The 71543-nt window shown below is 43.6% G+C and overlaps 4 protein-coding genes and 1 long non-coding RNA gene across 6 annotated transcripts; 4 read left to right on the top strand and 1 right to left on the bottom strand.

The window, feature by feature from the left end:
• The first annotated feature begins 14559 nt into the window (after positions 1-14559).
• LOC127308671 (putative HVA22-like protein g) lies at positions 14560-17746 on the top strand. Its single transcript, XM_051339563.1, has 6 exons — positions 14560-14599; positions 14692-14790; positions 14880-14936; positions 15024-15087; positions 15164-15373; positions 16888-17746. The coding sequence occupies exons 1-6, from the start codon at positions 14568-14570 to the stop codon at positions 17299-17301; spliced, it is 876 nt and encodes a 291-aa protein (XP_051195523.1). The 5' UTR covers positions 14560-14567; the 3' UTR covers positions 17302-17746.
• A 219-nt stretch (positions 17747-17965) lies between these two features.
• LOC127308669 (S-(+)-linalool synthase, chloroplastic) lies at positions 17966-24234 on the top strand. Its single transcript, XM_051339561.2, has 7 exons — positions 17966-18249; positions 19284-19509; positions 20439-20811; positions 21052-21270; positions 21429-21567; positions 23323-23577; positions 23685-24234. The coding sequence occupies exons 1-7, from the start codon at positions 18097-18099 to the stop codon at positions 23946-23948; spliced, it is 1629 nt and encodes a 542-aa protein (XP_051195521.1). The 5' UTR covers positions 17966-18096; the 3' UTR covers positions 23949-24234.
• Positions 24235-25651: 1417 nt separating this feature from the next.
• Positions 25652-28520, top strand: LOC127308670 (uncharacterized). The gene is made up of 3 exons (XM_051339562.1): positions 25652-26438; positions 26593-26822; positions 27723-28520. The coding sequence occupies exons 1-3, from the start codon at positions 25958-25960 to the stop codon at positions 28326-28328; spliced, it is 1317 nt and encodes a 438-aa protein (XP_051195522.1). The 5' UTR covers positions 25652-25957; the 3' UTR covers positions 28329-28520.
• Positions 28521-34252: 5732 nt separating this feature from the next.
• LOC127308672 (uncharacterized) lies at positions 34253-37330 on the top strand. Of its 2 annotated transcripts, XM_051339565.1 has the most exons (4): positions 34253-34862; positions 34934-35163; positions 36097-36496; positions 36578-37330. In XM_051339565.1, exons 1-4 carry the CDS (start codon positions 34379-34381, stop codon positions 36712-36714), a joined length of 1251 nt encoding a protein of 416 aa, XP_051195525.1. In that variant the 5' UTR covers positions 34253-34378; the 3' UTR covers positions 36715-37330. The 2 variants fall into 2 exon arrangements, with proteins under 2 accessions (XP_051195525.1, XP_051195524.1); XM_051339564.1 differs by having other exon boundaries at positions 36097-37330.
• Positions 37331-42753: 5423 nt separating this feature from the next.
• LOC127308673 (uncharacterized) lies at positions 42754-44278 on the bottom strand. The gene is made up of 3 exons (XR_007856702.2): positions 43520-44278; positions 43275-43346; positions 42754-43113 (listed from the first exon to the last, which is right to left on the bottom strand). It is a non-coding gene; the product is annotated as an uncharacterized lncRNA (long non-coding RNA).
• Positions 44279-71543: the final 27265 nt, after the last annotated feature.

Genomic DNA, 71543 nt, shown 5'->3' with positions numbered 1-71543 from the left:
AGCGATGGCGGTGAAGATGGCGGTGAAGACGGCGGTGGAGATGGCTCCGGGGAAATTCCCCGTCCGGCAGGTGCCGAACAGAGAGTTCTGTCCCCGAATTGGAGTTTCGCGATGGTGGCGGCGCCCTGGAGTCTTTCTCGGAGTTTCGTCAATTGGTACTGCGTTTTTAGGTCGAAAGGGCTTTTATAGGCGAAGAGGCGGCGCAGGGGGCACTGGGGCGCCACACCCTAGGCCGGCGCGGCCTAGGCCTGGCCCGCGCCGCCATGTGGTGTGGTGGCCCCTGGCCCCTCTCCGACTCTTCTTCGGTGTTCTGGACGCTTCCGGGAAAAATAGGAGGTTTGGCGTTGATTTCGTCCAATTCCGAGAATATTGCCGAACAGCCTTTACGGAACCAAAACAGCAGAAAACAGAACCGGCACTGTGGCATCTTGTTAATAGGTTAGTTCCGGAAAATGCATGAAAATGATATAAAGTGTGAACAAAACATGTTGGTATTGTCATAAAACAAGCATGGAACATCGGAAATTATAGATACGTTGGAGACGTATCAGCATCCCCAAGCTTAGTTCCTACTCGTCCTCGAGTAGGTAAACGATAAAAGGTAATTTCTGAGGTGACATGCTACCAACATAATCTTAATCATACCATTGTAAAGCATATGAGACGAATGCAGCGATTCGAAACAATGTAAATGCAATGAGTAAACAAGTGAATCATATAGCAAAGACTTTTCATGAATAGTACTTTCGAGACAAGCATCAATAAGTCTTGCATAAGAGTTACTCATAAAGCAATAAATTCATAGTAGAGACATTGAAGCAACACAATGGAAGATTAAGTTTCAGCGGTTGCTTTCAACTTGTAACATGTATATCTCATGGATAGTTATCAATGCAAAGCAATATAACAAATGCAATAAGCAAGTATATAAGAATCAATGCACAGTTCACACAAATGTTTGCTTCTTGAGGTGGAGAAAGATAGGTGAACTGACTCAACAATAAAAGTAAAAGAATGGTCCTTCAAAGAGGAAAGCATCGATTGCTATATTTGTGCTAGAGCTTTTATTTTGAAAACATGAAACAATTTTGTCAACGGTAGTAATAAAGCATATGTATCATGTAAATTATATCTTACAATTTGCAAGCCTCATGCATAGTATACTAATAGTGCCCGCACCTTGTCCTAATTAGCTTGGACTACCGGATCATCACAATGCACATGCTTTAACCAAGTGTCACAAAGGGGGTACCTCTATGCCGCCTGTACAAAGGTCTAAGGAGAAAGCTCGCATTGGATTTCTCGCTATTGATTATTCTCAACTTAGACATCCATACCGGGACAACATAGACAACAGATAATGGACTCCTCTTTTATGCATAAGCATGTAACAACAATTAATAATTTTCTCATATGAGATTGAGGATATATGTCCAAAACTGAAACATCCACCATGGATCATGGCTTAAGTTAGCGGCCCAATGTTCTTCTCTAACAATATGCATGCTTAACCATAGGGTGGTAGATCTCTCTTATTTCAGACAAGACGGACATGCATAGCAACTCACATGAAATTCAACAATGAATAGTTGATGGCGTCCCCAGTGAACATGGTTATCGCACAACAAGCAACTTAATAAGAGATAAAGTGCATAATTACATATTCAATACCACAATAGTTTTTAAGCTATTTGTCCCATGAGCTATATATTGCAAAGGTGAATGATGGAATTTTAAAGGTAGCACTCAAGCAATTTACTTTGGAATGGCGGAAAATACCATGTAGTAGGTAGGTATGGTGGACACAAATGGCATAGTGTTGTTTGGCTCAAGGATTTGGATGCATGAGAAGTATTCCCTCTCAATACAAGGTTTAGGCTAGCAAGGTTGTTTGAAGCAAACACAAGCACGAACTAGTACAGCAAAACTCACATAAAAGACATATTACAAGCATTATAAAACTATACATCGTCTTCCTTGTTGTTCAAACATCTTACTAGAAAATATCTAGACTCTAGAGAAACCACTCATGCAAACCCAAATTTTAACAAGCTCTATGTATTTCCTCACTAATGGGTGCAAGGTATATGATGCAAGAGCTTAAACAAGAGCACAACAATTGCCAAGTATCACATTATTCAAGACATCACACCAATTTCTACATGTAGCATTTTCCAATTCCAACCATATAATAATTTAACGAAGCAGTTTCAACCTTCGCCATGAATATTATGAGCTAAGAACACATGTGTTCATATGAACCAGCGGAGCGTGTCTCTCTCCCACACAAGCATGATGTAATCCAATTTATTCAAACACAAACAAAAATAAAAGCATACAGACGCTCCAAGTAAAGCACATAAGATGTGATCGAATAAAAATATAGTTTCAAGAGAAGGAACCTGATAATTTGTCGATGAAGAAGGGGATGCCTTGGGCATCCCCAAGCTTAGACGCTTGAGTCTTCTTGATATATGCAGGGGTGAACCACCGGGGCATCCCCAAGCTTAGAGCTTTCACTCTTCTTGATCATAGTATATCATCCTCCTCTCTTGACCCTTGAAAACTTCCTTCACACCAGACTTCTCATAAACTTCATTAGAGGGGTTAGTACATAATCAAAAACTCACATGTTCAGAGGTGACACAATCATTCTTAACACTTCTGAACATTGCTCAAAGCTACTGGAAGGTAATGGAACAAAGAAATCCACCCAACACAGCGAAAGAAGCAATGCGAAATAAAAGGCAGAATCTGTCAAAACAGAACAGTCCGTAAAGACGAATTTTTAATAAATACTTCCGTTGCTCAGATCAGAAAACTCAAAACTAATGAAAGTTGCGTACATATCTGAGGAACACGCACGTAAATTGGCATATTTTTCTGATTTTTCTACAGAGAAAACAGCCCAGATTTGTGACAGATAGAAATCTGTTTCTGCGCAGAAATCCAAATCTAGTATCAACCTTCGATTAGAGGCTTCACTTGGCACAACAAAACTCAAAACTAAGATAAGGAGAGGTTGCTACAGTAGTAAACAACTTCCAAGACACAAATATAAAACAAAGTACTGTAGCAAAATAACACATGGGTTATCTCCCAAGAAGTTCTTTCTTTATAGCCATTAAGATGGGCTCAGCAGTTTTAATGATCCACTCGCAGGAAATAGTATTCGAAGCAAAAGAGAGCTTCAAGAGGCAAATTCAAAACACATTTAAGCCTAACATGCTTCCTATGCAGAGGAATCTTGTACACAAATGAATTCATGAAGAACAAAGTGACGAGCATAAGAGGATAGAACACGAGTAACTTCAAGATTCTCAACATAAAGAGGGGAAACTTAATATTATTAAGATGCATATAACCATATTTCCCTCTCTCATAATAACTTTCAGTAGCATCATTGATGAAATCCACAATATACCCATCACTTAAAATATTCTTATCATGGTTCATATGCATAGAAGTATCATTAATTTTGGCATAAGAAGAGTTCTTCTCACTAATAGTAACTGGAGCAAGATTATTATCAAGAATTTGAACATGGTAAACAAGTTGCATATTAAGGGAATTGTTTTTGGTAATCCAATCATGACTATGACAAGTTTCATAAGGATAGTTATTACCTATATCATAGCATTCTTTATAATAATCATCAAAGATTGGAGGCACAGTGTCATCATAAGAAATAGAATAGTTATCTTTCACAGTCGGTTTATCTGTGTCCACACCATCATTGTTATTAGAAGGAGATGCATCAAGAACATAATGACCAGTAGCAAAAGGATTTTCAAACACCTCTTCCCCAAGCTTAGAGCTTTCTATATCATTATGGGAGGAAGCATGGATAGCACTGACACTATGGCAATTATTATCATCATCATTTTCAGAATTAGTTTCCCAGAGATTTGCAATATCAAAAGTAGTGCGCTCATTCAAATCATGATTGCTAATATATGTAAAGGGCATAGGAAGATCATCGTATTCAGATTCATTATCACAATAATCATTAGGAGCAACATACTTACGGTTACTTAGCGTTATCTCATTCACGCGGGGATACGCCGTTACCTCTTTCTTTTTATTCTCCTTCTTCTTCTTCTTCTTCTTCGTTCCCTTCTTCTTCTTCTTCTCTTCCTTCTCCTCGTTCCCTTCTTTAGGAGGAAGAGTCTTGAAGGGTAGCTTGTCCGCATAACCTGATTTATTTTCAGAAACAATAGAAGAAACTTGGGAGGACCCCTCCTTTTCATTAATTAGTTGAAAACACACAGCGGTCCTATCATATTTTGGCAAGGTGTCATCTTCAAAAATATTTTGTATGTAAGTATTTGTATGGCTATTATCAATGCAATAAGAAAAACACCCATGCAGGACATCATCAATATCAAGATCACTCATATGTAACAAAGAGATTTTTCTCGACAGTTCTTGTTCTTCACACCCCAAAAATAAAGTAAGTTCATCATGCTGATTAGGAGTAATTTCATCATCACAATACAAATTTGCAGCACTCATTGGGTTCAAATTATCATTGGAGGAGCATTGAAAATTAAAATGACCCACTTCATGGCAAACTTCACAAATAAAAGGATAGAGGGCACAAACTTTTTTACCAAGATCATCTAGAGCCCTAAACCACTTTCTTGTTTTTTCATTAGCATGATGGATACAATATTCATCTTTGATTTGATTAATTCCACAGGGTCTATGCATTCCACAAAAATTAACATGCTTATAAGAAATAGCATTCTTAGGAGTTTGAGCATGCTTATTGCAATAATTAACAACAATTTCATTCTTCATGCAAGCCTCTTTAAAGGTTCATGATACTTATCAAAATTCTTCTTAGGCAATTCAAAATGAGAAGCAAAGGATTTATAAAGATTTGCAGCAACTTGAGAGTCAAGACCATAAGTAGCACTCATATTTCGAAATTTATCGGTATCCATAAAGGCTTCAATGCATTCATAATCATAATTTATACCTGACTCTTTACCTTTGTCGTTCTCCCATCCTTCAGCGTTGTCCTCAATCCGATCAAGAAGATCCCACCTAGCTTCAATCTCCTTGCTTGTGAAAGATCCCTCCGAACAGGCATCCAGATAGTCCTTGTGTTGTCCTGAAAGTCTCGCATAAAAATTGTTAACAATAACATTACGGGGGAGCTCATGAATGGGACATTTGAGCATTAGTGACTTTAGTCTCCCCCACGCTTGAGAAATACTCTCTCCATCACGAGGATAAAAGTTATAAATATAATTCCTATCAATATGCACTTCATGAGGAGGATAAAATTTAGAATAAAACCGGGGCACAATATCATTCCATTCAAGAGAATCCCCATTATCCAAGAATTTATACCAATGCGCCGCTTTACTGCACAGCGATATAGAGAATAGTTTCTTCCTCACTTCATCCATAGCAATACCTGCACACTTGAATAAACCGCATAATTCATGCAAGAACAATAAATGATCTCCAGGGTGGACAGTTCCATCCCCTGTATAACGGTTATCCATAACGCGTTCAATAATTTGCATAGGTATTTTATACGGAATACTTTCGGCAGGTGGATTTAAAATATCAGAAGCATCATTAGAGTTATCGCATATGGGAGATAAAGCATTATCAGAGCAAAATATTTCTTCCAAAGCTGAGGAGCAAAAAAGATTATTTTTATATAAACTAGCTTCCCCAAGCTTAGACTTATCCATAGTATTAGCAGTAATTGCATTCATACTAATAACATCACTACTAGCATGTAAATAAGGTTCCATAGGTTTTTTAATTTTTGCATCAAACAATTCTAAATCAGGAAAAAGACTAAAAAGCTCACCAATTTTTTTGTTGTTTTCCATTATGCCTAACTAGTGTAAACAAGAAACAAAAAGTTGCAATTGCAGGATCTAAAGGAAATAGCTTCGAGTACTTACAATGGCGGAAAATAGCTTAGTAGCCGAGGTCCGGAGTGTGAGTACCTTTTACCTTTCCTCCCCGGCAACGGCGCCAGAAAATAGCTTGATGTCTACGTTCCCCCTCCTTTCCTGTAGACAGTGTTGGGCCTCCAAGAGCAGAGGTTTGTAGAACAGCAGCAAGTTTTCCCTTAAGTGGATCACCCAAGGTTTATCGAACTCAGGGAGGAAGAGGTCAAAGATATCCCTCTCATGCAACCCTGCAACCACAAAGCAAGAAGTCTCTTGTGTCCCCAACACACCTAATAGGTGCACTAGTTCGGCGAAGAGATAGTGAAATACAGGTGGTATGAATATATATGAGCAAAGAGCAACGGTGCCAGAAAATAGCTTGCTGGCGTGTAGTTGATGGTGGTAGTATTGCAGCAGTAGTAACGCAGTAAAACAGTAAACAAGCAGTAGTAACACAGCAGTATTTAGGAACAAGGCCTAGGGATTACACTTTCACTAGTGGACACTCTCAACATTGATCACATAACAGAATAGATAAATGCATACTCTACACTTTTGTTGGATGATGAACACATTGCGTAGGATTACACGAACCCTCAATGCCGGAGTTAACAAGCTCCACAATAATGCTCATATTTAAGTAACCTTATAGTGTAAGATAGATCAACAGACTAAACCAAGTACTAACATAGCATGCACACTGTCACCTTCATGCATATGTAGGAGGAATAGATCACATCAATATTATCATAGCAATAGTTAACTTCGCAATCTACAAGAGATCATGATCATAGCATAAACCAAGTACTAACACGGTGCACACACTGTCACCTTTACACACGTGCAGGAGGAATAGAACTACTTTAATAACTTTGCTAGAGTAGCACATAGATAAATTGTGATACAAACTCATATGAATCTCAATCATGTAAAGCAGCTCATGAGATTATTGTATTGAGGTACATGGGAGAGAGATGAACCACATAGCTACAGCGGAGCCCTCAGCCTCGGAGGTGGATTACTCCCTCCTCATCATGGAAGCAGCGATGGCGGTGAAGATGGCGGTGAAGACGGCGGTGGAGATGGCTCCGGGGGCAATTCCCCGTCCGGCAGGGTGCCGGAACAGAGAGTTCCGTCCCCCGAATTGGAGTTTCGCGATGGTGGCGGCGCCCCTGGAGTCTTTCTGGAGTTTCGTCAATTGGTACTGCGTTTTTAGGTCGAAAGGGCTTTTATAGGCGAAGAGGCGGCGCAGGGGGGCACCTGGGGGCGCCACACCCTAGGCCGGCGCGGCCTAGGCCTGGCCCACGCCGCCATGTGGTGTGGTGGCCCCCTGGCCCCTCTCCGACTCTTCTTCGGTGTTCTGGACGCTTCCGGGAAAAATAGGAGGTTTGGCGTTGATTTCGTCCAATTCCGAGAATATTGCCCGAACAGCCTTTCTGGAACCAAAAACAGCAAAACAGAACCGGCACTGTGGCATCTTGTTAATAGGTTAGTTCCGGAAAATGCATGAAAATGATATAAAGTGTGAATAAAACATGTTGGTATTGTCATAAAACAAGCATGGAACATCGGAAATTATAGATACGTTGGAGACGTATCACGAAGCTTTGCTCCCGTTCCTCCGGGGGAACAACTCTCTGATCCTCCCCCTCGCGCGCACGACACGTGGCTTGGGTGGACCATCTCAGCCTTATCTTTTCAGCATCTCCTTCCTCGCGAGAGAAGTATCACGGGAGGATTGCGCCGCCTCCTCCCATGCGCGCCCCTTTTGCCGGAGCGCTGGCCCGAGCCGCAGCTCCGCCTCCTCGCGCCGTCCTTTGCCGGAGCGCCGGCCCGAGCCGCAGCTCCGCCTCCTTGCGCCGCCCGCGCCGCAGCTCCGCCTTCTCGCGCCGCCCGGCTTGCATATCTGCCGCCGCTGCCGCGCGTCACCCCGCTGAGCACAGTCGTCGCGCGATTCCGCCGGTGCTGCGCCTTCTCCCGCGGAGCACCACTGCCGCGCCTCACCTGCGGAGCCGAGAAGATGACCGCGCGTGGGGCAAAGGGCGCTGATGCACGGAGGTGGTGGCACTTGGCTCGGCCTCGTTGCCGAATCCACCAACGCGCCGGCGCCACCGTATTCCTCGCCGGCGCGTTGCGGCCGGTCCGTCTCCTCCCCTCCACAACGTCGTCGCCTGCAACTCCCCCGATTCCTCACCAAGGGGGACGCAGCCTGCAAACCGACACTTGCTTCGAGGGGTGGCGCATATGGTGCTAAGATGGAGGATGGTGGTGCTAGGATGCTACAAAAGGTCGTCGGCGCTGCTACACACGGCTCGCCGTGCCGCTACAAAAGGTCGCCGACGCTGCTACACACGGCCGGCCGCGCCGCTTCACAAGTTTGTTGGCGCTGCTACACACGGCCGGCCGTGCTGCTACACAAGTTCGGCGGCGCTGCTACACACGGCCGGCCACGCCGCTACAATTGGTATAATAGTGTTGCTCTGATGTTTCTGGCGAACTTCTCCGGCGAAGTCGGATTTGCTACTACGGCAAAGTCGGATTTGCTACTACTGTTCTATATATCATTGCTACAATTGTTCTGTATTTCTGCTATAAGTTCTCCGGCGAGTCCTCGACGAGGTCGGTTTTTCTACAATAGCAAAAAAAAAAGCTGCTACAATTTTTGTGTTTTTTTGCTACTTTAGCATATTTTTTTTTGCTACCATGTCTCCGGTGAGGTTTCCGGCGATGCCTCCGGCGAGTTCCCGGGTGACATGTCCGGCGAGTTTTTTTGCGAGGTCTCCGACAAGATCGGTTTTGCTACAATACCATAATTGTTTTGCTACAATAGTACAACATGTTTGCTACATCGTCTCCGGCGAGGTCTCCGGCGAGTCTCCGACGAGATCCGTGTGTATTTTGAGTGAACAGTGTTTTGCTACAATTGTGTTGATTTCGCTACAAACGAACCGTTTTTTGCTACTTTGGTACATTATGGTAGCAAAAGTGGGACTGAGGTATACTGTGACACGTGTCATGATCTGGACGGTCCAGTCGAGCTAATCCAACGGCTGTCCACCCGGGGGATTAGAAATCTAATCCCCCGGGGGACGCTCAGCGTGACCCACCATTGCGCCAAAAACTTCCTAAAATCAAAATTACCCATCTCTTTGATTGGCAAGATTGTAATGCAACAATAGGAAAATGCACTTGCTAAAAAGTGCTCGGATGCCCTTTGTCAAACCGAGCACTGGGTCTCGTCCTGAGTTGTCTGAGCCGTCTCGAATGGACCAATTCCGTTGCGCATTACGCTCCCGCACCCCGACCGAATAGCACATGGGTCCGGACATAATCCCATCAGGGTCCTACGTGGCACGTGTTGTGGACCTATCGGTTTGAATCCCACCACATCCTTCTGTCTCGACGAACCCGTTCCCCATTTCTCCGCTTTGGCGCTTCCGTCTCGATCCCTTTCTCGCTCTAGGGTTTGTGGTCGCGGGTCGACGGCGATTTCGGTGGTGGAGGTCACACTTGAGAAGTCGTTCCGTTCTGCTCGTCGTCGTAGGGCGAGAGCGCGCGGTGGGAGGGAGGCTCACTCGTTGGCGAAGGGCGAGAGCGCGCGGTGGGAGGGAGGCTCACTCGTTGGCGAAGGGCGGGCCATGGGGTAGTGCGGCCAGCTCTGCTAGCTCTGTGTTGGGGAGCGAGGCTACTGGTATGGCGACGAGGTTCATTTCGGTGGCGAGGAGTCGTTTTGCTCGTCGCAGGAAAGCAAGAGGCCGCGCGAGGTAGGCTCGCTCATCGGTGAAGTGCTAGATGTGTGGTAGTTCTGCGAACTCTGTCTCGGTGAGTTAGGTTACCGGTCGGGTGTCGAGCTCTGCGTCGCTGAGCACACGATGGTGGGAGCAATAGGGTGGAGATCTAGTTGTGCGACGCTAGGGTGTGAGGTGGCGAATATCTTTGAAGGATTTTGACGACGTCGAGTTACAAAGGTATTCCAAGTGTGAATTTCCCGCAATTACTTGATATTATGTGTGTTGAGGAGCAATTCATGCCCATATCGGCCCTAATTTCACCCCGGGTTATCAGGTTGCGCTTGTTCAAACTACAAGGTGGTAGATCTCCTGCAATTGGAAACCTATGTTCATCATGCCCATGTTGTTTTCATCTCGTATTGTTAGCAATTTCCTCTTTGTCAAAATTAGTTGAGTGTGGTTCACATTGTGTTATGGTTTGTGTTCCCTTTGATGTTGTTGCATATGATTGTCCGTACACGTTTTTGTAGCACATATATCGTTTATAAGATGCAACGTGGGGTTAGAACACATACCACTATGGGGCTTTCCATGTATTTTTTGAGGTTTTCACTTTAAGTGCTTAGTACCAATTTGAAGTTCATGTGTTTTAGTAGCACTTGGTTGTAAATTGCCAATGGACTTGTATTTTTGGATGGTTCTTTTGCAGGCATTGAATGTGGGTTTTCCATGGATGTTATGCTTCATTGGTAATGCCATGAAAACATTTGTGCTTAAGCTGGCCACTCGTGTTAATTTGTAGCCATCATACACTATAGCTAATCTATTTGTCTGGACTTAGGTAAGTTGGCTTACGAACATGGTTAAATTATTTTGTCAGTATAAGTAAGCTTTCTTTTGTAAACATGTTTAAGTTGTGTTCATATCTAAACGAGGGTATGTCATATCCCTGATGTCTAAGTTCAACCTCGACAAGGAGTAGTCATCGCATAGAATTTTATTTGTTTAATTATAAATTTTATTTGCATGTGAATGTTGTTATTTATTTTTTATTCGGATGTAATAAGAAACTTAACATTATTTTATCGGGACATTATTATTCTCTATGCATGGGTGTTATCTGGATTGAAAATATGACGAGAAATAAATTTTAGTATATAGTAGGCTTGACAAAAATGCGCCGGGACGCTGGGCTATCCCGGCCTACACGGACAAAAGGATTAAAACGGATACTTCTCATGTTTAAGATAGGTCGACCTGAGGCTGGCCATAGTGGGTAGTATCATATAGTAGTATCATGCATATGATACTTTTGTATGATACTAGATCCATAATGCATAGTATCATAGACTAGTATCATAATTTTGCTATATTAATTGATTTGTAGAATCTCAATACAAATTTGTGTATACAAGATTTATTTGATACAAACTTTTCTCGTGATGTGCGCTATGATACGGTATCTACCTATGATACTCTAATCTTCTCTCTCATCCATAAGTACCTGCCACATCAGCATTTTTGGTGCGGCTAAGATTCATGATACTAGCTATGATACTAGCAATATGCCTGATAATACAGTACTACAGTACTATCTAGCAATCCGAATACTGACAAGCGTGTCGAGGAGAGCCGCCGGAGTAGAGAGTCAAGCGGCCGGACGGCCCGGATCCCATCCCCTCCTCGCCGCCAACCCATATTCCTTGCCCCTCCCCTCCTCCCATCCAAACACAGCACAATTCTTTACTTAACCTCGTCGCGCTCTTATCCACTCCAAAATCACCCACTGACACCGCGGCCCACCCCGCCAAAGCCTACCCGATCCCGCACGGGTACAAAAGCCGACGCGTGCGCGGCACATTTCATCCCAATCCCACCCCACCACCGGAGTCCCGAGGCACCAAGCCAAACACAGCAGACAGGTGGGCCAGCTTGCGTCTCGGACCCACCCGTCAGCGAGACACACGTGTCGGCGTGACGTGCTTAAGCAGCCGCGGCGATGAATTCGTCGCTGTTGCCCCCTTCTATCCCCAAACCCAAAGGCAAAGCCCTCTTTTGAATTCCCTCTCATCTACCTCGGCCTCGCCGCCGACCCGCCCGCCCGGCCGGCGCCCGGCTCGGGACGGAGCCGCCCTCCCTTCCCGGACCTCCCTCCCCTGCCCCGCCATCTCCGCCGCCGCCGCCGCCGCTGGTGGTGCCTCGCGTCGCCGACTGACCCGCCGTTGCTTGCCGCGGGAGGCAAGGTATCCGTTCCCCACCCCCCTTCGCTCCGATTTGGTTTCCTTATCCTCTGCCAGCCGCGGCAGCGCCGCCCCCCTGCGCACGCTACGAATATGCCGTTAGGTTGTTTGGGACGCGGATTTGGCTGCGGCTGCTGCTGTTGCGTGCCGTTCGACGCTTCCCGCTGCGTGCGCTGCTGCTCCGGTGTTCCCTCCGTGTTCCGGGGTTGCGACCTGTTCGCGCTTAGACGAATTGGTGAGCTGTATGTATGTTGCGGGTCCTCTGCCGTGCTGATTTTGGGGTCGAGGTAGCAGTCTCAGGCTCTGATCTATTTTGGGGTTGCGAGAAGCAGTTATAGCTGCCGTTCGCATTGATTTCTGCCGGTTGCTTCCGTTTAGTTACTACTTAGATCCTTTTCGGTTCATGTTTAGGTTGATTTGCGTGGTCATAAATTGAAGCCCATGTGTAACAGAGAATTGCTTGGTCGCTATGGGAGCAAGTATAAATTGGGTTCCCCCTGTTCTGTGTAGCCATTGTTATGAGAACATATCTAGTGCTCCCACCCCTTCGTATGCTACGGTTGCTACCGTATAAAAAATGTATTTTATACTTGTCAAAAAATTATACGAAAAATTGTGAGTGCTCATGAAGTATGTCCCTACAACATGTCAAAATTTCATGTCCAAATTCGACATAAACAATGAGAGACAAAAAAGGGAAAATCCGCATAAATAGTGCTACCTAGTGTCACAAAAAGACAAAATCAGAGAATGACACTATTCATGCTGATTTTCTCTTTTTTGTTTCTTAGTGTCCATGTCGAATTTGGACATGAAATTTTAGAATGTTGTAGGGACATACTTCATGAGCAATCACAATTTTTCGTATAATTTTTTGACACGTATAAAATACATTTTTCATACGGTAGCAACCGTAGCATACAAAGGGGTGGGAGCACTAGATATTCTCTCCCATTGTTATAACAGAGTCAAACTCCAGCGAAGTCGACTTATATCAACTTACGATGCACCCTCTGGTTTCATACACCGTGGCCTAAATGTAGCATAATGTTTGTTAGGTATGGCAGGAACAAGTTTTGGATTAGGTTCCTCCTGTTATGTGTAGCTCTCTGTTATAACAAATTCCAACTCTAGCCAAATGGTTGTTGTGTCAGCCGTGAACTTATGATGCTAGCATGGTTGGATAATGCTTTCTAGATGCGCAACGGCTGCATTAGTGAGCGACATAAAGGATTAATGCACTACACATGGATTAGGCTATGGATATGCTATTAGGTTGTTTGACACATGGATTAGGGTGTGGTTTTATTGCATCCCGTTTGATGCTCTGCTCTGGGGTGCTGCGTTGGTGTTACCTCGGCGGCCGCAATCACGCGGCGCGAGGGGGTGAGGGGTTGCGAGCTGTTCGCGTTTACAGGGGTTGGCGAGTTGGATGTTGCTGTTGCTCTGTGCTGTCTTGATTTTAGTGTGGAGGTAGGGTGACGTTGATTTAGTTGGGTTTGTCGAAGCAGTTTTTCGCTGCTGGTTTGAAATGATTTCTACTGGGTGCTTCTGTTTAATTATTTAGATCTTTTTCAGTTCATGTTAAGATTAATTTGTGTGGTCATATAATTGAAGCCCATGTGTAACAGGGAATTGCTTGTTCTGTCTGTGTCTGGGAAGAAGTTATTGATTAGTTTTCCTCCATTCTGTATGGTCTCTGTGATAATAGAATCGAACTCTCGCAAATAGTCCTCTTATGATGCACCCTCTGGTTTCATAATTGAAACATAAATGTAGCATAGTTATCGTTAGGTCTGGCAGGAACAGGTAATCAGTTAGATTTCCCCTATTATGTGTACCCGCTGTTATACTAAGTCAAACTCTAGCCGAATAGTTTTGTATCAACTATGCACTTATGATGCTAACATGTTTGGATAATGCTTTCTAGATGTGCAATGGCTGTGTTAGTGAGTAACATACAGGCTTAATCTGGCACAGTGGCTAGTATGAACCTATATGATGCACTCTCTAGTTTCATATTTGCAGACCTAATTGTTAACATAAAATTTGTTTGTTTGGACAGAACAAGTAGTCAGTTAGTTTTCCACTATTCTGTGTATCCTTTGTTATAACAAATCAAACTCTAGCCAAATGGTTTTGTATCAGCTATGAACTTATGATGCCAGAATGATTGGCTAATTCTTTTTCGATGTGCCATGGCAGCAGTAGTGAGCAATATAAACGCTCAATCTGGCATGCAGGAGCTATTATGAAATTATATTATGTACCCGCTGGTTTCAAATATTGGGGCCCAACTGTAAAAGAAAATCTGGGTTTGCCTGACAAGAACAAGTAGTCAGTTAGTTTTCCCTCTTCTGTGTATCCTCTGTTATAACACATAAACTCTTGCCAAATAGTTTGGCACCAGCCATGAACTTGTGATGCTAGCATGATTGGATACTGCTTTCTAAATGCATGATGACTGCAGTGGTTAGCAATATGAATGCTTAGTCTGGGACGCAATTGTTATTTCCATCTATTTATGTTTTGCTTTGCTGATGCAATGGATGATTATGGTTTAATTGCTTAGCCTGCTGTAGATTTGACCTTCATAGGACATCTATCAATGTTTTTTTTTTGGAAAATGATCAACATATGTAATGCAATTTTTTGGTGGTGTAGGGATCAAGATGGTTGGCTCATTCATTACCAGAGCTTTAATGTAAGCAGCAATACTATAATTATATCATTATAGCAGTGTTGTGATTCTCTTGTTTACATCCACAATCTGTCTGCTATTTATCTGTTTTGCAGACTTGTTCTTGGATATGCATATCCGGCCTATGATTGTTACAAGACAGTTGAGCTGAATAGACCTGAGATTGAGCAGTTGCGGTTCTGGTGTCAGTACTGGTATGTCTTGGTTGCCCTTTCATTTGGTTTGGACTACCATTCTTGATTTATTTGTACTTGGTCTCAGATGCATGAACATGGTTTTGCAGGATTTTACTTGCAATGCTTACTGTCTTCGAGAGAATTGGGGATAATTTCATATCATGGTAATGTGAATTTTTGGATTTAGGTTTTAGGTGGTTACACTTGGGGAATTTAGCTGCTTGATGGTTGATAATTTCGTTTTCCTACAGGTTACCAATGTATAGTGAAGCAAAGCTGGCCTTTATCGTGTATTTGTGGTATCCCAAGACACAGGTTTGGTTTCGTACTATTTGTGTTTCCATTACTTGTTTATTTCTTATGGTTTTTCTGTAACAACGGGCTATTCCAGGGGACTTCTTATGTCTATGAGTCATTCTTCAAGCCGTATATTGCAAAACATGAATCAGAGATTGATCGCAATCTTCTTGAGTTGAGGACTAGAGCTAGTGACATGGCAGTTATTTACTTCCATAAGGTTGCAGACTACAGCCAGACAAGGTTCCATGAAATCCTGCAATATATTGCTTCACAGTCACAGAGTCAAAGATCTCGTTCTCAGGTACTTTAAGAACATTATAGTTTGCTTGCTAGCTACTGTACTTATTTTTCCTTCCCAGTTCCCACTACATAGTGCGCTGAACTTCTAGAGTTTGTGTATGATATAATCTCGTGATTTGCTTCATAATGGTAGGGTTTCTTCTGTGGTTTGAGCCCAATGTTGTAGGCTGGATATCCTGCATTAACATTGAATTTTAAATACTAATTCTAAAAAAACATTGAATTTTAAATAGTAGGCCATGAACTCCTTCACATGGTGAGTTGATAAAGGCACATCTCATTGATGCTCTAATTTATGGTGGAAGTTAGAAAAGCAAGAATAGTTCCCAGTTCTATGTTCCCTTTCCCAGTATTTCTTTTATATTTCACATCTCATGCAGTCATGCCTACTGTTGGTGCTTTTATTGCTAACTGAACAATGGTTATTTTAGAACAGTAAATTTAATTAATGCTGTATTTGGGTAAAGAAATTTTAGTATGAAGCTCAGAGATCATTTAGTGCTCCAAAATTTATAGAGTGATATGCTTATAATATTTTCCTAATTCTTTATGAATTTCTGTGAATAATTGATATGTTGGGAAATTTGCTCTGGTCTTCCGGGAACACTACCAGTGAAGATTAATTTCACACCATGTCAAGATTCTAGAAATATCTTAACCTAGTCTTCAGTTCAATATTTTCTCTTGGTTGCACCCTTTGAAAGAATTGTGTGACACACAAGTTCTGCTCTGCCACCAATCGATGCAGAGGCTGGGGTCATCATTCAAAAAAAAAAAAAAATCTGCTCTGTCACCATCATCTAGTTGCGTCATAATACTATATGCCCTTCTCACAATTTAGGATGCAGATTAGTCAAAACCAATTGTTCCGCCAAATCAAACTAGCTTACGGTTAGCATTTGCCTGGAGGAAGTTAGCTAGCAATGATCTTGTAGCATCAAGTTCATTCAGTTGTTATTCTCTGCACCGATTATCTCACAATGCCAGAATTTTGGAAAAGGGATTATTCATTGCTTCCTCTAGGTGGCTTAGCTCTTACTCATGTAGGCACATATACATAAGCAAACTTGTCTAGAACTACCTTCTCATGCTTTATAGCGCTTGTTAAGGACAATATAGATATTTGGTCATTTACTGACAGTGATCAAGTAGTCATTGGACAGACTCCAATTTAGTTTTGCTCCATGCTTTATGTTACTTCGAGTTTGATCCATAGTTCCATATGCAATTTGTATCATCTTGAATGAATAGCAGTTCCATTCTTGTTAAATCTTTGGTAGAGTTAATGACCTGAGAACCGCAAATAATCTCCATATCGGAATGTGACAAACTGCTGAGCTATCCCATCATTCCATTTGTTGTTTCATTATATTGACAGAGGGGAAATTTTTCATGTACAGAAGATGTTCTATTTCCATTTGTCATGAGTGCAGTATTCACTTTCTATTTACCAGTTGCAGTATTCACTTTCCATTTGTTGAATTCATTAATTTGGATATTTTACTGTCTCTTCAGGCACAGCAACAGCAGCAGCGCCCACCACCTCCACGAACTCGGATGGCGAATCCTGCACCACCCCCTGTTCCTACACCTTCGGCACCACCTATGCCACCGCAGCCTGCCCAAGTTCCTCCTACTCCACCAAGGATGCAAGCGCAAGACAAGGGCCCAGTTCCAGTTGTCCCTCCTGGTGCAGTGCTGCCTCCTGTGCAGCCACAGCCAGCTTCTGGTCCTGGTGCTGTCGCCAGCAACGGCTCTCTGAACACTGAAGAAATGCAGGTCGATCAATCTGGGCCATCGACAAGCAACATGCCACCCCGCCCTACAATGCCTGAAGACGAGGAGACACTCATCCAGGAGGCGATCCGGCTGACTCGAGGTCGGCTCAGGAGGCGCATGGCTGGATCTGGTGGACCTCCATCGAACTAGCGCCCGACAAGGATCGTTTCTCGTAATTCTGCTCTATGGCCGGATGATTCCAAATGGGCTTTTCGAAGCTCCACTGATGACGATGCTGACAGGTTAAAAACGCTGGGTTCGTCCGTCAGACATGACTGAATTCCGTTCCGCCGCTGCATGCACGCTCGTGTTCCTAGTGTAAAAAACGGGCTCCTGGTTCCTGCCGTTTCACGGCCCAGATTGTGTATATATCCATCCGCCGCCAGGGGTAAAACGCTGTCATGTCAATTAGATCACTAGCTTAGGTGCTAGCAGAAGATGGTTAAAAAGGCTCGACGAAATCGGTTACGAAGTACTTATGTTCTGCTGGCTTAAGAGGTAATTCTGGTACATTGATACTCAAGGATCATGTATGACCATAGATAAACCATACGTACGTGGAGACCTGCATACAATTCTTTTGTGCTGACAAAAATATCCTAGCTCTCTTGTATTGCGACCTTTGGTGAAGGAAGCATCTCTCACTAAGGCTGTCGTGTATGTGGCTGTCGAGTTACCACCTATAGGCGAAATGTGTACGTATGGAAATGAATGCAAGTAATCATCCCAAGTCAGTGTGAGGCGTACATTATTTTCACGAAGCTGCTGTCCCTGTCGCTTGCTGTCTTTCTTTCCTTTTTTCGTGGAAGACGAAATCGGTTTGAACGCTAGCATCCTGTGTATCTCAGCATAGTATAAATGCAGGAAAACCTCGAGAGTGGAGACTTGCCAATAGTAGTAACAATTTAGCCCACTGTTGCGTGATTAGAGAGGAGCTAGCAACTGATGGCGCCGCATGTCTTCTCCTCGACCGTTGAGCCACCGCTCCTGAGGCTAGCTGGAGATGCCGGCGGCCGCCACCGTCGGACCTTCCGCCCTTGCCTGGTGACAAGCCCTGGACGGGAGTCCCAAGCTCTCTCCGATGATTTCGACTTCCAGGTAACTCGCAACTGGCTAGTATCTAGACATACATTGTAGGAAAGCATATTTTGTCCAGTGATATATATTTCGAACCAAAGAAAAGATTGTTTGCCTTCCTATTTTGACTGACACGTATATTATATATGCTGGCATCCCATAAGTATTTTCCGGTGTACAAACATGAGTAGATGTAATTTTGTATAGCTGTAACTCTGTAACTAGTAGAGCTTTCAGCCAAGCCATCGTCGCTAAACCTGTAGTATGTGTTTACCTGGATTAGTTATGGCCGACATGAAAATCCAGCCAGTTGTCAACTTCTACTCACTAGTGTCCGTGTGGCAATTAGCAAGTGGCAACGGTCCTTCAAGACATGGACGTCTTTGGATGCATCTTGGCCTCTAAATTCGGACCTTGGGTACCACGAGCTCGCTCCAAGCTTAGCACAACTTTGCCCCTAGTAGACCCACAACTTAACTTACGCAACATTCTGTCATCCTAAAATATTTCAAGGGATCCTCAACCCAAAAGATCTTTTTAAAAAGGTAACGAAATTTTGACATCTCCAGAAAGAAGTTTTGCACCTTCCGTAAAAGAAAATTCCAGTTTGGCTAAAATATAAGGAGCACAACACACATAGCCCCACCAGTCAGGGCCGGAGCATGGAAGATCATAAGTCAAATCGGTTATAGCTGATACATGTTTTTTTTTCGAAAAGATAACTGATACATGTTATATGCAACTTTAGCCAGATGTTCGGTATTTCCTATACTATGCTTTTTTCCGAATGCTTAATTTCCTGTACTAATGTATTAACAAGTATATCTAATCTCGCTGCCAAAGAAATCTCTTCTCCGACCTCCATACTTATTTTTTACTATGAACCACATTCCTACATACATGGGACAGAAAAATGAGTAGGGCTGTTCCTTTTTTTAACCTTGATTAACACAACAATACACTCTCAAAGTGGACATGGGGCCTCGTATACATCTCATTCTCCTATCTTCATTTTCACATTTTTAATTAGAACTTTTCTCTCCATGGAACACCAGGAGGGCGTCAACAGTGTTAAGGCAATGCTGCATCAGAACCAGAAGGACAAGCGAGAGGTGGTGGCCAACATTGATCACCTCAAGCGCCTCTGCATCGACCACTATTTCCAAGACGAGATCGACGAGGCCATGACCACATGCTTGGATCTTGTCCATAGTGATGATTTACTAGATGCGACCCTTTCCTTAAGGCTGGTGCGAGAAGCTGGATATGATGTTTCAGCAGGTTGGTACACATATCATACATTCAATTTAGTTAAGGCTCTCACAAATACAAATAATTTTGTACTTCCCTGGTTTAAAATATTTGACCGATAGGTTTTTAATTGTAATATACTATATATGAATAATAAAACCTGCATCATCTGGGCCATGCACCCTTCTTGTGGTCTCTATTGTCACGCCACAAATCTTGGGATGCAGGTTCTTCTGCTATGGTGGTTGCCGACCTCTCGCCCTGAAAGATATGAGTAGGGACTAGGGAGTGGATTTGCTGCCTTCTAAAGGGCTTTTGTTTTTTGGTGTCGCTTTGTCAAGCAGGCCCAGGGGGCACTTTTTAAAAAGAAAACAAGGGAGCCTTTCCTTGGTTCCATTTCATCAAACTGTGTCGTGCCAGGTTCAGTACGTACATATCCTGGTAGAGCCATGTCAGGCAGATAAATTACCAAAATATTTCAAGCTACTGTAGCAACCTCTAAGCTAGCAAAGAGTATGATGTTCCATATCAGGCATGTCCTCATCCCAGATTGGTGAGGCATGAGCAACGATCTCGGGATTTTGCTAGCAGGAGCATCTCATGTCAACAAAGGGTTTAACTCCGGCTAGAAAGCGTATTGAATCGTGTAGTAAGCTTGAGGGACATCTATCGCATGTATCATTGCTTTCCTACCTTTCTCTAGATTTAACCTCTTCCTTAGTCCAAATATCAGTTAAGGTGCCCAAAATACTAGCGTTGAGTTATCAGTTGAATCAGGTTTGGTGTCCAAAGATCACACACTTCCAACATGATTTTCTTTTTCTAGGTGCGGGGATTTTGTTAGAGTTCAGAAGCTGTTCTAGCTAGTAATCCACGTGTGCAATCACGTTTTTTTTACCTTTAACATATTATACAATCACCTATAACCTTCCTAAAAGTTGTTTTGCTTGATGTGTTAGATGAGGTTCTTCGAAAGTTCGCCGACGTCAATGGTGACTACAGCCTTGATCATAGCAAAGATACCAAAGGGTTGCTCAGCTTACAGGATATATCAAACCTGAACATGGGAGAAGAATCACTCTACAAGGCAAAGGAGTTCTCAAGAAAGCACCTCGCATCTGCAATACAACACTTGGAACCAAACCTTGGAAGATATGTGCAGCAGTCGCTGGACCATCCCTACCATGTGAGCCTGATGCAGTACAAAGCCAGGCATCACCTGAGCTACATGCAGAGCTTGTCCAGTACGAACATTGGAATGCAGGAGCTGGCAGTTGCAGAGTTCCAGCTTAACAAGTTGTTGAATCAGAGGGAAATGCAAGAGATTAAGAGGTACATATATAGATATTGTACATGTAAAACAATCATAGCTCCCCCAACGAATAATTTTATTAGAGTGTTTGTTTTCAGCGCCATTACAAAGGTCACTACTACCCATTACGTCTTGCATATGGCTGAAGAACCATGTATAATCCCCGCATATGCTAATTGATAATATTTTCTAATTTATATACCAATGTATGAGGTTAATGAGATTTTTTCTTTGTTATCTTTGAATAATCATTGTGACAGATGGTGGATGGGCTTGGGATTGGCTCAGGAAATACCTGCTACCCGGGACCAACTTCTGAAATGGTACATGTTTCCCCTGACTGTAGTCGACGGACAAGCCTTCTCCAGATACCGGATAGAGACCACAAAAATCATCTCGCTTATCAGTATTGTGGATGACATCTTTGATGTTGTTGCAACACAAGAGGAAGTCTCTCGCTTCACCGAGGCAATACAAATGTAGGCTTGTTATCTTTCTGTTGCATACTATTAAGTTTATTATGCAATTTATGATCAATGATAGTAATTGCGAAGGATTGATAGAGCCCACATACACTTGATATTGTAGAAATTGGTGCAACTGAAATTTCATATGTGACACAATGTATTTCTTACAGGTGGGATCTTGCAGCTGCTGATTCACTGCCCAGCTACATGAGATCATGCTACAGTGCACTTTACACAATCACAAATGAGATCGCAGATTTAGTTGAAAGAGAACATGGATTGTACCCTATGGACCAACTCAAGAAAGCGGTATGTCTCTTGGAATGTTTTACTCTTTCAGTTTTCTTAATTGATTTGCCTTGATGACCAACCGTGCTTTGCAGGACTAGCCATCTATATATGCATATCTTTACTATCTTTACTATTAAATTCAAAAGCGATCGTGGTAGTCAAGAAAAACCAGCTATAGAGGCGACCCACGCATGGCAAAAAAATCGGCATAAAACCTTGGGCGTCTCCTCCTGATGGATCCGCAAGAAAAAAAACGAAGGATTAAAAGACGCATATCCAGGTAGAAGTAGTAGTTCTGATCGGTCTGCATAACAAACAAGGTCAGATCGGTCGACATACTGGTTCGATTCCGGACTCCAATCCACTTCAAAACCCATATATACGCCATCTTATAGCGTCACCCTACGTCCGGACGGTCTCTTTGATCTTGCACGGCCGCTGCAGCGTTGTTGTGCCAGATGGAGATGCCCATCCATGGAAGAGACGAATCTCGGATGGAAGGGTAGAGGCTGTCCAGGAGACGTGCCACACCATGTATGCCGCTGCTGCATGCCAATCGATCGCCGTATGAGGCTACCACGCGCATGCATGTATGATGCTGCTAGCTGGGTGATGTTCCTGTTGTTCTTCTCTGACTCTGAGGACACGAGGCAGAAGTTGGAGCACGAAAGGAGAGTATGAACAAGAGAGGAATCGAGCCTAGAAGTTTAAAAATTCTCTCGCCAGGGAGCAAAACGCCTCCACTCAATGAGATTAGATGGCGCATTTCGCTATGACCATAGACCACTCACGCCTACCTCTCTGTTACTTTTCTTTTCAATGGACAATGAAATAAATGAAAAGGCTGTGTGCATCATCAGGCCGGGGACGCCCCATTTCGAAAAAAATATAGCTCTCGTTCTCGAGCTACGTTCAGAAAAGTTTAAAGTACTTGGTACCGGTAATGGATGATACTTACATTTGTGCGAACCGGTAAAGCCAAACAAACTTTCATTTTCATTTTGTAACAAAATCTATTAATTTGGGGTTGCTAAACCAGGACTGTTGGCAACTGTGCTCCGAGCTATTGTCGGTAGAGAGGTTTACGATTTTCTTGCCACCTTTGCTGCTCTCTACCCTGGATCCGTAGTTGATTGATGGGTACCCCCAAATGCCATGGCATGTCTTTATCGATGGTGTGTTCGAGTGTCGTGTTTGGAATTCGTTTATGTCGCCTTGTGGTCCCCTGTGTTGGGGTGTGGCCCTGTTGTTCTGGGTCTTTGTTAGGCTTACCTATGTGTGGATGTGCTGTTTGTGTGAACTTGGTTCCATTGTGTAGATTCTCGCCCGGTTTTTTCCTAAAAACTGAGCACTCTCTTCTTAATTAATAGACGATGCAAATCTTTTGCCTCTGTTTCAAAAAAAAAATTCAACCGGACGTGATGGCATGGTAAATGTGTCAACAGGAACAAAATTTCAAAAGGGTCACACACGAAACACGATAATCACTGAGATAAAGTAGATGCAAGGCGGTATTTGTCGCAACCCAGTCACAAGTTGAATGTGAAGCATATATCATAAATTATTGATGTTTTGAGCAATGAATCTAGGTCTAAATTTGTTGGACCGTGCGGCCACGGGTGTTGACCTAGTAATACATAATACTCCGTATGCGAAAAGATTTAACTTCATCTATAGATATATATTTTACCGGGAAATGTAGACAGCAGCAGCAACAATTAGTCATGAAAAAATAATCATCTGACAATAGTGAATTGATATTTTGTTTTGCAGTGGGCCACACTTTTCGATGCATTTCTGGTTGAGTCAAAATGGTTATCTGCTAATCAGGTTCCTTCCCTTGATGACTACCTATCGAATGGCGTCATCACTACTGGAGCGCCACTTGCACTTTTGCATCTCTTTTTCATGGCAGGCCATGATCCATCAACGGCAGGCTCTGCAAACCTCAATTCAGGTCACATACCTCCGATCATGTCCTGCCCGTCAAAGATCTTGAGACTTTGGGATGACATGGGAAGCGCTAAGGTCAGAACACTGCGAACTTCTTTCGATAGCCCAAAATATGTCATGCTTGGGAACCTGGAATTTCATGCAAATATAGCACAACTCAACATATTCTTGTACGAGTGCAGCACGCATCGAAAGAAGGGCTGGACGGATCGTACAAGAATTTGTACCTGAAAGAGAACCCCGGTGGCGACGCGGAGGGGCACATGCTTGGGCTAATCAAGAGAGAGTGGGAGGAGCTCAACAGGGAGTGCTTCTCCAGGCGGTCCTACCCGTCCATCTTGAACCAGTTCTCGCTCAACTTCGCGAGGATGGTGACCCAGTTTGGGTACGACGACGAGCAGAAGCGCCCTATCGTTGAGGATTACGTAAAGACGCTCTTGTTCTGAATCATGCCCACGCAGTCACGCAAGGACCAATCAAGATGATGCTTGAACCAATCAAGATAATTCCTGGATTCAATGCCGAGATGTTTTTGATCCTTCCTAGTGCTCCTAGTGCCCTTTTGTTTGCCCAATTTGGTGAACCGTGAAGCTGTTTAATTATCAGCTGAACGTTGCATTCGCTGATGCGAAACTAACTGTTATGCCCAACAATTCAGACCACGCTGTAGCTGCGCATGCAGTATGTATGGGGAATGGTAGTTCTTAAACTTGAAAAAGCCATTTTCCAGAATTTGCAATGAACGCTGTAGCTGACGATCTAGTCAGAATGTCTCTACAATGGAATACAACGTGTACCTTTCAAAAAAAAAAATGATGCAATTTCAGGTAACTAAGATCGCCAATAAAATCTAGTAAAGCCAGAAGTAGCAAGTCTTGGTAAGAGAAAACTAGATCTTTAGACATGACTATTCAGGCTCCATCTGCAAATGCCGATTCTTTTGATGAAGTTCCGAGGCATCTTGGTGACATCCGAGAATGTCTCAGTGGAGGGATCGTAGAGTTGCAGCACTAGTGATTCTACGTCATCATAATTGCAACCAGTAGTGCAATGCAACAGTAGCTTTCCATCGTCCCTTAACATCAGTGGTGTGTAAAGACATGTTGACGGAGCCATCTTGATTGTGTACATCTTCATCCATGTGCTCGAACCGAGATTGATCAGAAGCCATATGGTGGCGCGTGGATTGACAGTCATCTGCAGCAACGACTGAATCATGCAAAGATCGCCGTTGAGCTCAGTCACACGCACCAAGGACGTCTTCTTCCACTCCTCGTCAGTGACTAGCTTTCGCGGGCCTTCAATCGGTTGCTTCTCCCATTGCTCACTCTCGAGGTCAAAGCAGAGTAAAGAGTCATGGAAAAGCTCCTTTCCTACCAAGAAGTAGACGACACCTCTGATACTGACAGGGGAGCCCCGGTTACTCGGGACAACGCGTGGGGGTGGATGTGTCAGCCTCCACATGGGGCCGTCTCCTAAAGTGAGCACCTCACAAGCCCCAGCGTCGCTGAGGCGCACGGCCTTGTAAGGACGAGACGGACCGGTGGCACGACCGAAGCCGAAGGTTGTAAAGTAAGGCGTGACAATGTATGGATACTTGTCATGTGCTCGCACTTCTATTTTCGAGCAGAACATGAGCATTTTCCCAGTCGTTGGGTCGAGGACGTGGGCGCCACCGGAGGAACCGCCGGTGATGCAGATGAGGCCATCAACGCTGGTGCACACGATCCCACTGCCGCCCATGCCTTTGAACACCCTCACAACGTTGCCGTTAATGTCCATTACCTGCAGGTCGCGGGGTTTGAAGACCGGTGGATCTTCTTCCTCTTCATCCCCGTCCTCTTCCCCTTCATCCTCGTCACTATCATCATCTTTCTCCTCTTTCTCCCCTTCCTCCTGTTCTGCATCTTCTTCTTTCTCTTCTGCTGCTCCTTGTTCTTCTTGTTGTCCTCCTGCTGCTGCTCCATCGGTTTCTTGTCGTCCTGCTGCGTCTGCTCCTTCTGTTTCTTCTTCTACTGCTGCTCCTCCTTCTGCTTCGTTTTCTTCTTCTTCTTCTTCTTTAACCCAGGAGCTGGCAACGAGGAAGATCTGCTTCTGATCCGAGGCTATCGCGTCCAGATCAGAGATTGACGAAGGCTCCATATCGCCGGCCGCCTCTTGTTCCTCGATCGCGGGAGGTCGGGTAAGATCCACGGGCGTTTCTGTTAGGGCTGATCGGTCTCCTAACAAAACATATGCAAACATACGCGTCTGTGTATATATGGTATAGTCCTCACCGAGGACTACAAAATAGTATATGCAACGTACGTAGAGAGGACTTTTGGCTACTAATATATGCAGAGTCCAGAGTGGAAACCACCGATACTACACCGTATATTTTCCCTTGCGACGGAAGACCTAAAAAAAAAAGAAAAAAGGGAAAGCAAGATCGAGCTTAGCGACGTACGGTTCACCGATGGAGGTCCATGGCGAGTCGTACAAGTCCTGGGCATGGTGGCTGGACGCACTGCAGGCGATGAGGAGGACATACTCCATCCCCATGGACGCCAAGGAAGCGAGGATATGTGCGGAGGTAGCGGAGGCTATGAGGAAGGAGATGGCGGCGGCGCTCACATTGGAGGGAATTAGGAAGGGTCGGCTGATGAGGTGGATCGGTGAGACGCAAGACCCGAAGGCGCTCAGAGCGGCGGTGGAGAAGGCGCGCAGGATGGATCGGCTGGAGGAGGAGCAGGTGGCGGTGGACAGGTGGGCCAAGACCAAGGACCCCGAAGCAGCGACGTACCGGCGGCAGCTGGAGAACGAGCGGAGCGAGATGTGCTGGAGAATGACGACGGAGGAGACATCCGGCGACACCGAGGACTGGTCGGAGCCTTGTAATTATCGCAGTAAATGGAGGTACATATACGAAGGCCGCCGCGGCACCTACGAGGACACCAGTAAGTGTACTATACTCGTCCCCTTTATTGGAAATTCGATGCGACAAACTCTCGATCTGTATGCAATAAAAAATTACTGGATTTCTGCCTGCCCTATGCCAGTGAAAATATTGCTTATACATTGTTGTATAATGATATATGTGCAATAATGCAGCGGATGTACCGGCCATGCGTTTCACGGACGACGACCGAGCAAAGCAAAATTGGGACGTTGAGCTGACGGGAACTTTGCAGATATTTTCCTTCAAAGTCGCCGCAATAGCAGAGGAGTTGCGGTGGCCGCTTGATGTGTATGGCTTGATCGCCATAAGAGACCACCTCGACCGTCGACGAAATATTATCTATGCCCGCGCAAGGGATAATTGCCAGACTATCACACGTGAGGTATGTATGCATGATCATTTGACTGCTGATGGCTATTTTTGACATAATGTATCACTTGTCTCTAGTGAATGTTGCTTGAAAAAACGGCATTCGTGTCCTTATGCTGGACTATGTGTGCACAACAACAACAACAACCACCAAGCCTTTCCGTCCCAAACAAGTTGGGGTAGGCTAGAGTTGAAACCCATAAGATCTCGAAGCCAAGTCATGGTTCCGGAACGTGGATAGCTAACTTCCTATGCTGGACTATGTGTGCACACCACGACAAAAAAAATTGTCCTTAAATCAACCGATTAACTAATTTGTTTCTACAGTAATTTGGTTTATGCACCTCGTGATCACAATATTCTCAAAGGAGAAACCCCTCATGATCACAACATTTTGTGCTATGTTCCTTGCATTCAAATATCAGTGTTTTCTCTAACAGTTTTTTGTGGTCTCCTCAATGTTTGCCTCATCTTTGGGAGTTTAGATTGTTTCCTTGGAAATGTAAAGAAAACATTACTTCCGTAGAAAGGCTTGGACATGCTTTCAGAAGCAACATTTCATCTGAATTATTAGCGAGCTCAGAGCTCCCCTTGTCACGTGTTATTCTTATGCTTATGGTACTTACATAATTCTAAATCACGTGATTGCAATTTACTCATACTTGGTAGAAGATGGCCGCATACTTCCTTTTCCATCAATACATATAGGTTTTTCCATATTTCATACTAGCTCCCTCCGTCCCATGAAAATTATCTTAGATTTGGCTAAATTTAAATGTATGTAGATACATTCAAATTTAGACAAATCAAAGACAATTTTCATTAGACGTAGAGAGTACTTTTCTTAGTAAATAAAAATTATATATGTCCATCCTTTAGCATCATATTTACTCAAATTAATTGTTACATGCAGGATCCATATTTAAAACTAGTGGGTCCAACTCGTGCTGCTGTGCTATCACAAGTATCTGATTCTGTGCGCTTTGAGGTTGTGTTGAAAGTGAAGAGCGGCAGTAATGAATCTGATGATAAAGATTTAAGCTTTTTAGCTTCAAAGTACAGAACATTCAACACAAGTTATTCGCGTGTGATTTGCCGTGTTGTTTCCAGCAAGCTTTCCAAACTACAGTGGAGATACGGCCTTCTTGCCAAATCTGTGGAGGCTACAATCGGTATACAAGTTATTCATGGGCCATGGCCAAATGGTTGTAGAGGTATATTTAGTGCAAGTACCACTAGTCTAGATGGCATGAAAGTCACACTGCTCTCTCTTGAAGATGACAAGTTGCCGATAAATATTGATGGTATGATCAATGTTTCACGCCATGTTGTTTGCGTTGAAATTGATGGACAACTGAAGATTTCTATTACAGCAGAATATGAAGACGGCGACCAAATTACTATAAAAGATGAAATAATTTTTACACCTAAGGAATATGGTAGAAGCTCTGCTGTTCTTAAGGTTCACTCATGTCAGATGAAAGTCATTGTTGCATGGTCACTTGTTTGCTGTTGTTGATCTCCAGACACAATAGTGCACTACGTGTCCTAGATATGGGTTTTAAGAGTGTATCCCACCATTAAAGTATTATCGTAGACTATTGTTCTGTTTACTAGTCCGATAACGTTGCGTCAATGGATTAGTCCTATAATGTTGTCTCGATGGATTACAGTCCCTAGTGATAGGACCAATATAGAAAATTGGTTATCACGAGACCGTTGTCTTCGAATGGTCGTGACACCAAAGTTTAGTTTCTTGTTTTATTTTACAATCCTATACTTCAAATTCCTAAAAATCTTGTGTAGTAAAGTTTAGCTACCTGCCGCTACAATGCACCCCTTTGGGGACCCTTAGAGGAGTGGATTACATGTCATGTGTCAGTAAAAGAAATTTCCATGGAGGGTCTACTTTAATTATTGCGCGGATAAGCCGAAATTGAATTGTGTTGAGTTGATGCAGTATTTACTCCTCTCCTATGGGTCTTCGCCGCGGCGTACCTCTGCACGCTGGCTTTGGTGCCACCCCGGGCATCTTGATGCCAATCACTTCAGCTCCATAGCGGCCTCTCGCATGACATCTTTCTGCTCAAAGCTCTCTGATTGCTGGGAAAGCCGGAAGGCAGCGCTCATTCTCTAGCGAGTTGGGAGTCGTGCACTAGACCATTTTGTACAGTGATTTTCCCCCATCTCGTTTTATTCTGCTTTCCCATCACCTCCATCAAAGAGCGAGCCGCAACCCTCTGCTCTCTCCAGACGGACAAACAGAAAAAAAAAACCAAATGAAGCGGTACGTCTGCAACTTAAGGGATGACAACAGTGGGTACTTTTTCATGTACTCCGAGGGCAATTTTAAGTTGAACGAAATCTTAGACAAAAACCTTATTTCCTTTATTACTAGGTAAAGAAAAGAGAACATTGTAATTAAGTAGATCAACAATGTGGTGGACTTTCTAGCGCCCCAAAAAAGTGAAGAATTTCGGAGGAACGGGGAGAATCAAAAATAATATATACATAACAGCGACTAACTAGAGTTTACTTCTTACTTGCATATCCATCCTAACATGAGGCTCTTTTGTTGTATATTCTTGTGTCTCCATCTGTTTTAATACCAAATAATTTAAGTTTACCTTTTTTCATCAACACAAAGGCATCAATTATTTGGCAAGCAAATATATACTCATATTTTCTTATCTTAGAATTTTCATGTTTCTTAACGGTATAATTAAATTTTGATTTTCTGATTTTTTTTGTGCATTCATCAATATTTATAAAAATATTTTCATCAAATATTTCTTAAATACATTACCTAAACAACACGCTGGATGTCGTCATCTCATTAAAGAAGATTTCTACATCAGTTAGTTTAGTTCGGTCTAGCAAGCCTATTCCATATGTTAACAGTCCCCATTGTTGTTGTGAGGGATCCTAATAGCCACTTGATCATAGAAAATTGTTCCTATTTTGCTATAGTACTCTAGTTATGCTACTAATTATGCACAATTTTTTTCCTCTAAATTTCATCTGTTAACTCCGCACACCAACCAAACACCACTTCATATCTTTAGAATACTGTATATGATTTCTTTTTTCCTCTAAATAGTTGTTGCCACCATAGTAACCGTGGAGGATGCTTCCGCTGACTACACAATGAACACGACATATTGGCAGGTCACTCTGAGCTATCGAGTGAATGACGGTTGGGGTGGAACAAAGCTTTTGCCTCTTTTATTGCATTTACTCTTAGCTTGATCCGTAGGTGGATAAGGCTGGTATTTTAGTTTAGTTTTTATGGATCTACTAAAGCTATATACCTAAAAGGCACAACAAAGCTTAATGCAAAAATATTAATGGTGACACGTGTATTTTACATCATCATTATTTCTACATATATGTTTAGTTTGCATTGTTATATGTCATCATACACCTTTATTTATGTATTTTTTAGTTGATTTCCGAGACTTTTGTAAAAAGTCCCCTTCATTGATATTAAATTCCTCGGAAATAGAAAACCTCATTTTTCGTATTTTTTGTTTTAGGGATTTCTGGATCACTAAAAAACGAGAAAAAAATATCTAATCCGTTTTTCACCTGGAGAAAGACCGTGAGCGGAAGAACCACGGGCGCTTCTGTTAGGGCTGATCGGTCTCCTAACAAAACATATGAAAACGTACTCGTCTGTGCACTACGGGAAAAACTGGCTGCCGTGCCTAGAAGTTTTGCCGTGCGTTAACACACGACAAAGAAAGATATGCCGTGCTTGCTTTACCAAAATGCACGACAAAGAAATATCACACGGCAAATCACAAAAAACGCACGACAAAAAATATCACACGACAAATAAAAAAAAAGCACGACAAAGAAATACATCACGACAAATAAGCACAACGATACACTGCAAATAAATGCGCACGGCAAAAAAAAAGGAAAAGCGCACGGCAAAGAAATAGCATGGCAAACTGTTATATAGAGCCTAGCCCCTCGTCACGGCGTAAATTTCTTTGCCATGCGCATTGGCAAAAGCCGCACGGCAAAGGGTAAAATGAACACAGACCGCTCGATTATATAGATATTGGATGGCTGGGATTTAGTGAGACATGGATTCGATGACTTGGTACAGTCCACCCACCTAACCCATGACCACTTCTCTCCCATTATTTTCTTTAACTATTACTCGCTTCCACGGTCACACACAACACGCACTCCTCTCTCTCATTTATCTCTTCCCTGCATCCACACACGACGGAGAGCACGAGCGCTTGGCCGTGGCTGCGAGCGGGCGGTTAGCAAGCGCGCGGCGGAGAGCAGGCGCGGGCGTGGCCGCGGCGGTGACCTCACAGCAGCGAGCGCGCAACGGAGAGCCGGTGTGGCTGTGGCGAGCGTGGAGCTACGAACGGGCTTGCCGCGGCGACGAGCGCTTGGCGCCGAGCAGGTGTGGTCGCGCAGCGAGCATGCGTGGCAGCGGTGGCGAGTGACGACATGGTCGAGACCTCCTCGACGTGGCCGTGACGAGCAGCGCGACCTCCTCCCGGCCAGCTGCACTCACCGGCGGCGGTGACGACATGGCTTTTTTCATTTGTAGAGGATTTGTTTGTCGTGTGCTTGTAACATGCGCACGACAAAGGGGGATGCGTGAGGAATGTGGCGCTCGGCAATGCATGGACGCATGGCATCGAGGAAAGACGCTCGGCAAAGAATACCGCACGGCAGCGAGGCCTTTGCCGTGCAACTTTCCTGGGACGCACGGGAAAGCTCCTTTGCCGGGTCAGGCATTGCCATCTGGCCTTTGATGTGCGGCTTCGCACGGCAACGACTTTGCCGTGCAAATAACCCATTTGCCGTCCAACTTGCTTGCACATCAACAACATGCTCTCCTGTAGTGGTATATATATATATATGATATTGTCTTCACCGATTCCTACAAAATATGGGTGTCTTTAACGCTCGGTCGATGAGACTTTACATCTGGGTATTTCAATACGGGCCTAAACAAAATATAAACAGTAGCAAACACGAATCTTGAAGAACAGAAATGAAATCCAACGCTGGAGTAGGTGACTGAGATATAAACTACGTGTAGCTGAAACTTAGAGCATCTCCAGTCGCGTCCCCCAAACCGTCCCCCAAACCGCGCCGGATCGAGCGTTTGGGGGACGTGTTTTGTTCGTGCCGCGTTTGGGGGACGTCGCTCCCCAGCCGCGTCCTCCAAACGCCGCCCCCAATCAGAAATTCAAATAGATGCATTCAAAAGAGATCGTTCCCGCCGATTCGTCGCGATCAGAGTAGCGGCGATCGATCAAAGTACTGGGCGCGCGATCATATTTACAGACCGGTGGTGCATGCAAATTAGAAGAAGGGGCAGAGGTTGGTCGACGGCGTCGTGTCCTGAGTCGACGCAGGCCCGTCGAGCACGACGACCTCGTCGCGATCTGCCTGTTCCTGTGCATGGTGCGTCTGCTCCGTCGCCGACGCGGAGGCCGACGCAGGTGTAGCAGTAGAAGACGCGTCAGCCTGCTCTTGCTGCGCTGCCGCTGCCAGGGCCGCCGCGTCCGCCGCCGCCATTTTGGCTTCGATGTCGTCGAGGATCTGGCCTTTGAAGAAGTTGTGCGCCGCTCGCGTCCGGGGAGACATTCCCTCTGTCGACGTTCTCAGCAGGGACATGTCGTCCCTGCGTTTCTTGAGCTCCAGCTTCTCCTCTTGCCTCTTGAGCAGCTCGGCCCACCTTTGGTCGGCCTTCTTGTCGCGGGAGATAAAGGTCGAGGAGACGTCGGCGAGGCATTTCGTGATCGACGCCTGCGTCTTCTCGTACGACGCAATGGCGTCGGCCAAGGCGGCCTTGGCAGCCTTGTTGCCAGTAGGACGCCCTGTCGAAGTTGCCAGCGGCGCGTCCAGATCAATGGCGTCCTTCCCCTTGGACAGCGACAAGCGCGTCAGCCGCCATTTCTCATTCATTTTGAGCTTGCCATAGCAATGCATCAGCGCGAACGGCTTATGCCCATCTGAATTCCTCGCGTAAACCTCCATGGCCCTATCAAACTAACCAAAGGAAGCAGAGTTATTTCATCGAACATAATGTAGGCGCTACAGATTATGGAAGAAACAGTCGTACCAGTTGGGCGACGTCGGCGCCGCTGTCGCCTCTGGTCTCTAAGTCCTGATGGTACCCATGGAAGGAGTTCACCGACGCCTGGATGATGGCCCATCGCGTCGACATTGCCTTCTGGCTCCTCTTCATTGTCACTTTCTGGTAGTCGCTGTTGATGAGCTTGCGCTCATCGAACTCGGCCTTGATCCTCGCCCAATACTTCCCGCCTTTTTGGTTGGCGCCGATGATGGAGTCATGGCTCACCGTCGCCCACGACTCGCACAGACAAAGATCTTCCAGAGGCGTCCACTTCGGGCCTCGTGTGCCCGACGCCTTCTTCTTCTTCTTCTTCGTCCTCACGCCGTCCGCGTCTACCTCCACGAGATCATCGTCACCGGCACCCTCGTCGTCCTCTTCGTCAACGCCCTCTTCGTCCTCATCGTCGTCCTCCTCGTCGTCCTCCACCCCCTCCTCTTCCTCGTCGTCCTCCTCCTCAACCCCGTCGTCCTCCTCAGCACCGGCGCCGTCGTATTCGAGCGGACCCCTGCGACCGGACCGGCATGGACGTACTCCATGGGCTCGCGTTGGTGGCGGCGATACACCCGGCCATTACGTGCTGGTGCTGCCGCGCCGCCTGAGCCTTCTTCTCCAGCTCCACCGCCCTCCGTCCTTTCCGCTCCGCCGTCGATAGCTTCCGGCGCAGGCAATCTTGCTGCCATTGATCTTCGGTCATTCCTTCAGGCTTCTTCTTCGCAGCCGGCGCCTTCCGCGGCTTCGCGAACGGCGCTTTCGCCCCTATTGTCGCATTGCCCGGCGGCTTCTTGGCCGCTTTCTTCGCCATCTTTTTGGGGGCTGTCGGCGGCGCCATGGAATGGGGAGAGGGTAGCGGCGGCGGGTGGACGGCGGGAGGGAGAAAGAAATCGGCGGGATAGGAGAAATGAATCGGCGGCGGGATATGTTTTGGGAGGCCTGTGCGCGGCGGTATAGGCGCGATTTGGCGGGAGCGGCGGGATTTGGCGGGAGTGTGAGACGACTTTTCCCTGTGCCGCTGACGGGTCGGCCCCGCGTCGGTTGGCCTCGCTTTTCGTTGTGTCCGGCGTCCTCGGAGCGTCCCCTGTGGGACGGGGACGGGCTCGGGGCGCCGGACACCGTATGGGGGCGCGCCGGACAAAAAAGGGCTTTGGGGGACGCGGCTGGAACGCATTTTCTGTCCGGCGCGCCCCAAATCCCTTTGGGGGACGGTTTGGGGGACGCGACTGGAGATGCTCTTAGCAATTCCTACAAAATATATGCAACTTTATTCCGGACTTGGCTAGTATATGGAGAGTCCAAAGTGGACACCACAAGTTTATTTGGGTACACAATCGATCATCTACCGATACTACACCGTATTTTCCCTTGCGACGGCAGACCTAATAAGAAAGGAAATAGGGAACAGCGAGATCGAGATCGAGATCGAGCTTAGCCACGCACGGCACGATTCGCCGATGGAGGTCGACGGCGAGTCGTACAAGTCATGGGCATGGTGGCTGCACGCGCTGCAGGCGATGAGGTGCACATACTCCGTCCCCATGGACGCGAAGGAAGCCAGGATAAGGGCAGACGTTGCGGAGGCGAGGGGGAAGGAGATGGCGGCGGCGGCGGCGCTCAGATTGAAGGTGCTGAGGGAGGGCAAGCTGATGAAGTGGATCTTTAAGACGCAAGACCCGGAGGTGCTCAGAGCGGCGGCGGAGGAGGCGCGCAGGATGGATTGGCTGGATGAGGAGCGGGTGGCGACGGACAGGTGGGCGAAGACAAAGGACCCAGAAGGGGCAGAGTACCAGAAACAGCTGCGCGAGGAGCGGATCGAGATGCACGAGAGGAGGATGACGGAGAAGATATCTGTCGACACAGAGGACTGGTCGGAGCCTCGTAACTATCGCAGAAAATGGTACTCCGACCACGCAGGGCACGGCAAGTACGACGACACCAGTAAGTACTAGGTTTGTGCCCTATGCCTTCAAATGTTGTTGCTTCATAATGATGTATGTGCAATAGTGCAGCTGGTATCCAGGCCATGCGTTTCACAGACATCGAGCCAAGCAACCGAGATAGGATCGTCTACCCCACAGGAACCTTGCAGATCTTCTCCTTCAAAGTCACGAGAATAGGAGAGGAGTTGCGGTGGCCGCTCGACGTCTATGGGTTGATCGCGATAAGAGACCACCTAGACCGCAAGCGCAACATTATCTTTGCTCGCTCAAGGGAAAACTGTCAAACTATCACCTCCGAGGTTCGTATTCATTGCATTCTAACTTTTGTTTCTGGCGCTCTCCGAAAATGTTCATGTCTTTTTTGGGGCTTTTAGATTGTTTCCTTGGGAGTTAGAAGAAAACATTACCTTCTTGGAAAGGTTCGGAATGCTTTGTGAACCAGTGTTGCCTCTTAATAATTAGCAACTTCCCGCCATCATGTGCTACTTTTTTCTGCTTAATTATGCTGCTAAGATAATCTAAATTATATTGCATTCACTAATTCAGTGTTTTCTAAGTTTTGTTTTCGGTTCTGTCCGCAAGTTTTGTTTTTGGTTCTCTCGCGATCAAAACATTACTTTCTTGGAATGGATTAGACATGCTTTCTGAAGCAATGTGGCCTCTTAAGAGCATCTCCAACAGCCGCACTAAATCTTGGCGCTGTAAAAGCGCTTTGCAGCGCACTCTATCCATGTTTTGCGCGCGAGGACATATTCACCTCCAGCAGAAGCTCTATCCAGCGCTGTATCTTGGAGCTGTAAAAATCTGTAGTTGTTTCTGCGCGCGATGTCATATCGCGCGCTCTTTCCGACGCGGTAGATATAGCGCACGATATAACGCTTTTGCCCCAAGCTGTATTTTACAGCGCCGGATGGAGCGCCTGTTGGAGCATTATTTTGCGCCCGCGTGTTAAACCAGCCACTTTTTTTGGATACAGCGCTGGATAGAGGAGATGCTCTAACAATTAGCAAGTTCCCACCATCATCTGCTGCTATTTTTCTACTTACGCCACTAAGAAAATCTGATTTCATGCGATTGCAAATTACTTATAATTGGTGAATAGACTATGTAAGAAATGGTTGGATGCTATCTTTTCCAAGTTTGGCCATATTTCATATTTATCTTATGAAATGGAAAATATATATTTACTACCATGACGGAGTATATTTCAACTAATGTTTGCATGCGTGCAGGAACCGTATTTAACACTAGAAGGTCCAACTCGTGCAGCTGTGTTGTCTGAGGTTTCGGATTCTGTGCGCTTTGAGGTTGTGTTGAAAGTGAAGAGTGCCACTAATGCATCTGAAGATAAAGATTTGAGCTCCTTAGCAACAAAGCATAGAACAATCGGAATAATCGGAACCAATCCATCCCGTGTGATTAACCTTGCCGCCACTAGCAAGCTTTCCAAAGTAGAGTGGGCAGTTGGCTACCTTACTAAATCTGTGGAGGCTACGATCAATATACAAGTTATTGATGGAAAATGGCCAGATGGTTGTCGAGGTATATTTAGTGCAAGTACCATTAGTCTAGATGACATGAAAGTCTTACTGCTCTCCCTTGAAGATGACAAGTTGCCGGTTAACAATGATGGTATAATCAATCTTTCACGCAATGTTGTTTGTGCTGAAATTGACGGAGAGCTGAAAATTTCTGTTGCAACTAACTATGCAGATGGGGAACAAGTCAGTACTGCAAAACATGAAACTACTTTCACACCTAGGGAAGATGGTAGAAGTTGTGATATTCTTAAGGTTCGCACATGCGAGATGAAAGTGGTTGTCGCATGGTCACTAGTTTGCTCGTATTGATCTCCTGACACAACTATGTGCTATGAGTCCTAGTTAAGGGTTGCATGTGTCAGATCCCATCAACAAAGCATTTTCTCGTGCTCTTTGCTAGTCGGGTACTACTGTTATATATGCCGGTTAATGGTTGATACGAGGATAGTGTTTCAATTATGGTGACACTTGGCACATGACTTTGTTTCCTTTCTTTTGCAAGCCGGTTTTTCAAATGCGTGTTATCTTTTATAACACATTTTAGATGTGTACAAATGTAAAATAATTAAAGAGGAACTTTTTAATTTGATCACTAGTCTCTGTTTTAGCGAAGAAACACCATTAGCCTCTATTCTAAAAATATATGCATAATTAAAATGTAGCATAATTACAACATCACGAGAGAACCTTTTTTTGGACACATAGCACTAATCCTGTAAAAGATGTTCTAAATTTTGATAACGGATATGCCCAAAACTCCTGATGTTGAGAATCATTAGCACTATTATTCACAACCAGTGCTGATGAAGAGGAGCGGCTCCAATCAACATTGCAAGAGTTAGCTCTAGTCAGAAAATTGACCTCATATATACTCAACCAGGTCGTCCGTGAAACGCATGGCTGGGATACCCGCTGCATTATTACATATTTATAGCATTATAAAGTAGCTTATAAAAATATTTGAACTGACTTAGGGCATGCACTAATTCAACATATATTTTTCCTTGTCCTTGACAAAACCAGTTAACTAATGTGCTTCTCCATTTATTTGGGTTGTGCACCACATGATCACAATATTTTGCGCTATGTACCTTAGATTCAATAATCAAGGATTTCAAAGTGTTTTTTTAGGTCACCTCATCTAATCTTGGAAAGGTTTAGATAGGCTTACAGAAGCAACATTTCCTCTTAATTATTGGTGAGTTCTCCTCATCCCATGTTGTTTTCCCGCTTATCTTACTAACATAATACAAATTTATGTGGTTGCAATTTACTAATACTTGGCAAATGCACAATATGTAGTAAGCGGTCGCATACTACATGTTTTCTATCAATGTACAATTATATATATGTTGGCCATATTTCATGTTTTCCTTTTCTATATTACCGTAATTAAGCATATGATATTAATATTTACTTTGCTTAATTAATGTATGCAGAATCCATATTTAACACTAGTAGGTCCAGGTCGTGTTGTTGTGGTGTCCAATGTATCGGACTCCGTGTGCTTTGAGGTTGTGCTGAAAGTGAAAATCGCCGGTAATGAGTCTGAAGATAAAGATATAAGTTTGTTAGCTTCGAAGTACAGAACATTTCAAACAAATCATTCACGTGTGATTAGCTTTGTTGCCACTAGGAAGCTTTCCAAACTAGACTGGAGATTAGGCCTTCTTGCCAAATCTGTGGAGGCTACAATCACTATACAAGTTACTCATGGGTCATGGCCAAAAGGTTTTTGATGTATGTTCAGTGCAAGTACCATTAGTCTAGATGGCATGAAAGTCTCGCCACTCTCTCTTGAAGATGACAAGTTGCCGGTTAACGATGATGGTATGATCAATCTTTCACGGCATGTTGCTTGCGTTGAAATTGACAGAGAGCTGATAATTTCTGTTATAACAGAATATGCAGAGAGGGAACAAATTACTGCAGAAGATGAAACAATTTTTGCACCTAGGGAAGCCGGTAGAAGTTCAGCTGCTTTTAAGGTTCGCTCATGTGAGATGAAAGTCATTGTTGCATGGTCACTTGTTTGTTAGTATTGATCTTATTGTTGGGACCTATATAAGGGCTGCATGCGTCGAGTTCATGTCAGTAAGGCATTTCCATAGACTAGTGCTATTTACTACTACCTCTGTTTAGATATGTAAGATGTTGGAGGATTTTGTTTGGTTCATCCATTTTAGTTTGTATCTAGTCTGTTTTCGTATGTAGATACTCTCACTTTGGTTTGTATATAGTCTACTTTAAAAGTACCTAAAATATTTTATGTTGATGCACGTAAGGAGTAGTACACTGTTGTGCTGGTGGATTTTGATCGCCGTGGGCCGGGTTTTGGTCCCTGGCGATAGGATTAGGATTGACAATGCATAAAATGATTGTCCTCGAAATAGGCTTTCGCCCCGCTATATTAATATAGCACACGGCCGATACAACATGATCCATGGCTGGGGCAAACAGCACAAGCACGCCCAAAAGAAAACACAAAAGAAAGACAAGAGAAACTAATGCTGAGAAGGTCGGATCGACGAAAACGGAAATGCCTCGCAGCCGTTGCGCCCGCCGGAGAATATCCACCACATTCCTAGCACTTGGAAGCCCCGCGTACCAAGCAACACCTTCAAGAAGGGATGCGACGATGACGCCGTTGCTGCCCGGAGTGATCCTAGGGTTTTCCCCGGTACGCGCAAGGACAGGGAAACACGGCTTCACCCAACGCCCTTCAAGAAGGAAAAGTGGCGCCCGCGGGCGTCACCGCGTCGGTGTCGGCGAAACCGACAGAGATTTCTCCCGACCCTCGTAGTCCCGCCTTGGACGCTCCATCATGCTCCACCATACTCGTCGCCCACCACCTTACGCCACCACGGCCTTGCAGGCATCACCGCCGTCTCACCATGACCAACGAACTGGGGTCATCCCGAACAAGACGAGCCACCCGGGAGCGAGGGACAACACGACAACAGCCACACCGGAGGGAACCGCCTCCACCGCCACCTGCGGACGCCGACCGGACGCGTCGACCAGATCACACCGGGCCCACCTGGCCCAGCCGAGCCCGAGCGGGCTCGTGAAGATCCGGTCGCCATGCTGCAGCGTACGCGCCGCCGGCAGCGCCATCCCCCACTCAGGTCGCCCCTCCGTCCGTCACGAGGACCACCGCTGGGCAGGGAGCCGGCCCGCCCGGACCCAGATGGAGCCCAAAGGGCCCAGATCTGGGCTAGGCAGGCGCTGCCCCGAGCCGCCGCGCAGTCCCGTGGCCAAGGAGCCACGCCACCGTCTCGTCGCCACCCGCCGCCGCGCCGTCTGGGGGGACGCGCCGCAGTCGGAACCACGCCAGCCTGGGAGCACCGCCGCCTACCCGCCAGCCCCGCCTGGAGAGGAAACATCGGGTAGAGGAGGGCCACCGCCGCCGGCACCGTCCGGGCTTTGCCCGACGGCTTCCGCCGGCGGCGGCGGCGGGGGAGGGCGGAGGAAAGGGGTGGAGGAGGGTTAGTGTTGGCGCCCTGGGGTCGCCCGCGGGGGAGCGACCCGAAGGCTGGGAGCGACCCGAAGCAGCTGCGTGGTCACCTCGAAAATGATTGTCACGAGGGTAGAGTTCCATTAATGGGGGCTGTGGTTGTTAGCCAACACCATACTCTCCCTCCAGATGCTTAGCTCTGTAGAATAGCAGGGGCTAGCCTTGTATATCTTCATTTTTTCCTTTCTTCTCTCTTTTTTGAGTTTTTGGTGTACTCTTTCTGTCATGAAAAAAATTTGGAAGTCAGACTATGCATGGATTTTTTTTTTTTTTTTTTTTGCCATGCCCCTAGACAGCGCTAGCAATGTCTTAAAAATTATTCTCACGTTCTAGCTCCCATCAACATTGCCGGAGCTATCTACATTACTCTCTCCGAGTAATAATAAGTGTCGTTTAACAAAATTAACCTCATAATACTTGACCAGGTCGTTGTCTCTGTCAATATTTATTTTGAGAATATTAACTTGCTCCTCAGGAATAAAACTTTAAGAAATTATATGCTCTTGGGTCACTTGGACAGCTACCAGATAAGACTACCAGGCGATACTGAATTTCGAAACGTGCCATTCACATTACAGCTAAACTTTTCTCTCCCAACTGAGCCAACACATTCAGAAAAGGCCCATGCGCGAGGGAAAAAATCCAAGTTGGTAGAATCCAGCCTCTCAGTTCATGACGCTATTAAGAAAGCATGTACATATAGATATTGTACACAAATTCAAGCAAATCAAATTCACATACCTAGTTCCAGAGTAAGTAAAGTGACAAACACGCATGTAATCCATCGGCGTAACCTCGCTAACATAACAAAACCATATGAATTCATGTCAACATCCATATTTCGGATAGGGTAGCTATAATTAGATAATTTTTTACTTTTCAAATGAAGTGCAGTTGATACAAATCCATAAACTACAAACTGACAAGTAATGCAAGCGACAAGTTGGAAATTTTAGGCTCTTAGTCTAGTGCCAAGTAAAATATCGTACATACTTCTGCCTTAGAGAAGCTTAGTAACAACTGGCCGAACTCATGGGTGTTGCTTTTAGTTACTGAGAGGTGGAAATATCCCTTTTAGCAAGGTTGCCCAATTGAATAGTCATTGCAAAAAAGAGCAAATTCCTGTTCAGTTTCTCTTAAGACAAAGATTTCTTTGCGGTTCAGTACAAGTTCCTCAAATCACCCAATTTTGGGGCTGCTCACAGATGCAGCCTGATGGGCAAGGAGTTTGTGCCTGAAGTCTTGAAACAAGGGGCAGAGCATTGTCGAAAATTGCTATCGCGTTTTAATGCTTCATGCCGTCAATGGTATCTTTTAGACATGAATTCATACTACGGAGTCCACGATGATACTGACAGCTACTTGATCAGGCCAGGTCAATAATTTGCAAGAATTTTGCTTTTGTGATGCCAATTACATAATATAGTGGCTAACGGTAGTGGAAAGGCACAATCTCCCCCCCCCCCCCCCCCCGATTTTACATCTTGCTTCAATCAACATCAAGGACAACATGGTTGGCAAAAGATGGACTAAAACCACCCGAGTTGCAGCAGGGAACTAGCAGACATGCATACACAGTTACAAATGTCTAGTAACACAAATTAATGCTACTACCATAAGAACTAACCAAGAAAAAAACTCAGTATTTAAAAATGGCATGCCACACTGAGAAGTCTCCAAATTAGTCTGTTTGTTGGCATGTGCCACAAAAACTTCAGCATTGTACTGCATATGATAAAGTGCAAGGTTGCACAAATGTATAACATCCCTTCTACTACAATCCTGAAACTCATATAGAGACTTCTATTTTCAACCAAAAAAAAACATAATACTATCATATCAATTATTTCATAGTAATATCTAGTCAATTTTAGCCTCAACTGCCTAACTCGGGACACCCACATAATTTCTCTACTTCCATGATAAAGAATACTCACATCAAACAAGCAACACTGAGAACATGCTAAAATGGAGAAGCACTTGGAAGGCCTCAGTACTGTTGTCTTGACAGTTTGGGATGCCATTGAATTTTTAATTTCCTACAAGCAACTCTTCGCAGTGGAAGAAGGCTCTAAATGCAATGCAGGTGGATTGAGTACACCATGAATTATATAGATGTTTGAGCTTTGAGGCCTTACCTATGTGCTGGTTGTGAATTAAAGAGGGAAATGCAGGCAGTAGAAAGCAGAGATAAAGCTAATGGACATGGATTTCAGAAATTCTAGAGCCTCTCATGATCTAACGCACAAATTGTTTCAGCTACCTTCACCAAAAATATCTTCTCCAGGAGTGCATTTTTTTCACCTTCGTCATCAGTCATCGCCCAGTTCTTCCTGAAAGATTTCACTCTTTATAGAAGTTTCAGATGTTCAGAAATCCCAGTTCACGATCTCCCTTTTCAACTTTGCACAATTATGGCCCGTATCATCACATTATCCAAACGTCCAATGAAAGTTGACACCACAAGAGAGTAGAAGGTGTCAAACTGAGACCATTTTTTGCATTCTTCTGCCAATCACCAAGCAGTATGTTTGGTCCATCAAATTTAAGAAGCCATACATTCCGATGATAGAAAGAAATTTTATTTTGGATGAAAAAGCTATGTACATGCTTAAGAAGACTATGTATGCAATGTAGGTGGATTGATTACACTCTGAACTTTATAGATGCTTGAACTTGGAAGCCTGAATGAGACAGGGAGTTGCGGGCTACAGATTTAAAGTAGCTAATGGACCTGGCTTTCAGAAATTCTGGAGCTTCTCTCACTATGTATGCATGATCTGACACACAGATAGTGTACATATGCATATTTGTGCAACATGATGAGCATGCAGTTGTCGCAACAAAAATTAACAAGGCTCAGTCACAGCAAACATTTAGTCATGTGCCATAACAGAGTAACAGACTTATATGGTCTCAATGGATTAAATAAGTAGAAAACAGCTGTTCCTCTTAAGCCAACAAATTAATTTACTCCCTCCGATTCATACTACTCGATGCTAATATAGATGTATCTAGACACATTCTAGTTGTAGATACATCCATTTTAGCATCAAGTAATAATATGGATCGGAGGAAGTACTAGAAAGCTACGGTTCCTCTGAAGCCAAATCAAAATCTCCGTACTTCAGATTAAGGCTCACATTTCTCCACAGAAACTTGGTCAGTACTCATGCAGCTCCAGACTTCCTCTACATGGCAAATTGGTCTGGTGTTAGTCCACTGCAACAATAACAATACAGTATCCTCAAATATGTCAAGCTAATGCAATGGAGCCCCTCCGGCAGGCCAATTAAGGTACTAGTATAGATGTATCACTGTTGTAGGATACTAGTTAATAGCAAAATCTCACCATGCAAAATGGCAGCGGTTCCGGTTCTTCATGCTGATGGATGGATATGACCCATGTCACGCCTAGCATGATCTGGAACAAGAATCGATTAGAAACAAGTTGTGGTATACTAACTTCCTAAAATCATTGTAAGGATAGCACATATAAAGATGTTAATGATTTTGCGTCCTTATCAGAAAAGTTACACAGAATGCATGTACTGAATTCACAGGTTAGTTAAAATGTTTAGATACAAAGGCTAGTACCTTGAGTGTAGAAGCTTGTCCAAGGAGTGACATGAGCAGCCATTTTCAACTCGCTAACCTTCTTGGTTCGGCCCGAATTGAGCTCAACCGTAAAAAACCCAGCCATTGTACTCAAGAAGACGATGCCTTCTGCGAATCCAGACACACTGAGTTCAGGTCCATACCATCCAAAAAGCCAGTGAGAAAACGGTTCGATGGCCTCTGGGGGGAGCAGGTTCTCGAGCTCAATGATCCTGCGTTCCACCCAAGCCAGAGCTCCATCGGGATAAGCTACCTCGGCTGACCAGAGAGAGAGAGCCTAGTCTCTCGCAAGCCGGCAAACACACACACGCCGTCTTCCACCGATACCAACACAAGGCGCTCCTTCCCGAGCTGCGATGGCGCATCGATGACAGATAGTTTCTGCTCGCCCAGCTTGTACTGCAGAACTCTGAAACTGTCTCGAAAGGGAAAGTAGAGCGTGTTTCCCACAAGGATGCTGCGCCCGGACCAGTCTATGTAATCCTCCTGCTTCAGGGTGATGATGCCGCTCCACACACCAGACTCCGATGAGTATACGCAGGCGGACGTGGTCCCATCGCAGGAACCCACCATGGCTTCGAGGAAGGGCGGTCCATGACATTCCAGGTGGTCGCAGTGTTGCTTAGCACAGAGCACTGCGCCACTACACGAATGGCGACCCATTCTTGGGAATGGAACTCCCCACCGGCCATCGGTGATGGGGTCCCAGACGATGTAGGAGTCCACCATCACCGACCGCTGGCTCTACGAGGATGCGGCCATGGCGTGAGTCGACGGCCTTCCAGTTAGTCGGGTAGGAGTCGATACCTGATGAGAGGCGAAAGGCTGTGGTTGGGATGAAGCGGGAGAGTTCGCCGCTGTTCCGGGGCCAGAAGTTGAGGATGAAGCCGAGCATGGGTGGCGTGCCGTGGAACTCGCGGTAGAGGCGCAGAAGTCGGGGCCGGTGAGGATGCGGCGCCAGGCCTTGCAGACGAGGGACGCGCGGACGAGGAGCGCGGGGTCGTCCGGCGGGATGCGGAGGAAGACGCTGACGATGTCGTCGTCGGACAGCGCCAGCAGCGAGTGGCGGGTCTGGGACGGGCTCATTTTCCCCGGATCTGGACTGCCGGCGTCCGGTGCGGGGATGGGATTGGAATCATGAATTCCATTAACGGGTAAGCCCAGCAATATCGCTGGCTACCAGAACAGACACAAAGTCAGGGGCACAGCCTGGGACCTGGGACCTAGCTTTGCGCCATGCGCCGCCATAGCGTCCGTAATAGGGTTACAGGTCCGAGGGCAATAGGAAATGCGAAAGAGAGAAAAGTTCAAGGATAACTGAAATTTAATCTCCCTAAAGATAGCCCCATTGCGAGCTAGGTCTTGATCACTTCCTTCGATAGCTTGCACAAACTGTTGGGAGTCGGTCTCGATGTGGACACGGGAAATGCCCCAAGTTTGAGAGAGGAGCAGCGCATGAAGGCAAGCTTCAGCTTCAGTGTGCAGGGCGTCCTGCACATGCGCCATGTATCCAGCTCCAGCCATCTCGCCAAGCGCATCGCGGACCACGAAACCCCAGCCGCCCGACCTAGACACCAGGTACATGCTTCCATCAGTGTTGATCTTCAGCAAATCTTGCTCCGGAGGCTTCCATTTGATTTCCCCCGCAGGGACCACAAGCTTCTTGAGCTTGTTACAGTGATGCTCAAAGTCAGCAGCAAGTGAGAGAATCTGGTGATAGGCTGAGGACGGTGAAGCCATTGATTCGCCAGCATTGAGTTTGTTTCTCACGCGCCACCAAACAGACAACAGAGCAACACACCTCCACTTCACATGGTCATTAGCTGTTAAGATCAAGGCGATAGCATCTTTGGAATCCAAGCAAGAGGTAAGCCGGAGCCTGAAGTCCTCAAGTTTTAGCTCCTTCCACAGGGCGCGCACATGCTTGCAGTTGAAAAAGAGGTGACCTCCATCTTCATTTAATCTGCAGCACATAGGGCATAGGGCATCAATGTCAATGTCCCTTCTGAGAATGTTCCAGCGGAGGGGCAGGCTGTTGTGAGCGAGGCGCTAGAGGAATGTGGTGACCCAGCATACCACTGCATGGTGTAGTATGCAAGTCTGATATAATACCAATGAAACACAGTTCCACTCGTATTATATCGCTCAGAGTGGTACAACAGAAACATATGCGGGTCCAAGGCATGTCTATAGAATTACAACACAGACTCTTTACAAAAGATCCTCACAGCCTCCTACTTTACAATGAGGTAAAACTGCAAATAAACTCCAGAAGAACGACTCGTGCTCTAATCTTATCACGGACTCTACTTGTAGAGTATTTAACTGGCTACAGAGGCTAAGAATAGATTCTAGCTATGTAGGAGCTAAGTTTAGGAAACTAGTTCCCTTCTATGGCTAAACTAGGTTTTCTCCTTGATGTATGTGGTATCTGACTCCTCTGACAGGGTCTTGTGTCTTGAAGTAGTTGTTGACTCCTCGGCCTTCGAGTTGCACTGTAGATACTTCTTTGATGCCTCCATATCTAAGCAGGGGATTTAAGAGTGGGATGAGTACGAGCGTACTCAACAAGTTCATTATAGGAAAGAGGTGTTTGATGCACTAGCTACGGCATTAGACCAGAAAGTCCAATACCAATGCAGGTTTTCATAATCATTTCTTCAAAAGGTTGCTTTTATTCAGAAGAACTATGTCCGTCAGCCTTCACCGGTTTACTAGAACTTCATGGAGCTCCTTTCCGGCCGCGTTCAGCGATTCCATATCCCGGAACAGGGAGTGACAGGTCACGGTTCTTTACACTCTGCAGAGGTGTGTTGCTTTACCCATAAGAGATCTTAACCTTGGTGCCAACCGAGTCATGTTCTCGTCCACACTTCCTATGGTGTGAGGCCCGGTATAAGGTCATAGCCAATCATATTCCTCCGCTACCTCATACACCCACCCTTTGCTGCAAACTCCGACCCTGGGTCCTCGCCGGTCCCATTATTCCCACTTACGGGTGGACCCCGACCACGACAACAGTTCAGGTCTCTACCATGAACTCCTTCGCCGGCAGCTGCAACCCATCATAGACCGCAATTACCGTGGGGACTTCATCGGGACCCCCACCCTACCACTTGTCCTCTCTTGGATCAAGGGTACCACTTGTCCTCTCTTGGATCAAGGGTCTACGGTAAAGCGCATCCGTTGATGTACAAGAGGTGGAAATACAATTGACTATTCCGTCCCACTCCAGATCTTATGGTTAACACGGGTATTACGGCACAAGAATCACTGGCGACATTTGTTGTTTAATCCTAGATGGATATAAACCCTTGCAATGGAACCTCCACCATATCAACACAATCCATGGTTCCATTGCCCACCACATAGTCATATTCATAGTTATGAAAATAGTGGTTTTGGTTTTTATGCAATAGTGATAACCATAGTACTTTGCAAGTAATTTGATAAAGATACTCAAATGACATGAGCAAGCGATGAACTTGCCTTTCTTGACTGCAAGATTATGCAGGCAAGGTCTTCGGTACGCAATAACTCCAACTCTGAAATAGCATCATCGTCCGGACGATGTTTAAAAGATTGGCAAGGATGCAATAATGCATAAGTATGAGATGCAATTGCTCTAAGCGTGACCTAACCCCGATGATTTAGGATCAGTGAGTTGTAATGATTGGTTCAGGGTGTGTTGCACTTTTAGAGTGATTCAAAGATTCACAAACAAGGTTCTTATTAAGAATTGATTGCTTGTTATCATAAACAGGTGCTGTAATAAATAATAATAACAATAATAGCACATAACAATAACATTTGGTATAATCTTAACATGTAAAGAATAGTTGTTGGTTTTAGCATTATATGGTATGGTTAATGATTAATTATCATATACTTCAAAAGAGTAACTTTTGAAGAACATGTTCTTGATTAAAGAACAAGTATGATAATTAGATTGGTGGGGTTTTATGGTTGACTATGGTTTTATCTAGTTTCTGGAGTAAGTATTAGATGGATCACAACCTGGTTGGATTCATCAATACCTATGGCTTGTAAGGTTGAGTTAAGCCTAGGCATCCTAAGCAATTATTTACACATGGGTGCTATCAAGATTGGTTTATCTTGCTAGTGATAGCTGGCTAGGGTTTATAGGTCCTTATAAGCAGGGTTGATGATTCCTTATTTTCTTCAAAAGAATAACTTTTGAAGAACATACTTCTTAAGTAATAAGAAGTATAGTAATTAGGGTTGAGGTGGTTTGGGTTGTACTATTGGTTCTATTAAGTAAGGAATAATTGGCTCCTAAGTAGGATGGTGGATAAGTATCCAACACTAGTAGGGTTTAGTGGAATAGGGTTCTGTAATACAAAATAGTAGGTATGGTTGCTATTAGGGTTCATCACAATGGTGTGATGCTAAATAGGGATAAGTAATGATGATTGCTTTGGTAATAGGATCTAGGGTTTTCACTTGATTATTTAGGTCTGATGAACACATGGGATATCTATGTATTAGTGTTAGGTCTTCTACATTTTATGTGGTAAGGCAAGTATTTAGTTGCTACTATGTATCCCTGAATACAAAGTAATTATTATGATCATAAGTTCCAACCTAGGGTTTAGGTTGGAGGCAAATTAGGGTTCGCATGTAATAATGGAACTAGGTTCTAAATGGCATTAGAGTTTTAGGGATCACATGAAATGATGAGGTTATCACTTTATTTTATAATGGAACTAGGGTTTCCTAATTACCCTATAGGTCTATGATTAATAACTTCATTATCAAGTTGAAGTTATTAATAATGTTGAAATAAAATTAGTTTCGGATTTGACATTTATTATTTTTAATGGATTAATAATTAAGGTAATTATTATTCAGGTTTTACATTTCCACTAATAAAGATTTAACAAATAAATAAATAAAGAAAATATAGTTTTAATGTTTTATTTATTTATTTACTGGTTTTTATTTAATTTGGGAAGTTTTCTTAATTATTGAATTTTATTTGCATTTAGAATTAATAAATAAGGCTTAATTATTAAGTATTAAATAGTTAAATTTTTATTAAAATAAAAATTTCATATTATATTTTTATTTGATAGAGTTTATTTTTAGGAGCATTTTGATATCTCATATATATTTTTCTGAGTTAATATGAATTAGATATGATTTTCTAAAGTTTCTGCTATTTTCAGGAAAATTGGAAATAACTATAAATGCTAACCGTACCGGTTCGATTCTACCCTTACTCGCAGACAGGTGGGTCCAAAGTCCACGTCGGCTGCCACGCGGACGAAGACCAAGTCAAAAGGTTAACAGGCCCACGGCCACGTCATTCATATCGGCGGCTCAACGCCGGCGACTCAGCGGTTGACGGCGCAGCCGATTTATGGCACTCCAGGACGCGCGGCTGGGCTCAAACGAACCCCCGCGACACACCGAGTACCATGGTGGTAACGGTTTTCCCAAATAGCCACCGGAGCGTCGCCGGAGAACAAGCCCGCGGCGGAGCAACTCCGGCGGGATCTCGAATCATGGGCTACGGTTGATGAAAATGCATAATTAAGGGGTCTCTGAGTGTAGACACTCACCCTGAAGTTGTTAGGATGCTCGACGAGGAGGATTGGCGACTATGGCGAGCTTGATCTTACGAATACCGAGGATGACCGGTGAAAGGGAACGGCTAAATTGGCCTAGCTACGACCCTCCCTTGATGATGGGCTTCTACCAGACGTCGTACACTTCGAGGCGCACCTCCTCGACCATTGCACGGATGCTGGGGCGACTCCAGTCGTCGATTCTTTGCTCACCACCGGCGGCCAGTAACCGAAGATGGTGGGAGATATAGAGATATGGAGAGGGATTGGGATGGCGGAGCTGAACAAGGGCATCACGGTGGTTCTTCAGGTGGTTTTATAAGGCACGACATGGTCAGCAACGGCGGCACGATTGTGGTGGCCGGCTCAGATATACGACGACGTCGGCAAGGTTTCGGGGCGTGAATCTTGGCGCACCACCTAGCAGCGGATGCCAGTGGAGTTCGTCTCGGCTCTGAGATGGTCGTTGACGTCCGAGGTCGAGCTTATCTGCGACGGGGACGTGGCGACCGCCATCGCCGTGCTGGCGAGCTCGGAGAAGAGGAAGACGACGTTTGCCTTCTTCACGTGGATACCGATTCGGTATTGGGTTCAATTGAATCAGTTTGTGGGCTGCTAGGTGGGCTGCTTCGTGGGCTGCACGTCCAGGTGAGTCCAGGTGAGGCTTTTTTTTTTCTCTTTTATTTACTTTCTGTTTTATATTTCCTATTTTGTATTCTGCTTTTAATTCAAATTTTAATTGCAGGTTTCTTACTTTGTTAATTCCATTAAGTTGTATAACAGTGATTATTAAACCATTCTTTCTTTTTGGAACAAGTATTTTATATTTGAGTATATTTTATATTATTGGGTTTATTCAAATTATCAAATAGACATGAGTTTATATTCTCATTTTACTTTCCTTATTCTTATGGATTAAATCCTTTGGAATGATTGGAGTTAATACTTTGGACTCAAAGTATCTCATAGATTGTTATTAGGGCTTGGTTTCTATTTTGAGGATTTTGTCACTTGCATATGATTTTATGTGAGCACATATTTATTAGGGTTTTATCATTTCTAGTATAACCCCTTGTTAAGGTTAATACTATCACTACATTTGAAAGTATCTCAGTCGGGATTGTTTCCATCATGGTTTATCTTGTTTACAAAGATAAATGGTTGATCACTACACATATGGTTTAATTATAGAACTTAGCATTAGGTGGCTCTTATGTTTTATAATTGAAACATTGGGTTTAATTAATGAACCATTAGGGTTCTAATACCTAATGGAAGTTGGTTTGAATCTCAATTATGGCATGGTTTTGTATTATAATCACCATAGTGAGGCATAAACTAGGGTTGAGATATACTTCTGGTTTGTAGAATTGAGATGACACATATTGTATTTGCTAGGGTTTAGTCTCCCCTACCCAAGATAAGATGGTTACTTGTTTAGCTTTTCATGTGCTTCTCTAATTACTAAGGATTTGAGAATTGGTTTTATCTTCTACTAATTAACTTCTAGTATTCTCCTCAATTAATCATCAAAGTAACTACAATGGTTATAGTTATTTTATAGTTAACTTTGGTCAAATGGATGAATGGTTTCTCTCCATATTAAGTATGGAGTTTTACTCTGAGGTTTTCTTATTTTTCATAGGTGAAGAGTAAGTGGAATCTAGATGTTGTAGGATTCTACTTATGATCACCAAGTGGTTCACAAGTTAAGGTTGGGATATAAGCCTAGGGTTTGCTTACTATTGATCTCCTTATTATTTCATGTGGTTAATGATATCTACTTATCCTATTAGTATTTAACTTATCCTCATATACCTAAAGAGCATGATCATGCTTTAAGCATGATCCACTTGTTCTTAATATCCTTACCTCAAGTTCTTAGGGTTTATGATCATTACTCAATTTATAATGATCAAGGTTTGGCTTCCTAAAGGACTTCTCCTAAATTATGGTTTCTCATTTCTAAGATCAAGTATTTTCTGGATCAGCTAGGGTATGATACCCCTCTTATAATTATTTGGATATATGGATAGTTCTCTCCCTCAAATCCAAGTGTTGCCTCAGTTAACTTGAGTGTAACACCATAGCTTGAGTTCTCTCTTATAGGAGTGGTTATTCTAGGTTTTATGGTATGTTCACAAGATCTCATTAGATAGTAAAGGGTTAAGTCTCCACCTAGATGCTTGGTTAGATGAGTTACTACTTTACTTCATCAATTCATGGATATGATATTACTCCATTTGGTATTGGCTATCTCACCACTCCCAAATGAAATGGTTTAACTCCTAATACTTTAGTTCAATGGTGTCCTTGATTCTTAAATAGGTAAAGCTAGATTTGGTATGAATGTTCTCTCTCAATTGGAATGACTTGAATAACATCCTAGGGTTCCTCTTAAAGATGATGATTTGAATACTTGAATGTATATCCAAGGTTTGTTGCTTCTCTAACAATTATTGTAGAACTCTCACCTCTCTGGGTTTGATGTATAATAATTTGGGATAGAGAAGAATTATATTCCTTAGTTGGATCTCCTTGTCTTGTTTCCAAGATTAAAGTAGAATGGGTATCATGGGGTTAATGGTTAGAACATGGATTAGTTTAAGACATGGAGAAGATAAGTGAAGAATAGTTTCTCCAATTATTATTACTTGACTTCCAATTAATTGTAGGTTCATATGTTATGGCAAGGAATTCCATGTTATGATCTTTTATAAGATCAAGCAATTGATCCTTGGGTAAAGTGTTGTTGTGTTGATTATTAGTTCCATTTGATCTAACCCCTTAGATCAAATCATATCTACCCAAAACAAGGTTTTATCAAAGTCACATTGAGGTTTATAGCGCTTGACTTGATGAGCTACTTCAATTCCACCAAGGTCAAGTGAAACTTCAGTTACTGTGACTGTTTTACTTTAAAGCGCGAAAATTCCCCAGATTTTCTATGCATGAATGCAATGCACACATCTGTTTCCTCTATTTTTGTAACCCCAATATCTGGGATATTACAGTCTCTACCCCTTAAACTAAACTTCGTCCTCGAAGTTTGATCGCTCTCACGTTTCCGGAGTGTGGATCTGACTTGTGCAGACTACGAATTTTCTCGAACTCCGTATTGATCTTACTGGATATAATTGAATATATCCCCTGTCCAGATTCTTCCTGGAATCCATTATGGTTTTTCTCTGAACACTAGTTTCTTACTCCAGTTCTATGATTTTTCTCTGGAATCTATTGATACCTGTCTCTGAGCCATGGCTTCTAACTTTAACTATTTAATTTCTTTCAACTCTACAAGCTTGTTTCCTTTCTCATTGAATATTCAATGATTGAGACTTCTTCTTGTCCTGACAGTCTTAATTGAGGACTAATTGGATGAAATTCTCCTATTTGATAAAATAGGTCTTTGTTTTTCCCTTACTACCAAAACTGCAATAATGGTACTTGGTAAGGTACTTACTATGGAATTGATCATGGTGGTTTATTTCTCTAAGAATGGATTAGACTCATTTAGTCCATCCAATCAGGGTTTATAGTTGATACCTATAACTATTTTGGTTTATTTTAGGTTCCATGAAAGGAATAATTCTATTAGTCTATGGTATTGGTATGTTAAATCTTCTTCATCCTTTGTTCATCTTGAGCTATATTGAACTCTTATATTTTCTTCGTCCAACTTCTTTATGCTTGACTTACTTGAGCTTTCGTACTTTTGAGTAAATACTACTCACTTTCTCAAGTTATAGTCCACTTCTTGCTTCCTCGAGGTATAGATCTCGGCTTCTGGTCTGACATCCTTCTGAAAGTAGTGTTCAACAATCTTATGAAAATAAGATTGAACTTCCTCTCAGTTCAGACCTTCTTCTCCGATCTTGCTCAAAATATTGAGTCATTGTACATCCAACTCAATCTTTACTCTACCCCTTAGAGTTTTCTTATGGTCTTCAATTTCTTTCCTTCCTACCATTGGATTAATGGTTAGAATATTGGTCTAGGTGTAGCTTATGGTTTGTATTTCTTCTAAGGTCTCATGAAGAATGTTTGTGGTATATCCACTCAATTGTGGACCTCCAATGTGAATCCTTTGACTAAATGATTATAGGTCATTGTTATTTGGCTGACAAAATTTTATTTGTTCACAATTTCTCGGTACAAATAATCCAATGGTGGACTACTTGATACCAATTGTAGCTATTGGTTATCTAAAATTGGATTGTACTATAGGTTCTGATCAACTGGACTCGACATCCTCTACTTTATGTCGCAGTATTGATCCTATACCAATTGTGGTCTTCTCATATCAACTATGATCTTCTTATATCTGCTATGGTTTCATAGGTCATCTTCCTTTCTTTGAGGGTTTATTGTTGCAAGAAAACCACTAGCTGACACTATGATTATAGTATCCTAAGTGATTTCCCATGCATTCCCTCTTCTATGTTGACTATGGATTTGCTTCAGCTTCTCCATAATCGTCATATTTCTCACCTTCATGCTTCTTCTGTACTAAAGTACTCCTCTGTTGAGGCTAAGCATGAGTTTTGATTGATACTTCCTTCAGAGTTTTGTGGTTGCTTCCCACAATTTTACTTCTTTCCTCTGATGAACCTTCATCTTGTCTTTAAGATCTTCAGAATTCGTCACTTCCTCACACGAATACTATTACCTTCTAGATCTATAGCATCAAGTAAGGACTTGATATTGCAACATGCATTTGCATACCAAAGTCAAACTTCATGTATGGATCTAGTCAAACAAGGAAAATCCAATAAAATCCAAGAAGATTCAGCCTTGTGCATATAATACACACCATCATAAGCCTGAATATAATAGTTGAGTAGGACATCTCTAAACATTAGGCTCTGATGTGTAGTATATAACACCACATAGGGTAGGTTTATATCGTGATACTTAGCACGAATAAGTGGATTTCTACTATTTGTCTCAACGTTTACCTTAATTGCACATTTGCAATGAGATAAACTTGAAACAAAGTGGTTTGGGATGGTTCAAGTTAATCTAGTTTTGTTTGGAGGTACTATCAAAGTATTATACCATCTATAAGTGCTACTGAGGACTACTTTGTATGATACCACTAGTTCTAATATGGTTACGGGAACACATATTTATTAGGATATAGTTCCTATACTTCTAAGCTTTTCTACCATAAGCATATGGTCATGATGTGCTTGGCACACTTCCCATATTTTTGGAACACAGTACTTGCACTATTGTTGACCAATTGGCTTCTTATTGTTCTCCTCCTAAATGTTTGTGATATTCTGTTCCATCACATAATGAGTCTCAGGTGAATCTTATATGATTAGCAACTCTACCTTGTAAGTAGACATATATTATTCCTATCACTCTTCCTTATTTCCCATGATTGACTCATCATGGTCTATACTACTCATATCACTTGTTTGTATCACTTACTATCAGTTGTTTCACAAGTTTAGATAATTTACTTACTCATTACTTAACTTGGTCTACATTTTCTATTAGGATATCTTAATTATCTTCATCACTTGATATTACTCCTATTACAGGTCTGGATAATTTTATATAATCCTGACTTGTGTTGGTACACATCTTCCAATAGGATAGCTTCCTTATGGTTGTATCCTCTCTTTGGACTACCATGTATTGTATACCAACTGGGGTCTACTCATCTATTGTTTTAAGGACTTAATTGTGTACTACATATTTGGGATTAGCTGACTAACTTTACTTTATCTTGGTAAGTTAGGTAAGAAATGTTGACTCAAGTGTGTCAGGATTATTCTCAAGTGAATATCCATCTCAAGTCATAAGAATTATTTGGTTTACCTAGGACAACTTCCTATAGACACTACCAATCCTATAGGTCTCCTTTAAAGGGTTTTAATCCTAGGGTCAAAGCATTTGCTCTGATACCAACTGTGGTGACCCAGCATACCACTGCATGGTGTAGTATGCAAGTCTGATATAATACCAATGAAACACAGTTCCACTCGTATTATATCGCTCAGAGTGGTACAACAGAAACATATGCGGGTCCAAGGCATGTCTATAGAATTACAACACAGACTCTTTACAAAAGATCCTCACAGCCTCCTACTTTACAATGAGGTAAAACTGCAAATAAACTCCAGAAGAACGACTCGTGCTCTAATCTTATCACGGACTCTACTTGTAGAGTATTTAACTGGCTACAGAGGCTAAGAATAGATTCTAGCTATGTAGGAGCTAAGTTTAGGAAACTAGTTCCCTTCTATGGCTAAACTAGGTTTTCTCCTTGATGTATGTGGTATCTGACTCCTCTGACAGGGTCTTGTGTCTTGAAGTAGTTGTTGACTCCTCGGCCTTCGAGTTGCACTGTAGATACTTCTTTGATGCCTCCATATCTAAGCAGGGGATTTAAGAGTGGGATGAGTACGAGCGTACTCAACAAGTTCATTATAGGAAAGAGGTGTTTGATGCACTAGCTACGGCATTAGACCAGAAAGTCCAATACCAATGCAGGTTTTCATAATCATTTCTTCAAAAGGTTGCTTTTATTCAGAAGAACTATGTCCGTCAGCCTTCACCGGTTTACTAGAACTTCATGGAGCTCCTTTCCGGCCGCGTTCGTAGTTCCATATCCCGGAACAGGGAGTGACAGGTCACGGTTCTTTACACTCTGCAGAGGTGTGTTGCTTTACCCATAAGAGATCTTAACCTTGGTGCCAACCGAGTCATGTTCTCGTCCACACTTCCTATGGTGTGAGGCCCGGTATAAGGTCATAGCCAATCATATTCCTCCGCTACCTCATACACCCGCCCTTTGCTGCAAACTCCGACCCTGGGTCCTCGCCGGTCCCATTATTCCCACTTACGGGTGGACCCCGACCACGACAACAGTTCAGGTCTCTACCATGAACTCCTTCGCCGGCAGCTGCAACCCATCATAGACCGCAATTACCGTGGGGACTTCATCTGGACCCCCACCCTACCACTTGTCCTCTCTTGGATCAAGGGTACCACTTGTCCTCTCTTGGATCAAGGGTCTACGGTAAAGCGCATCCGTTGATGTACAAGAGGTGGAAATACAATTGACTATTCCGTCCCACTCCAGATCTTATGGTTAACACGGGTATTACGGCACAAGAATCACTGGCGACATTTGTTGTTTAATCCTAGATGGATATAAACCCTTGCAATGGAACCTCCACCATATCAACACAATCCATGGTTCCATTGCCCACCACATAGTCATATTCATAGTTATGAAAATAGTGGTTTTGGTTTTTATGCAATAGTGATAACCATAGTACTTTGCAAGTAATTTGATAAAGATACTCAAATGACATGAGCAAGCGATGAACTTGCCTTTCTTGACTGCAAGATTATGCAGGCAAGGTCTTCGGTACGCAATAACTCCAACTCTGAAATAGCATCATCGTCCGGTAAGGACGATGTTTAAAAGATTGGCAAGGATGCAATAATGCATAAGTATGAGATGCAATTGCTCTAAGCGTGACCTAACCCTGATGATTTAGGATCAGTGAGTTGTAATGATTGGTTCAGGGTGTGTTGCACTTTTAGAGTGATTCAAAGATTCACAAACAAGGTTCTTATTAAGAATTGATTGCTTGTTATCATAAACAGGTGCTGTAATAAATAATAATAACAATAATAGCACATAACAATAACATTTGGTATAATCTTAACATGTAAAGAATAGTTGTTGGTTTTAGCATTATATGGTATGGTTAATGATTAATTATCATATACTTCAAAAGAGTAACTTTTGAAGAACATGTTCTTGATTAAAGAACAAGTATGATAATTAGATTGGTGGGGTTTTATGGTTGACTATGGTTTTATCTAGTTTCTGGAGTAAGTATTAGATGGATCACAACCTGGTTGGATTCATCAATACCTATGGCTTGTAAGGTTGAGTTAAGCCTAGGCATCCTAAGCAATTATTTACACATGGGTGCTATCAAGATTGGTTTATCTTGCTAGTGATAGCTGGCTAGGGTTTATAGGTCCTTATAAGCAGGGTTGATGATTCCTTATTTTCTTCAAAAGAATAACTTTTGAAGAACATACTTCTTATGTAATAAGAAGTATAGTAATTAGGGTTGAGGTGGTTTGGGTTGTACTATTGGTTCTATTAAGTAAGGAATAATTGGCTCCTAAGTAGGATGGTGGATAAGTATCCAACACTAGTAGGGTTTAGTGGAATAGGGTTCTGTAATACAAAATAGTAGGTATGGTTGCTATTAGGGTTCATCACAATGGTGTGATGCTAAATAGGGATAAGTAATGATGATTGCTTTGGTAATAGGATCTAGGGTTTTCACTTGATTAACCCTACTTGATTATTAAGGTCTGATGAACACATGGGATATCTATGTATTAGTGTTAGGTCTTCTACATTTTATGTGGTAAGGCAAGTATTTAGTTGCTACTATGTATCCCTGAATACAAAGTAATTATTATGATCATAAGTTCCAACCTAGGGTTTAGGTTGGAGGCAAATTAGGGTTCACATGTAATAATGGAACTAGGTTCTAAATGGCATTAGAGTTTTAGGGATCACATGAAATGATGAGGTTATCACTTTATTTTATAATGGAACTAGGGTTTCCTAAGTACCCTATAGGTCTATGATTAATAACTTCATTATCAAGTTGAAGTTATTAATAATGTTGAAATAAAATTAGTTTTGGATTTGACATTTATTATTTTTAATGGATTAATAATTAAGGTAATTATTATTCAGGTTTTACATTTCCACTAATAAAGATTTAACAAATAAATAAATAAAGAAAATATAGTTTTAATGTTTTATTTATTTATTTACTGGTTTTTATTTAATTTGGGAAGTTTTCTTAATTATTGAATTTTATTTGCATTTAGAATTAATAAATAAGGCTTAATTATTAAGTATTAAATAGTTAAATTTTTATTAAAATAAAAATTTCATATTATATTTTTATTTGATAGAGTTTATTTTTAGGAGCATTTTGATATCTCATATATATTTTTCTGAGTTAATATGAATTAGATATGATTTTCTAAAGTTTCTGCTATTTTCAGGAAAATTGGAAATAACTATAAATGCTAACCGTACCGGTTCGATTCTACCCTTACTCGCAGACAGGTGGGTCCAAAGTCCACGTCGGCTGCCACGCGGACGAAGACCAAGTCAAAAGGTTAACAGGCCCACGGCCACGTCATTCATATCGGCGGCTCAACGCCGGCGACTCAGCGGTTGACGGCGCAGCCGATTTATGGCACTCCAGGACGCGCGGCTGGGCTCAAACGAACCCCCGCGACACACCGAGTACCATGGTGGTAACGGTTTTCCCAAATAGCCACCGGAGCGTCGCCGGAGAACAAGCCCGCGGCAGAGCAACTCCGGCGGGATCTCGAATCATGGGCTACGGTTGATGAAAATGCATAATTAAGGGGTCTCTGAGTGCAGACACTCACCCTGAAGTTGTTAGGATGCTCGACGAGGAGGATTGGCGACTATGGCGAGCTTGATCTTACGAATACCGAGGATGACCGGTGAAAGGGAACGGCTAAATTGGCCTAGCTATGACCCTCCCTTGATGATGGGCTTCTACCAGACGTCGTACACGTCGAGGCGCACCTCCTCGACCATTGCACGGATGCTGGGGCGACTCCAGTCGTCGATTCTTTGCTCACCACCGGCGGCCAGTAACCGAAGATGGTGGGAGATATAGAGATATGGAGAGGGATTGGGATGGCGGAGCTGAACAAGGGCATCACGGTGGTTCTTCAGGTGGTTTTATAAGGCACGACATGGTCAGCAACGGCGGCACGATTGTGGTGGCCGGCTCAGATATACGACGACGTCGGCAAGGTTTCGGGGCGTGAATCTTGGCGCACCACCTAGCAGCGGATGCCAGTGGAGTTCGTCTCGGCTCTGAGATGGTCGTTGACGTCCGAGGTCGAGCTTATCTGCGACGGGGACGTGGCGACCGCCATCGCCGTGCTGGCGAGCTCGGAGAAGAGGAAGACGGCGTTTGCCTTCTTCACGTGGATACCGATTCGGTATTGGGTTCAATTGAATCAGTTTGTGGGCTGCTAGGTGGGCTGCTTCGTGGGCTGCACGTCCAGGTGAGTCCAGGTGAGGCTTTTTTTTCTCTTTTATTTACTTTCTGTTTTATATTTCCTATTTTGTATTCTGCTTTTAATTCAAATTTTAATTGCAGGTTTCTTACTTTGTTAATTCCATTAAGTTGTATAACAGTGATTATTAAACCATTCTTTCTTTTTGGAACAAGTATTTTATATTTGAGTATATTTTATATTATTGGGTTTATTCAAATTATCAAATAGACATGAGTTTATATTCTCATTTTACTTTCCTTATTCTTATGGATTAAATCCTTTGGAATGATTGGAGTTAATACTTTGGACTCAAAGTATCTCATAGATTGTTATTAGGGCTTGGTTTCTATTTTGAGGATTTTGTCACTTGCATATGATTTTATGTGAGCACATATTTATTAGGGTTTTATCATTTCTAGTATAACCCCCTTGTTAAGGTTAATACTATCACTACATTTGAAAGTATCTCAGTCGGGATTGTTTCCATCATGGTTTATCTTGTTTACAAAGATAAATGGTTGATCACTACACATATGGTTTAATTATAGAACTTAGCATTAGGTGGCTCTTATGTTTTATAATTGAAACATTGGGTTTAATTAATGAACCATTAGGGTTCTAATACCTAATGGAAGTTGGTTTGAATCTCAATTATGGCATGGTTTTGTATTATAATCACCATAGTGAGGCATAAACTAGGGTTGAGATATACTTCTGGTTTGTAGAATTGAGATGACACATATTGTATTTGCTAGGGTTTAGTCTCCCCTACCCAAGATAAGATGGTTACTTGTTTAGCTTTTCATGTGCTTCTCTAATTACTAAGGATTTGAGAATTGGTTTTATCTTCTACTAATTAACTTCTAGTATTCTCCTCAATTAATCATCAAAGTAACTACAATGGTTATAGTTATTTTATAGTTAACTTTGGTCAAATGGATGAATGGTTTCTCTCCATATTAAGTATGGAGTTTTACTCTGAGGTTTTCTTATTTTTCATAGGTGAAGAGTAAGTGGAATCTAGATGTTGTAGGATTCTACTTATGATCACCAAGTGGTTCACAAGTTAAGGTTGGGATATAAGCCTAGGGTTTGCTTACTATTGATCTCCTTATTATTTCATGTGGTTAATGATATCTACTTATCCTATTAGTATTTAACTTATCCTCATATACCTAAAGAGCATGATCATGGTTTAAGCATGATCCACTTGTTCTTAATATCCTTACCTCAAGTTCTTAGGGTTTATGATCATTACTCAATTTATAATGATCAAGGTTTGGCTTCCTAAAGGACTTCTCCTAAATTATGGTTTCTCATTTCTAAGATCAAGTATTTTCTGGATCAGCTAGGGTATGATACCCCTCTTACAATTATTTGGATATATGGATAGTTCTCTCCCTCAAATCCAAGTGTTGCCTCAGTTAACTTGAGTGTAACACCATAGCTTGAGTTCTCTCTTATAGGAGTGGTTATTCTAGGTTTTATGGTATGTTCACAAGATCTCATTAGATAGTAAAGGGTTAAGTCTCCACCTAGATGCTTGGTTAGATGAGTTACTACTTTACTTCATCAATTCATGGATATGATATTACTCCATTTGGTATTGGCTATATCACCACTCCCAAATGAAATGGTTTAACTCCTAATACTTTAGTTCAATGGTGTCCTTGATTCTTAAATAGGTAAAGCTAGATTTGGTATGAATGTTCTCTCTCAATTGGAATGACTTGAATAACATCCTAGGGTTCCTCTTAAAGATGATGATTTGAATACTTGAATGTATATCCAAGGTTTGTTGCTTCTCTAACAATTATTGTAGAACTCTCACCTCTCTGGGTTTGATGTATAATAATTTGGGATAGAGAAGAATTATATTCCTTAGTTGGATCTCCTTGTCTTGTTTCCAAGATTAAAGTAGAATGGGTATCATGGGGTTAATGGTTAGAACATGGATTAGTTTAAGACATGGAGAAGATAAGTGAAGAATAGTTTCTCCAATTATTATTACTTGACTTCCAATTAATTGTAGGTTCATATGTTATGGCAAGGAATTCCATGTTATGATCTTTTATAAGATCAAGCAATTGATCCTTGGGTAAAGTGTTGTTGTGTTGATTATTAGTTCCATTTGATCTAACCCCTTAGATCAAATCATATCTACCCAAAACAAGGTTTTATCAAAGTCACATTGAGGTTTATAGCGCTTGACTTGATGAGCTACTTCAATTCCACCAAGGTCAAGTGAAACTTCAGTTACTGTGACTGTTTTACTTTAAAGCGCGAAAATTCCCCAGATTTTCTATGCATGAATGCAATGCACACATCTGTTTCCTCTATTTTTGTAACCCCAATATCTGGGATATTACAAGGAACATCTTCGCTTGAGGAGTAATTGGAGAATTCCATATCAAGGACCAGCTGAAGGAATTAGCTGGGGAGAAGTTTTCACTGGAGGAGCAGGGCTTTTCTCTATCCTCCATGAAAAGCTTGTAAGCCGACATGACCGAAAACTGGCCCTTTGGAGAGGGGTGCCAATCCCAGAAATCTTCAATATCCTCATGAACAGGAATAGCCTTGATGAGAGACGCGTCTTGGATGCTGAAAGTGTCGTCCACCAATCTCGTGTCCCAAGTGCCAGAGGCAGGGTCAAGAAGCTCGGACAACATGGTGAGGACATTTTGGCCTCTGGGGGTAACTGGCTTTCTGCTCCAGTTTCTGGAAGCCACGGGTCAAGCCACAAGTTAATGGAGGAGCCATCGCCAACCCGTTTGATGACTCCCATGTTCAGCAGGTCAACACCTTTGAGAATGCTTCTCCAGGAATATGAAATCCCCTCAGTAGGGGTAGCCAGGAGCACCGACGTGTCAGGGTGGTACCTGGCCTTTAGGACCCGCCCACAAAGAGACCTGGGATCAGTCAGCAGCCTCCAGGCCTGCTTAGCCAGCATAGCCATATTGAAGGCATGGAGATCTTTGTAGCCCAGACCCCCCTCTTTCTTTGGCAGAGTTAGCTTATCCAAGCTAAGCCAATGCATCTTGTGGTCATTATCCTGGTAAGCCCACCAATGTCTGCAGATCATGGAGTTGATATCATCACAGAGGCCTTTGGTGACACAAACGGACTCATACAATTTGTGTTAGCATACGAGGGAGAATCGGACTTAGTGCCAGTTTTTAGCATAAAACCACCACATTTTTCAGCTAAATATCAATTTTAGTATCATTGTATTTTTGGAAGAAAAAACTACCACTTTTGTCGAAGTTTTCACAAAAAAACACTAATCGTTCTCTGAACGTGAATTGACACAATTTCTAGCAAACCGGGCCCACTTGTAAGACTGGCATGGCAGAAATTTCTTCTGATGGACTAGGTCCCACATGTCAGCACAATTAAAAACCTAAATATCTAAAAAGAATAGTCAAAATCTATCATTAAATCTCGGCCTTGCTAGAGTACGGCGGTGACCAGTGAGGCAGGGGGTCCGGCTCTCTGCTTCCCCATACCCATCCCTTGCAGGATTTGTGGCGGCGCAAGTAGGGGCTGCTGCACCCTGGACTGTGTCGGTCTGGGCCGCTATGAAGGCTGCCCACCACCTCCAGGTCAACTTCCCCATCCTCGACGTTGCTTAGGCGGCACGGGCAGAGGAACGTGGTGGCTCGGAAGGTGGATCTCGCCGGAGTTGTGTCTATGCGAGCAGGGGATGCTGGCCCCTGGCCTGGTCCGAGCGCGTGCTTGAGTCCTTGCTGCGGCCACGAGATCAGGGAAGGGCAGGAACATGAGGGCAGACGGCAACGATCGCCGGAGGTAGTGGTATTAGCCTGCTCTGGCTGAGCAGCAGGTCGGCGGCGGCCTGACCACGCATTGAATTTTGAGGACTTGCTTCACACAAAGCCAGAGTACAGACGCATGAGCAGTGGAGCTAATTGAGTGCATCTTCATCTTCAGCCGTGTCCCGAAAGCGTTTTAAAGGTTTTTAGGACGTGTTGAACATTTTTTTATTTCTGGTCGCACGTCTCAAAGACCCTTTCTGTCCGGCGCGACTCAATACGGTGTCCGGCGCCTCATGATCCACAGGAAACGCTCCGGGCACGCCAGACAGAGCGAGAAGCAAGGCGGGAAGTAGCGGGCCCGACACGTCATTGACACATTTAAATTTAACCCAACCATCGCCTACCTCGCGGCGGAAGATTGGCACGCAGCGACGGTGCAGTTTCCGCAGAGGCGCAGCGATACGTCTCTTCGCGTCTAGCTCTCCGTGTCGGCATTAATAAGTGCCACCGCTCCCTCGCCTCCCTCCGGCCTATAAAGAGGGGCGCTCTCGCATCGCCCCTCACACACAAACCCTAGCGCCTCTCTCCCAACCCTAGCCGCTACCATGTCAAGAGTCGAGGGTCATTCCATGGTTGGTAGAGGCCGAGGACCTGGAGCAGCAAGGCCTGCACGGTCGCCGTCACCTGCGATGTCATCATCTTCCGAGGGAAGTGGGAGTTTGAGTTCATCGTCATCCTCAATGGCGACCCACTCGGCATCCAGAGGCAGCCGGACAAGTTCACCGAGGTCATCGCCGGCAACGAGCCGGCCGCGCTGCAGCTGCGGGAGGTTGGCAGCGGCTTCTGCCCCAGTGGACGTGCTCTTCGACGGGCGTGGCAAGATTTACCTCCACATCGGTTGGGAGAAGTTCACGCGCTTCCACGACCTCCAAACCGGTTGCGTCCTCACATTCTCCTACCAAGGCGACGAGGAGATGAGCGTGAAGGTGTTCAATGGTACGTCCTGCCGTCGGCACTACCACGACGACGACGAAGAGGACGACGATTGAACACGTCAAGTGTTCTTTCTTCGCAACGAAATGATCACGGAGATTTCTGTACGTGCGTGAGTCATGGGCACATTTTCTAGTTCTTGATAAAAGATGAAGGGAAGGGGAAAATATGTATGTGCATCTCCTCCTCCTCCTATGCCTCGGCATACACTACTAGGAAAAGGGCTACAGCTGCACGGAAATATAGTGTCGGCGCACCATCATTGACGCGCGCCGGTGGAAAAATACCGCCGGCGAGCCATGTTAGGCCGCACCGGCGAAGAACCTATACTGCCGGCACACAAGAAAATTTAGTGCGCTGGGAATAAAATTCGAAGAGGTCTGGCCGGAAACAAAAAATCTGGGCACCTTACCCCCGGCGCGCCTCTATGGTGGTGTGATACGTCTCCGACGTATCGATAATTTCTTATGTTCCATGCCACATTATTGATGTTATCTACATGTTTTATGCACACTTTATGTCATATTCGTGCATTTTCTGGAACTAACCTATTAACAAGATGCCGAAGTGCCGATTCTTTGTTTCTGCTGTTTTTGGTTTCAGAAATCCTAGTAACGAAATATTCTCGGAATTGGACGAAATCAACGCCCAGGGTCCTATTTTGCCACGAAGCTTCCAGAAGTCCGAAGAGGAGACGAAGTGGGGCCACGAGGTGGCCACACCCTAGGGCGGCGCGCCCCCCCCCCCCCCTTGGCCGCGTGGCCCTGTGGTGTGGGGCCCTTGTGCCGCCTCCTGACCTGCCCTTCCGCCTACTTAAAGCCTCCGTTGCGAAACCCCCAGTACCGAGAGCCACAATACGGAAAACCTTCCAGAGACGCCGCCGCCGCCGATCCCATCTCGGGGGATCCAGGAGATCGCCTCCGGCACCCTGCCGGAGAGGGGAATCATCTCCCGGAGGACTCTACGCCGCCATGGTCGCCTCCGGAGTGATGTGTGAGTAGTCTACCCCTGGACTATGGGTCCATAGTAGTAGCTAGATGGTTGTCTTCTCCCCATTGTGCTTCATTGTCGGATCTTGTGAGCTGCCTAACATGATCAAGATCATCTATCTGTAATTCTATATGTTGCGTTTGTTGGGATCCGATGAATAGAGAATACTTGTTATGTTGATTATCAAAGTTATGTCTATGTGTTGTTTATGATCTTGCATGCTCTCCGTTACTAGTAGATGCTCTGGCCAAGTAGATGCTTGTAACTCCAAGAGGGAGTATTTATGCTCGATAGTGGGTTCATGCCTCCATTGATATCTGGGACAGTGACAGAAAGTTCTAAGTTTGTGGATGTGCTGTTGCCACTAGGGATAAAACATTAGTGCTATGTTCAAGGATGTAGTTACTAGTTACATTACGCGCAATACTTAATGCAATTGTCTGTTGTTAGCAACTTAATACTGGAGGGGGTTCGGATGATAACCTTGAAGGTGGACTTTTTAGGCATAGATGAATTCTGGATGGCGGTCTATGTACTTTGTCGTAATGCCCAATTAAATCTCACTATACTCATCATAATATGTATGTGCATGGTCATGCCCTCTTTATTTGTCAATTGCCCAACTGTAATTTGTTCACCCAACATGTTGTTTATCTTATGGGAGAGACACCTCTAGTGAACTGTGGACCCCGGTCCAATTCTCTATCTTGAAATACAATCTCTTGCAATACTTGTTCTCTTGTTTTCTACAAACAATCATCTTCCACACAATACGGTTAATCCTTTGTTACAGCAAGCCGGTGAGATTGACAACCTCACTGTTTCGTTGGGGCAAAGTACTTTGGTTGTGTTGTGCAGGTTCCACGTTGGCGCCGGAATCTCTGGTGTTGCGCCGCACTACATCCCGCCGCCATCAACCTTCAACGTGCTTCTTGACTCCTACTGGTTCGATTAAACCTTGGTTTCTTACTGAGGGAAACTTGCCGCTGTGCGCATCACACCTTCCTCTTGGGGTTCCCAACGGACGTGTCAACCACACGCATCAAGCAAATTTCTGGCGCCGTTGCCGGGGAGATCAAGACACGCTGCAAGGGGAGTCTCCACATCCCAATCTCTTTACTTTGTTTTTGTCTTGCTTAGTTTTATTTACTACTTTGTTTGCTGCACTAAATCAAAATACAAAAAAATTAGTTGCTAGTTTTACTTTATTTGCTATCTTGTTTGCTATATCAAAAACACAAAAAAAAAATTAGTTACTTGCATTTACTTTATCTAGTTTGCTTTATTTACTGTCTTGCACTCTATATTAAAAATACAAAAAAATTAGTTACTTTTGTTACCATGTCTAGCTCTGAACCTGTTACTTCTTCGCCTGAATAATTAGTCTTCACTTTTAAACAAGGGGATGAGGAGAGTTTTAAGGATGCTTGGTCTAGAATTTTTACTTCTTATCGTAAAACTGAACCTCAAATGACTCTAAGTTTGCTCCTTAGTAATTTTTATTTTGGTCTTATGATTCGCTATAGATATGCTTTGGATACTTTAGTGGGAGGAGATTTCCTTCATTGCAATGGGGATCAAGCTTTTAATGCCATAAAGAAGTTGGTTGCATCACATGATTCAGCTAATAACTTTGATTCAGCCCTCACTAGCATTTATAATAGATTAAACAATCTCGAGATAAGTACATCTCGCTTGGATGATAACTATTGCCATGTTCGTAATCGTCTTGAACAAGTTTTAGTGAACTCTAAACTTTCATTGTGGGATCCTACTGTTAAAATTGTTATCGGTGATCGAACTCTTCGTGCCAACTGTGATATTATGTCTGAATTTTGCCTTATACCTGAGAGCATTTATAAATCTTTGAAACTTTGGGGAGTCGATGAAGGAGGAGAAGAAATAACTCTCATTGATAACTCTGTTATAATTCCTAAGGGAATAGCTACAGGTGTGCATACAACCATTCTTGGAAGAACAATATCCATTGATTATCTTGTTATTGAATGCGTAGGGACAGGAAAAATCACACTCGGAAGATCCCTGCTGAAACTATTGGGAGCAGTCATTGATGTGGGAGAAGGCACCCTGGAATTCACCTCTACACCGGGAGGAAATCATATATTTCCTAAATCAAAGGGAAAGAAAAACAATAAGAAAGGTAAGGGTAAAGCCCAAGGTAAGGTTGACACACCATCTCTTGATAATACTTGATGCACACTTTCTGCGCCTAGCTGAAAGGCGTTAAAGAAAAGCGCTTATGGGAGACAACCCATGTTTTTACCTACAGTACTTTATTTTTATTTTGTGTCTTGGAAGTTGTTTACTACTGTAGCAACCTCTCCTTATCTTAGTTTAGTGTTTTGTTGTGCCAAGTAAAGCCGTTGATAGAAAAGTTCATACTAGATTTGGATTACTGCGCAGAAACATATTTCTTTGCTGTCACGAATCTGGGCTGTTTTCCCTGTAGGTAACTCAGAAAATTATGCCAATTTACGTGAGTGATCCTCAGATATGTACGCAACTTTCATTCAATTTGAGCATTTTCATTTGAGCAAGTCTGGTGCCTCGATAAAATTCGTCAATACGAACTGTTCTGTTTTGACAGATTCTGCCGTTTATTTCGCATTGCCTCTTTTGCTATGTTGGATGAATTTCTTTGATCCATTAATGTCCAGTAGCTTTATGCAATGTCTAGAAGTGTTAAGAATGATTGTGTCACCTCTGAACATGTTAATTTTTATTGTCGCTAACCCTCTAATGAGTTGTTCTAAGTTTGGTGTGGAGGAAGTTTTCAAGGATCAAGAGAGGAGTATGATGCAACATGATCAAGGAGAGTGAAAGCTCTAAGCTTGGGGATGCCCCGGTGGTTCACCCCTGCATATATTAAGAAGACTCAAGCGTCTAAGCTTGGGGATGCCCAAGGCATCCCCTTCTTCATCGACAACATTATCAGGTTCCTCCCCTGAAACTATATTTTTATTCCATCACATCTTATGTGCTTTGCTTGGGGCGTCGGTTTGTTTTTGTTTTTTGTTTTGTTTGAATAAAATGGATCCTAGCATTCACTTTATGGGAGAGAGACACGCTCCGCTGTAGCATATGGACAAGTATGTCCTTAGTTTCTACTCATAGTATTCATGGCGAAGTTTCTTCTTCGTTAAATTGTTATATGGTTGGAATTGGAAAATGATACATGTAGTAATTGCTATTAATGTCTTGGGTAATGTGATACTTGGCAATTGTTGTGCTCATGTTTAAGCTCTTGCATCATATGCTTTGCACCCATTAATGAAGAAATACATAGAGCATGCTAAAATTTGGTTTGCATATTTGGTTTCTCTAAGGTCTAGATAATTTCTAGTATTGAGTTTGAACAACAAGGAAGACGGTGTAGAGTCTTATAATGTTTTCAATATGTCTTTTATGTGAGTTTTGCTGCACCGGTTCATCCTTGTGTTTGTTTCAAATAAGCCTTGCTAGCCTAAACCTTGTATCGAGAGGGAATACTTCTCATGCATCCAAAATACTTGAGCCAACCACTATGCCATTTGTGTCCACCATACCTACCTACTACATGGTATTTTCCGCCATTCCAAAGTAAATTGCTTGAGTGCTACCTTTAAAATTCCATCATTCACCTTTGCAATATATAGCTCATGGGACAAATAGCTTAAAAACTATTGTGGTATTGAATATGTAATTATGCACTTTATCTCTTATTAAGTTGCTTGTTGTGCGATAACCATGTTTACTGGGGACGCCATCAACTACTCTTTGTTGAATTTCATGTGAGTTGCTATGCATGTTCGTCTTGTCTGAAGTAAGAGCGATCTACCACCTTATGGTTAAGCATGCATATTGTTAGAGAAGAACATTGGGCCGCTAACTAAAGCCATGATCCATGGTGGAAGTTTCAGTTTTGGACATATATCCTCAATCTCATATGAGAAAATTATTAATTGTTGTTACATGCTTATGCATAAAAGAGGAGTCCATTATCTGTTGTCTATGTTGTCCCGGTATGGATGTCTAAGTTGAGAATAATCAATAGAGAGAAATCCAATGCGAGCTTTCTCCTTAGACCTTTGTACAGGCGGCATAGAGGTACCCCTTTGTGACACTTGGTTAAAACATGTGCATTGCGATGATCCGGTAGTCCAAGCTAATTAGGACAAGGTGCGGGCACTATTAGTACACTATGCATAAGGCTTGCAACTTGTAAGATATAATTTACATGATACATATGCTTTATTACTACCGTTGACAAAATTGTTTCATGTTTTCGAAATCAAAGCTCTAGCACAAATATAGCAATCGATGCTTTTCCTCTATGGAGGACCATTCTTTTACTTTCAATGTTGAGTCAGTTCACCTATTTCTCTCCACCTCAAGAAGCAAACACTTGTGTGAACTGTGCATTGATTCCTACATACTTGCTAATTGCACTTATTATATTACTCTATGTTGACAATATCCATGAGATATACATGTTATGAGTTGAAAGCAACCGCTGAAACTTAATCTTCCTTTGTGTTGCTTCAATGCCTTTACTTTGAATTATTGCTTTATGAGTTAACTCTTATGCAAGACTTATTGATGCTTGTCTTGAAGTGCTATTCATGAAAAGTCTTTGCTATATGATTCACTTGTTTACTCATGTCATATACATTGTTTTGATCGCTGCATTCACTACATATGCTTTACAAATAGTATGATCAAGGTTATGATGGCATGTCACTCCAGAAATTATCTGTGTTATCGTTTTACCTGCTCGGGACGAGCAGAACTAAGCTTGGGGATGCTGATACGTCTCCGACGTATCGATAATTTCTTATGTTCCATGCCACATTATTGATGTTATCTACATGTTTTATGCACACTTTATGTCATATTCGTGCATTTTCTGGAACTAACCTATTAACAAGATGCCGAAGTGCCGATTCTTTGTTTCTGCTATTTTTGGTTTCAGAAATCCTAGTAACGAAATATTCTCGGAATTGGACGAAATCAACGCCCAGGGTCCTATTTTGCCACGAAGCTTCCAGAAGTCCGAAGAGGAGACGAAGTGGGGCCACGAGGTGGCCACACCCTAGGGTGGCGCGCCCCCCCCCCCTTGGCCGCGCGGCCCTGTGGTGTGGGGCCCTCGTGCCGCCTCCTGACCTGCCCTTCCGCCTACTTAAAGCCTCCGTTGCGAAACCCCCAGTACCGAGAGCCACGATACGGAAAACCTTCTAGAGACGCCGCCGCCGCCGATCCCATCTCGGGGATCCGGAGATCGCCTCCGGCACCCTGCCGAGAGGGGAATCATCTCCCGGAGGACTCTACGCCGCCATGGTCGCCTCCGAGTGATGTGTGAGTAGTCTACCCCTGGACTATGGGTCCATAGCAGTAGCTAGATGGTTGTCTTCTCCCCATTGTGCTTCATTGTCGGATCTTGTGAGCTGCCTAACATGATCAAGATCATCTATCTGTAATTCTATATGTTGCGTTTGTTGGGATCCGATGAATAGAGAATACTTATTATGTTGATTATCAAAGTTATGTCTATGTGTTGTTTATGATCTTGCATGCTCTCCGTTACTAGTAGATGCTCTGGCCAAGTAGATGCTTGTAACTCCAAGAGGGAGTATTTATGCTCGATAGTGGGTTCATGCCTCCATTGATATATGGGACAGTGACAGAAAGTTCTAAGGTTGTGGATGTGCTGTTGCCGCTAGGTATAAAACATTAGTGCTATGTTAAAGGTTGTAGTTACTAGTTACATTACGCGCAATACTTAATGCAATTGTCTGTTGTTAGCAACTTAATACTGGAGGGGGTTCGGATGATAACCTGAAGGTGGACTTTTTAGGCATAGATACATGCTGGATGGCGGTCTATGTACTTTGTCGTAATGCCCAATTAAATCTCACTATACTCATCATAATATGTATGTGCATGGTCATGCCCTCTTTATTTGTCAATTGCCCAACTGTAATTTGTTCACCCAACATGCTGTTTATCTTATGGGAGAGACACCTCTAGTGAACTGTGGACCCCGGTCCAATTCTCTATCTTGAAATACAATCTCTTGCAATACTTGTTCTCTGTTTTCGCAAACAATCATCTTCCACACAATACGGTTAATCCTTTGTTACAGCAAGCCGGTGAGATTGACAACCTCAGCATTTCGTTGGGGCAAAGTACTTTGGTTGTGTTGTGCAGGTTCCACGTTGGCGCCGGAATCTCGGTGTTGCGCCGCACTACATCGCCGCCATCAACCTTCAACGTGCTTCTTGACTCCTACTGGTTCGATTAAACCTTGGTTTCTTACTGAGGGAAACTTGCCGCTGTGCGCATCACACCTTCCTCTTGGGGTTCCCAACGGACGTGTCAACCACACGCATCATGGTGCGCCGGTGGTAGACAATTTACCACCAGCGCACTGATACGCGTACAGCACGCGACCGTTGGGAACCCCAAGAGGAAGGTGTGATGCTTACAGCGGCAAGTTTTCCCTCAGTAAGAAACCAAGGTTTATCGAACCAGTAGGAGCCA

The sequence above is a fragment of the Lolium perenne genome, chromosome 6 (genome assembly GCF_019359855.2).
Source record: "Lolium perenne isolate Kyuss_39 chromosome 6, Kyuss_2.0, whole genome shotgun sequence".
NCBI classification, from domain to species: Eukaryota; Viridiplantae; Streptophyta; class Magnoliopsida; order Poales; family Poaceae; genus Lolium; species Lolium perenne.
Note: the sequence above shows the minus strand (reverse complement) of the source record. Positions and strands in the feature narration are given on the sequence as shown.

Bases quoted from the DNA above. Each gene is read 5' to 3' on its own strand.
- LOC127308670 (XM_051339562.1), top strand. From the start codon at position 25,958: ATGGAGGTCCATGGCGAGTCGTACAAGTCCTGGGCATGGTGGCTGGAC. The intron at 26,439-26,592 runs GTAAGTGTACTA...GCAATAATGCAG, and splicing joins CGGCACCTACGAGGACACCA to CGGATGTACCGGCCATGCGT. The intron at 26,823-27,722 runs GTATGTATGCAT...TGTTACATGCAG, and splicing joins GCCAGACTATCACACGTGAG to GATCCATATTTAAAACTAGT.
- LOC127308669 (XM_051339561.2), top strand. From the start codon at position 18,097: ATGGCGCCGCATGTCTTCTCCTCGACCGTTGAGCCACCGCTCCTGAGG. The intron at 19,510-20,438 runs GTTGGTACACAT...TTGATGTGTTAG, and splicing joins TGGATATGATGTTTCAGCAG to ATGAGGTTCTTCGAAAGTTC. The intron at 20,812-21,051 runs GTACATATATAG...TCATTGTGACAG, and splicing joins GAAATGCAAGAGATTAAGAG to ATGGTGGATGGGCTTGGGAT.
- LOC127308672 (XM_051339564.1), top strand. From the start codon at position 34,379: ATGGAGGTCGACGGCGAGTCGTACAAGTCATGGGCATGGTGGCTGCAC. The intron at 34,863-34,933 runs GTAAGTACTAGG...GCAATAGTGCAG, and splicing joins CGGCAAGTACGACGACACCA to CTGGTATCCAGGCCATGCGT. The intron at 35,164-36,096 runs GTTCGTATTCAT...GCATGCGTGCAG, and splicing joins GTCAAACTATCACCTCCGAG to GAACCGTATTTAACACTAGA.
- LOC127308671 (XM_051339563.1), top strand. From the start codon at position 14,568: ATGGTTGGCTCATTCATTACCAGAGCTTTAAT. The intron at 15,088-15,163 runs GTTTGGTTTCGT...GGGCTATTCCAG, and splicing joins TGTGGTATCCCAAGACACAG to GGGACTTCTTATGTCTATGA. The intron at 15,374-16,887 runs GTACTTTAAGAA...CTGTCTCTTCAG, and splicing joins GTCAAAGATCTCGTTCTCAG to GCACAGCAACAGCAGCAGCG.